This window comes from Salvia miltiorrhiza, chromosome 1 (genome assembly GCF_028751815.1).
Source record: "Salvia miltiorrhiza cultivar Shanhuang (shh) chromosome 1, IMPLAD_Smil_shh, whole genome shotgun sequence".
Lineage (NCBI taxonomy): Eukaryota > Viridiplantae > Streptophyta > Magnoliopsida > Lamiales > Lamiaceae > Salvia > Salvia miltiorrhiza.
This window is the reverse complement of record NC_080387.1, coordinates 43,899,186-43,969,530: the sequence shown is the minus strand read 5'-3', so window position 1 is coordinate 43,969,530 and position 70,345 is coordinate 43,899,186. Positions and strand designations below refer to the sequence as shown.

At 35.9% G+C, this 70,345-nt stretch overlaps 6 protein-coding genes and 2 long non-coding RNA genes across 11 annotated transcripts; 4 read left to right on the top strand and 4 right to left on the bottom strand.

Moving 5' to 3' along the window:
• Positions 1-2,919: 2,919 nt before the first annotated feature.
• Positions 2,920-4,274, bottom strand: LOC131008500 (uncharacterized). The gene is made up of 4 exons (XM_057935373.1): positions 4,264-4,274; positions 3,434-4,150; positions 3,203-3,341; positions 2,920-3,120 (listed from the first exon to the last, which is right to left on the bottom strand). Exons 1-4 carry the CDS (start codon positions 4,272-4,274, stop codon positions 2,920-2,922), a joined length of 1,068 nt encoding a protein of 355 aa, XP_057791356.1.
• A 9,263-nt stretch (positions 4,275-13,537) lies between these two features.
• Positions 13,538-15,872, top strand: LOC131026226 (uncharacterized). The gene has a single exon (XM_057956011.1). The coding sequence runs from the start codon at positions 13,918-13,920 to the stop codon at positions 15,541-15,543; it is 1,626 nt and encodes a 541-aa protein (XP_057811994.1). The 5' UTR covers positions 13,538-13,917; the 3' UTR covers positions 15,544-15,872.
• Positions 15,873-26,840: 10,968 nt separating this feature from the next.
• LOC130984947 (uncharacterized) lies at positions 26,841-27,384 on the top strand. The gene is made up of 2 exons (XR_009088835.1): positions 26,841-27,112; positions 27,197-27,384. It is a non-coding gene; the product is annotated as an uncharacterized LOC130984947 (long non-coding RNA).
• Positions 27,385-28,638: 1,254 nt separating this feature from the next.
• LOC131026127 (uncharacterized) lies at positions 28,639-41,220 on the top strand. Of its 3 annotated transcripts, XM_057955900.1 has the most exons (25): positions 28,639-28,702; positions 28,895-29,186; positions 29,319-29,373; positions 29,453-29,528; positions 30,399-30,463; positions 30,538-30,582; positions 30,677-30,777; positions 30,854-30,995; positions 31,297-31,358; positions 31,432-31,505; positions 31,596-31,666; positions 32,422-32,509; positions 32,635-32,707; positions 32,789-32,893; positions 33,283-33,379; positions 33,724-33,817; positions 33,910-33,993; positions 34,084-34,240; positions 34,327-34,469; positions 34,735-34,779; positions 34,900-34,928; positions 35,008-35,129; positions 40,408-40,455; positions 40,773-40,898; positions 40,998-41,220. In XM_057955900.1, the coding sequence occupies exons 2-25, from the start codon at positions 28,904-28,906 to the stop codon at positions 41,018-41,020; spliced, it is 2,208 nt and encodes a 735-aa protein (XP_057811883.1). In that variant the 5' UTR covers positions 28,639-28,702; positions 28,895-28,903; the 3' UTR covers positions 41,021-41,220. The 3 variants fall into 3 exon arrangements, 2 of the variants coding, with proteins under 2 accessions (XP_057811883.1, XP_057811886.1); XM_057955903.1 differs by lacking the exon at positions 28,639-28,702 and having other exon boundaries at positions 28,759-29,186; positions 30,872-30,995; XR_009102206.1 differs by lacking the exons at positions 28,639-28,702; positions 35,008-35,129 and having other exon boundaries at positions 28,754-29,186; positions 40,998-41,112.
• Positions 41,221-42,304: 1,084 nt separating this feature from the next.
• LOC131026548 (transcription initiation factor TFIID subunit 9-like) lies at positions 42,305-45,356 on the bottom strand. Of its 2 annotated transcripts, none has more exons than XM_057956441.1 (3): positions 44,798-45,356; positions 43,615-43,892; positions 42,305-42,796 (listed from the first exon to the last, which is right to left on the bottom strand). In XM_057956441.1, the coding sequence occupies exons 2-3, from the start codon at positions 43,873-43,875 to the stop codon at positions 42,524-42,526; spliced, it is 534 nt and encodes a 177-aa protein (XP_057812424.1). In that variant the 5' UTR covers positions 43,876-43,892; positions 44,798-45,356; the 3' UTR covers positions 42,305-42,523. The 2 variants fall into 2 exon arrangements, with proteins under 2 accessions (XP_057812424.1, XP_057812432.1); XM_057956449.1 differs by having other exon boundaries at positions 43,615-43,880.
• Positions 45,357-45,642: 286 nt separating this feature from the next.
• LOC130984972 (uncharacterized) lies at positions 45,643-46,684 on the top strand. Its single transcript, XR_009088841.1, has 3 exons — positions 45,643-45,887; positions 46,226-46,301; positions 46,395-46,684. It is a non-coding gene; the product is annotated as an uncharacterized LOC130984972 (long non-coding RNA).
• Positions 46,685-47,050: 366 nt separating this feature from the next.
• LOC131026220 (pentatricopeptide repeat-containing protein At1g26900, mitochondrial-like) lies at positions 47,051-49,374 on the bottom strand. The gene is made up of 2 exons (XM_057956006.1): positions 49,240-49,374; positions 47,051-49,003 (listed from the first exon to the last, which is right to left on the bottom strand). Exon 2 carries the CDS (start codon positions 48,889-48,891, stop codon positions 47,164-47,166), a length of 1,728 nt encoding a protein of 575 aa, XP_057811989.1. The 5' UTR covers positions 48,892-49,003; positions 49,240-49,374; the 3' UTR covers positions 47,051-47,163.
• A 4,598-nt stretch (positions 49,375-53,972) lies between these two features.
• LOC131008496 (two-component response regulator ORR26-like) lies at positions 53,973-58,917 on the bottom strand. The gene is made up of 5 exons (XM_057935370.1): positions 58,785-58,917; positions 57,519-57,668; positions 56,146-56,574; positions 55,408-55,484; positions 53,973-54,071 (listed from the first exon to the last, which is right to left on the bottom strand). The coding sequence occupies exons 1-5, from the start codon at positions 58,915-58,917 to the stop codon at positions 53,973-53,975; spliced, it is 888 nt and encodes a 295-aa protein (XP_057791353.1).
• Between the last annotated feature and the right edge of the window lie 11,428 nt (positions 58,918-70,345).

The following is a 70,345-nucleotide window of genomic DNA, read 5'->3' as shown; positions in this document are numbered from 1 at the left end:
AATAATGTGATAGGAAGTCTTACTAATTAAATTCTACTTATTTACTATTTCCTTTGTCCCAGTAAAATATGTAAAATTTTTCTTTTTGTCTGTTCCATAAAAACATATGCATACCCTATTTATAGTAATAATTCTCCTACTAAACATCACAATAAATGTGAGTCCATTTCTGCACTCATACTGAGGGATGTCAAAAAAGCCCGAAACCGACGGGTCGACCCGAATAGATCGATAAAAAAGGTGGGTTAGGGCTGAAAATTTTTAGCCCGAATGGCCCGAACCGAAAATATCCCGAGCCCGATAGGGTTGGCCCGAAAACCGAGTGGATTGACCTGATTAACTGAACACATTCTTAATAATTGATTTTTAAACTTTAATACGTTACTTTTTAATTCAATATATAACATTTTGATGCTTGTAGAATATGTTTTGATTTTTTCCAATGGTTAATAACAAACATCTATAATATAAAAGTCAAATAAAGATAGTCATTTATGTTAAATCTATATACAATTTTTATCATAAACAAAATTAAAGTTAGATATTATGTAAAGGGTTAATAACCAAAAAATACACGAACTTTCACCAAATTTGCAAATTGCACATGACCTTCAAAATTGGCCTCAGAATACATGACCTTTTAATTTAATCGCGATTTTCCCCCGCGTTGACCAACACATGCTCCACTGTTGACGTGGCTCCCGGAATTTGCCTACGTGGTCGACCGGCGATGGTAAGAATACGACGTCGTTTATTACTTACAATTTAACACATTGAACGACGTCGTATTGTGACATTATGTGAATTAATATAAGAGATGGTCGAGTAAAATTAGGGTTCGAGCTCTTCCTCTCTACAATTAGGGTTCTTGCGCCTAAAATGGAAGCTCTCCCGATTTGTGAAATGGTGTTGAATTAAAGGGATAAACGCGGATCGAGAAGAAAGAAGGCAGATCGACGAAGAATAATGAGTCATTCGCGAAGTTCTTCGTCAATTGAGAGGTCGAGTAAAGGCGTTGAAAGGAGATGTTTTCATAAATTACCTGCGATTATGAAAACTTCTCACACTGAGAACAATCCAGAGAGGAGGTACGTTGAATGTGGACAGAGAGATGGCGAGGATTGTCGTTAATGGGATTGGGTCGATCCGGAGCTAACACCATATTACAAGCTCTGTTTTAACAAATTGAGAAATGAAAGAGATGCTGCAAGCCTGCAATCGTCGAATTGGAGGGTATGATGTGTGAAAAATACAGTGGGTATGAAGGTGATGGAGTTGAAGCCCTTGAGTCCATGGTAAACAAGAAAGATATGCCAAGTTCAGTGGAAGCAAGGTTCAAAGCAATGGAATGTAGACTTAGAATTCTCACTTTTGCTTTGATTGTTGTGGTAATTATGTTTATGTATTCTAAGATGTAATTTTCCCTTTGTTAATGAATGAAGAAGCATGCCCTTGAATGTAGTTTATCTTTCATTCGTCATTGATTCATCCATTCAGAAGCTATTCAAAGACAATGAATTTACATAAAGATTGACAAAGATACACAAACTTAACCAAAAGTGTCATCTCCATTCATTCATCATTTCAGATTCAAAAGTGCCAAAAAAGGTTATAATGTACAGAAAGATGAAATAGTTTTATGTTTATCCAACACTGACATTCAAAAGCCTAGATTCAAAGGCAAATCAAAAGTTGTTGTAGTCTTCAATCACTTGTTAATGCTCTCTTGTGTAGCTGAGCATTCCAACAATGTGCTTCCTGACGGTTGATTGCTTGCAACACTGCCGGTTGCACCACCTCGAGCGCTTCCTCTTGCACCACCCCGAGCTCTTCCTCTTGCACCACCCCTTGGTCTTCCTCTTCCTCTTCCTCTGCCACCTGATTCTCCTCCGTGAATGGTATGGGTGACACCCCTTTGATCAGGTGTCTGCAAGAATTAGTGTCAAAATGAGTTAACATATCATCATACACATATGCTAAAATAATTGAAGAGTAATGACATAAAAGTACCCTAAAGTATTGGTTGCCACTGCCCTCACTGATATAGAGTCCAGCACCCCTCATTGCAATTGCCTTCTCCATGGAAATCTGTTTTTGCTCTGCCTTGGACATCACATGCATCTTCCCCTGTCCTTTGTTGTAGCCTCATTCTTCTTAGGCCTCCCATTTGCTCCCTTTTCTTTTGTTGGCTTCTCGACCTTCTCCTTCTTACAGCCCCTTGTGTTATGACCACGCTCACCACAGTTACCACAAGTCATTACTAGCCCTTTTCTTTTCAGCGTATTAGGATTTTTGGGATCAACCTCATGGGGATCCCTAATCCTATTCTTCTTAGGCCGCCCAGGCATGTTCTTCACTGTTGGAGGCTTAATCACACTACCCTCACACTGTGGCCAATGCAATGGACCATTCAGTGGCTCCAATGCATATTTATAAGCCAGCAAATACTTGGAAACTATGTAATACTCATGCACAAAGTTAGATGCATCATCATTCAAGTACTTAATGGCAGCAAGACCATGTGTGCAAGGTATACCAGTAAGCTCCCAGACTCTGCATGTACATGTCCTCTGTGGAATATTGACAACATATTTCTCACCCTCATCATCTACCTCAAACTTATCCCCAAGTACAGGTATAGTGTTCATGTTCCTAGACTGAAACTTCATTTTCTCAAGTTTCTTGTTGATCATAGGACAAAGCTTATCAGAAACCACTGCCATATCATGTAACTTTTTCACTTGCCTCATCATAAGGGCTGTTCTGATCTCTTCCATACAGTGTATCAAGTGTTTTCCCCTAGCACTAAGTATCCAGCCATTGAAAGTCTCACTTATATTATTGTCTACCATGTCCGAACAAGGTTTGCAAGATAGAAAGGCCTTACAGAATTTCGAAAGTGTCCCTCTCAATGAAGCTCTAGTAAGCTCCAACACTCTCAGCCTTCATCTCCTCAAGCACCTTCTTGTATTGTTGTTCGGTTGTAGCTCTGACAGCCTTCCAAAATATTATCTTCAAAGTTGCTCCTTTATTGTCTTTCTTCCAATTCATGTAGATGTGGCGGGCACAATTCCGATGCTCTGCCCTTGGAGCATAATTTCTCACAACATTCATCAGCCCCTGTTATTTGAAAAATACAAGTGTGAATGCATATTACAAGTTGAATGCATAAGTTGTTAAAATAGGTTGAAAGATTGCTTACTTTCTGTTGATCACTGATGAAGGTGTAGTTTTCACCACTGCCGATCTCGAGATCATCTACCAGATGCTTGACAAACCAACTCCAATTCACCTCGTTCTCAACACTGACCACTCCCCATGCTATTGCAGATGTTCCCATCCTTTCCAACAGCACACATCAAGATCCCACCCAAGTAAGTCTTTAAAAAACATCCATCTAAGCCTATCAATGGTCTACAACTCTCTTTAAAACCTTTCCCTCTGCTTTTTCTTAACAGCCACATAGCCTTCATCCTCTAAACCCTCCCTGTTATCATCATCTAAACCCTCCCTGTTATCATCATCTGCATCATCACTTTCTTCAGCATTAGAGGGCAGATACTCTTCCTCTGAGTCAGTTGTTAATCCTCCATCATACCTTTCAAGCACCCAATCCCCTCCACTTAAATCTATAGTAGGCAAGTTTGACAATAAGTCCTTAAGAGAAGGCTCATATGTCCCCTCTTCAGCATCTTCCCCTTCCCCAGCATCTCCCTGATCATCTTCCCCTTCCCCAACATCTCCCTCAGCATCTTCCCCATCATCTCCCTGATCATCTTCCCCTTCCCCAGCATCTCCCTGATCAACTGCCCCAGCATCACCCTCATCAACTGCCCCAACATCACTCTTCCTAATCTCCCCCTCCACAAAAACGCTAACAACTCTATTAACATCTGTAAGGAAACCCAACATATCCATCACCTCTTTATCGGTTTTGATTACCCTAAATACATATGATTTAGGTTTGACATGGACTAACTTAGCCCATCCAGAATAACCCAAACTCTCCACTAAATCCTTCAAATCAAAAAAACCAAACTTATCTACATCAAGGTCATGAAACCCTACCTTTTTACCCCCACCATAAGCATCAAAGCCCTGAACTTCACGGAACTCTCCACCATGATGAACGAATAGTGAGAAGTTATCACTGCAATGTAAAAGCGAAAAAAAAATCATTTTCCAAACCCTAACCGAATGCGAAATACAACAATTAAGAACTATCTAATATCACACTTGAAATTCGCGATTTTACGAACATACCTTCCACCCATGTTATCACACTCTGAAATCCACCTTCTATCTTCCTTCGATTTCAGACGTGCTCTTCAAACGTATCTCTTTGCCTTCGTAGCTTGTTCGTTGTCGGAATAGTTGAAGAAATTGCTTCGATTCGATTTTTCTTTGATTTGCCTAAAACCCCTTCGACGTCCTATCTTCCCTCCAAATTCAACCGTAAGTGTAAAAGGTGGTGCATCAAAGGAGATGAAGGTTGTGTTAGAAAAAACGACGACGTTTTCTACTCTTTTTTTGCCAGCGTGTATAACTTAGCAACGTACTATGCCACGTAATGTCCACATAATCACCGGTCAAACTTGGCTCTGATCGGAAATCTCGTCGGGGGAAAATCGCGATTAAATTAAAAGGTCATGTATTCTGAGGCCAATTTTGAAGGTCATGTGCAATTTGCAAATTTGGTGAAAGTTCGTGTATTTTTTGGCTATTAACCCTTATGTAAACTTATGTTAAAAAAACATTAATTTTTGTATCTAAAATAAAGCGAAATGTCTTGATTTAAAAAATACAACATATTTTTATTACAATAATATGATTATCTATAAAAAAATAAACATATAAAAAATCGTAAAACTTGCGGGCCCGGACGGGCTAGCCCGAAACCGAGTGGGTTAGGGTTAGGGTCGAAAAATTTTAGCCCGAAAAATAAAAAAATCGACTAGCCCGAACCGAAAATAACCCGAAACCGAATGGGCTGACCCGAAACCGAGTGGGTTTGCCCGATTGACATCCCTACTCATACTATACTTTACAGAATTTTTTAAAACTCGTGTCGTCCCAAACTATGCGTGTTTTATGGGACAGAGGGAGTATATAATAGTTATGAGCTCCATTTACACACTTTACTATATGGTAAAGATAAAAAAAAGTGTAAATTATTATGTTTGAGTATCAAGTTGTAAAGACATCATATACTATAATCGTTTTTCTAATTTAGATTCGAGGTCCATTGTAATAACAAAAGATTAATAAATAATGAATTCTCAAATTGAAATATTGACTAAAAGATATAATTTAATTACATCATCCAATTAAATAAAATGCAATGAATAACCTAGCAATGTGATAGAAAGTCATACAAATTAAATTATGCTTATTTATTAAAGAATAATTATGAGCTTTATTTACACACTTTACTATATAGGAAAGTGATCACTAATTTACCAGCAACGTAAACTGCAACTAACACAGTATAATTGTAGCAAATAAAAAGTAACTGAGTATCATATCCTCAGAGACTGATAAACAAAATAACTCTAAATATTCTCAATTCATATTTTCACAATATCCAGGTAACAGAATAATAATGATTGAATTGGAATTTAGAATAATACAAAGCAAATAATAACAGGGATAAATCAAATAATAAAACAACTGATCCTAGGGAAGTAAAGTCATTAACCAAATTCACATAATCAATCTATTAATCCTAATTACTAGTTTAATCCAGTTATGATGAGAGATCACACATTTAATCAATTACTCTCACTAGAGCAACAACGATCGTAGATTAGTCAATTCTATATCTCCGTTAGGTCTCAAGAAAATCTATTAACTCCCAAAAGCACATAAGAATAGCTCTCTATGATCCACCTATCTCCGCTAGGTCTCAAGGTTAAAATCATATCATACATTCCTAAATCCGCTAAACAGTTATCTCCGCTAGGTCTCAAACTGAATAGCTACACATGCAAACTATTGATCAGATAATTAACAAGAATTCAAGCACCAGGAATTATGAATCATAAACTGGAAGACAAAAAAGTATTAACAAATTAATCACATAAATTCAGTTAACTATTACAAACCCTATAATCATATTAAAAACATAGCCAGACATAACAAAAGAAAACATAAACATAATTAAAAAGACAACAATTGAAAGAACTGAATTAAATAAAAACTCTGAATAAAACCGAAAGAATAATCTTGAATCTTCAATCCTTGCAGAAATCTAATCCAAGCTCTAAAAAACTGGAAAACAATGAAAACTAAAAGCTAGAGAACTGAAAAATAAAGTTGGGAACCCTAAATAGATCAAAAGAAGACCTATATATAGGCACATTGGATAAATACAGTATAGAGCTCGAAAATACTGATAAAATCCGAAAATCCCGCAAAATTCCGAAAATTCGGAAATTCTCGTCGGGCACTATTCACTACTGCACGCGACTTTCTTGTTTCAGTCATATCTTCCTCGTCCGAATTTAGATTTGTGAACCGTTTGTGCCTACGAACTCGTATCGAGACGAACTACAATTTTCATTAAGACCATCGATCCAAATTCAGACTCCATATTTTTGTAAAATTCATCAAAGTACGAGCAAATATCATATTTCACAAGATAGAGTACAAAACAATCATCCAACACTCAATTTCCTATAGAATTGACATCATATGAATATTAAAAACCATGAAAAAGTGAGTGTTATCAGAAGATACATAGAAGTACAATTTTTCACGCTTGAGTATCAAGTTGTAAAGATATCACATATTATGATCGTTTTTCTAATTTAGATTTGAGGTTAAGATTGCTACTACTTTTGAAACATAAGAACTATAATATATATTTAAATAAAATTATAATATCAAACCATATATTATTTGGACAATTATGCTAATTTTTCTTTCACCACGTCATAAAGTTAAGAATAAAAATTTCCATAAATCAAAGTTACATGTATATAGAATATCTTTAAATGCAATATAAACTATACTGTGCAAAATAAGAGAGGGAACATAGAAAAATATTTTATTTTGAAACTTCTCACTTGATTTTTTTTTAATTTAAATCTATTATTTACAGTATAGCTCTTGTCACGGTCTTTAGTTTGATATGTAAATTGAATATTTTATTATTAACTTTAATGTATGTTTTTTAGGAATAAAGAAAGATAAAGATGAAAATGAAAAGAAACATAAATAAAGAACAGATTTATCATTTATGAAAAAATTTATATTTGGAATTGAGATTTGCATGTTAAGAGAGAATTGTTATTTACAAAATAATAAAATAAATTTATTTATATATTATTAAAGGAAATAAATGTAGGATTATAGAAAATAAAATAAAAATATGCCATTTTCGAATGGCATGGAAGCGGATTTGCAACCGGAGCAAGCTGAAGCCAATATGCTGACTGGTAGAGACAAGGTTTCGCAACAAGATCAGACCGTGGTGCTGCAGGGCGAGACTACGGGTCACCTATCGGGATATGATCTGTTACAGGCGACTGTTTGAGATAATCCAGCAGACCTCTCTCCTGTGGGACAATTTAGGGTCGAGGTGGTGGTAGAGATACCTTTACCCGAGGCTGAGGGTAACGAGATGAATCTCCAACGGGTGGAGAAGCTTGTGCAATCAGCATGCAGTCAACAAACTGAGCCGGTGAAGGGCTCTACACCCACTCCCTCTGATGCAGATCAGCTGGAAAGTGCTAATCGAATTAGCAGGTTAGATGAACAGGTTAGTCAGTGGATGCAAATGCTCGTTGAGTCGCAAGTGCCGCCTAAGCGCGAAAGAGGTCGTTCTCCAAAGGCAGAGGCAGAGCTAGGGGGATGGCAAGTGGTGGCGGCCGACCCCCTCAAATTTTTCGACTTCTTTATATATATATGTGTGTGTATATATTATAAATATTTATAAATTTTTGTAGTTTAAATATGTACATATATAAGACTAATTATTAAACCATAACATAATATTAACCAATTTCTAAGCTCATTATTCAATTCAATCTCAAATTATTAAAATCTAATTTGTATAGGTTGGGCTTTACTTAAGTAAATAACCCACTATATCTTTGGATATATAAAATCAATAACAAAATTTAATTTGGAGGGAGAAAAAGTGATTTTGTTTGAAACTTTGTGTGATTAAATACGATGAATGTCAGTGATAATGTTGAATTGATTAAGTGAGATATGCATTTTAGTTGCATAAAAACTAGAATTAAACTTATGTGTGAATTCCGCCGTTTCTATGTAATTGATCAAATTTGAAATTAGTTGTTATTAGTAATTATTACCATGCAATTTATCTTTATAACTTTTTTTAAATGTACATGTATAAAATATGTATAAATTGTGTGAAAAATATTACTTCATCTTTCCACAATAAGTGTAGTCTTTTAGCCATTTTTGTCTGTCTACAATATGTATGGTCTTTCCATTTTAGGAAATACTCCCCCCCCCCCGTCCCACTATAAATGACTCAAAACTTTTTGACACGGAAATTAAGGAGAATGTGTAAATTGGTTAAAAGTGGTGAGACCTACACTTTTTATAGAGTTAAATTTTTCCATTTATGGAAACAGACCACTTATAGTGGGACGACCCAAATTGAAATACAAATCACTTTTAGTGGGACAGATGGAGTATATCTTTATATATTTACCCTCATTGATACACTATTTACAAAAAAAATCATTTCACACACCATTTGTTAATTATATAACAAATCAACTTAATGGGTCATTTTCTTCACTTTATACACATCTTCCATCCACGCCACACTTATTGTGAACGACGGAGGGAGTATTAGAATTAATATTAATTAAATATATATCAAGTTTTTATATTTTGGATTTTGAAAAGGCTCGAGCCCCTTATATAAAATTCCTGGCTCCGTCCCTGTCCAAAGGGTATGGGACGCGAGCACGTGCAACAGGCTGCTGAAGATAGCATCAAAGGTCGCCTCAGGAATTCAGTAGATGTGGATTATCAACCGCGAGATTATGTTGTTCATCATAGCAATAACGATTGCCTGCGTACTATGAATAATATAGCTAGCAGAAGTTGGGCGGATGAAATGGATTTCGATTTTTAGGTTGTGATGTGGTTTAGTTCGTTGCTAGACTATTTTGATGATCTTTTTATTATAGACGAGCTCCTTTTCGGGTCTCGGGCCCTTAGTCTGCAACTCTTGTGCTTTCAAGGGTTTTTTGGTTTTGGTCTTGTTTTTTCTTTCTCTTTTTTTATAAAATTTCATTTTAATAATATGTCATTAATTCACATAGGACTATGAATTAAAAAGAGGATAAGAATCTCAAACCATATTATATAATGATTAAAAAGTAAAATATACTTTTTCTTTATTTGACTTGGAGAAATATTATATAATGATTAATAAGTAAAATATACTTTTTCTTTATTTGACTTGGAGAAGTGGAAATGGAGTTTAAATTTTAAAGAGTTAATAGCCGAAAAATACACGAACTTTCATCGGATTTGCATATTGCACATGACCTTCAAAAATAGCCTCATAATACATTATCTTTTAATTTAGTCGCAAATTGCACCCGCGTTGACTAACACCTTGATCGGTGGTGACGTGGCTGTCGGATTTTGTTGACGTGGACGATTTTTCGATGTAGTAAAACGACGTTGTTTTGTCAAGCTCTTTTAAATAATAATAAAAAAATCAAAAAATAGAACGTCGCCGTCTGCCGTAGCCAACCTCTGGTCTCCACCGTCTCCAGCGCGGTCCGTCGACCACCGTGCACCGCCTCTCCGCCCACCTCTCTCATCACTCCAGCGCCACATTCTGCCCCACCCCGACGCACCCTGCCACCACTGCTCAGGCCAGCTCCCCAGATCCGCCGCCTTTTCCAGACACCGAGCACCACCTCCACCTTCACCTCCACCGCACCGCACAGGCCAGCGCCCCAGATCCGCCGCCTTTTTCAGACACCGAGCACCACCTCCACCTCCACCGCACCGCACAACGCGGCCTTGTCTCCAACCGCCGCGTTCCACCACCACCGTTCACGAACGCCGCCGACCACTGAGCCCTACACCTTCAATTCACCGCCAACTATGCAAAATCCCCACATCCCCTATAATCGCCGCCAACCCTGCAAAACCTCCAAATCCAGAACCACAACTACCCATTTCTCTCAGTCAACGATCTCCCTTTCCTTCCCTCTCCCTCTCTCCTTTTCCCTCTCTCGATTCCTGCAACTCCGGCGAGAGGTCAGAGGTAAAAAGGAGAGAGGCGGTGGTGCAATGGACAAATGGTCGGAAACAAAAACGTGAGAGAGAGAGAGAGAGAGAGACTTGTTTTTAGATCTGTCGTACGCCTTTTTCCAAGAAGCTGCGGAGGGTTTTGTTGCTGCGCCTGAGGTCCGACGCCTGATTTTGGTGGAAGAGCTGGCCGGCGGTGATGGAAAAGCTTGAGGAAGGAGAAGATGCGGCTGTGATTTCTGAGAAAGAGAGATGATTTTTTGTTTTTTTTTTAATTTCTTTTTTAATAAAAATGACATGTGTATTTCCAGATCAATTAAATTGCCGCGCGTATTGCCACCTACAATAAAAAAGCCACGCGTATAGTCCACGTCATTGCCGGTCAACTTAATTATGGCCGGAGTTCTCGCCGTGTGCAAATTGCAACAAAATCAATAGTTTGTGTATTCTGAGGCTATTTTTGAAGGTCATGTGTAAAATACAAATTTGGTGAAATTTCGTGTATTTTCTGGCTGTTAACCCAATTTTAAACCTCCATAATAATATAAGAGATCGTAATCGTTTGAATGTCTTAAAAGGAAAAGTAAAATACACTTTTCAAAAATTATATTGTGGAGTTTTCAAATATATATATATTGTGGAAATAAAATTGAAAATGACTAGCCATAGCCATGAGTATTGCGGTCAACAATCCCAACATTAACTCCACATCTGCCAAACTTTCAAGGCAGCTTCACTTCATGTTTCTTGTAATAATCTAAACCACACGAATCATTTTATTTGTTGCAAAAACTAATTAACCTCACCAATGGTCCCTCAGTAGCCTTTCCATAGGGCAAGTTTAGGTTCCCTGAGTTTCACGGAATAATAAATGCTATTTATATATGGATGAATTAGGACACATTAAATATATTTAATTGCTCTTGAAAAATATGATTTTTTTAGTGATGCTAAACACTCACATTGTGACCACCCACAAATTACTTTAAAAAATATATTAAACTTAATTTTTAAAATAAAAATAAGATCTAGTTACTTTATTGTATTTTCTACATTGTAGTTAATTTTTTGTAATTTTTTTATTTTTATTAAAAAAATAAAAAAATGTAAAAAAAAGTACAATATAGAGAATATAATAAAATAACTAAATCCTATTTTTATTTTTAAAAAATAAATTACATAAATTTAAAAAATTCTCATCAGATTAAATTATAGGTGGCCACAATGTGGCTGCATAGTTTTTTTTTTTCCCTTTCAGGAGTTGTTGGTTTCTAGAAGATTTGTGCTGGAGGTAAAGAAGTCATTTATATTAAAATTTTTCTTTTATGGGTCGGTCTTAATTCATAGATGAAGCTAGAACTTTGTGATTGGAGGCAATTTTTACGAAATAAATTATTATATAATTAAGTAAAGGTCATTATGGATTAAATATGTAGGGGCCGGGCCGGGCGGCTGTTAATTATAACTAAATTTTTTCATAATTTATTAAAAATATTCGAGGTTATGATTTTAGTTTTGAGAGCTATTAATTAATTATAACACAAGATTGTTATAATTAATATTTTCTTGTTAATGAGTTATAAATGAGAAAGAATAATTTTTTTATTAATGGATTAATAACTGAGATAGTTTAACATTAGAAACTCTAATTACATTATTCATAAGAGAGATTAAACTTCCTTTTTAAAGACCATTCTTCTTTACTCATCAATTTTTCGTACTAATGAAGGTCCTTTCGGAAAGCAACGATCCAAGGAAAAAAGGTAGATGGTACCTATTGACATAGAGATGCAATGAGGAGGCTTTTGTACACTAAAATGAAGATGTTTATACGTTTTATGTATTTTTTTTTAATGATTGAACTGAAAATATTTTGAAGCTCCACTGGACGTATCCCTAAAGATTTGTGGAGTAGGTAAAGAAGTCATCGATCTCAAAACTTTTCTTTTTTAAGTAATGGGTCAAACCTAATTTATAGATGAAGCTAGAATTTTGTGATTGGAGGCAATTTTTTTTTGTAAATTATACTCCATCCGTCCCATTTAATATGACCCCCTTGTCATTTTGAGTTTGTCCTATTACAAATGACCCTTTTTAAAAAAAGAAATCCCTTTATTTCACAAAAAAATGTGGGATCCATCACTTTCTATCATTTTTCTCTTTTAATCACTCTTCTTCTTAATAACTGTGTCAAAAGTAAGGAGTCGTGGTTAGTAGGACGGAGGGAGTATAGTACTACTATAATTAAGTAAAGATTTAGTAGTGTAGTCATTATGGATTAAAATAATGTAGGGGGCGGGCATGGAAGAGCCTCAATGCTCAAACCCAAATTCGCAACAAACTTATCTCATTTATTACAAGAGAAAGACCCCCTCTTTACAAGGATGAGTGAGAGTGATGGGAGTTGAGTCTCAATTCTTTTCTTTTTTTAACTTAAAATAATAATGATAAAATCTCATTTAAGGGATTCAAGTCCGATCAAATAAATTACGGGGAACATCTAAATCAATGGGTTAGAAAATAGGGAAATATACTAACCTAACCTAATAAAAGCTTGTGTCTTCAAAATGCAATCCGATAAATTACTATTTATAATGACATATTGAATTAAAAATATTTTCAAATCTATCTTGGATCAATATTTGGGTGTCGAAATAATCTGTATTTATCTCAAGGCCAAAAAAAAAAATCTGTATTTATCGAACTATCTCAAACTCATAAATAACGAAATATTCAAGCCCAACTCCTACTTGGGTTTATACAATGGGAACGTTATACCGTATGTCAATATTATAGCTATCAAATCCGTGAAACTGCTTTTCCTGTGGGGACCTTATTATAAACGATACAAACTGAATAATAGTAATTGACTTTATGTAACTTTATTATCCATTTTGAAGGGCCCTAATTTAAAATTCTGCCTAGTCACAAAATTTAAAAGGAAAAAGTCTATTTCTTGGCCAGCAGAGATAGTGCCGGCCACATCAGAATTTCCAATTCGCCCTTTATTTATTTGTTGTTTTGCCCTTTTTTACATCTCACAAAAGCAATAATGTCAATATCAACTTTAATTTTGTTTATTTATCAAAGCGTACATCCCATTTTAACACCATCTGTTAGTGGACTATACGAAGTCATTGGTCATATTAATGTTTTCTTTATTTTTCGGATAAAATTAAAAAATGAAAATCAGTATGCTTCAGCTGGTCAAAGACTATTTTCTAACAACTTTTATATTGTTAGTAAACTCTTCACACTTGGTCTGAATATGAGATGAAACACACTGCAAAATAACAAAATCTCGTGTAAACGTCATCAATATATTGCAAAATGATGCAGAAACGTTGATAATAATGCGATTGTGATAGAAACCAATGAAATGGAATTACTAGTAAATTTTCCAAATCACTGTAAATCGACACATGGAAAAGCCAACAAAAATTGAGAATCAAAGAAAACAAAAGTAAAAGAAAATCCGAAATCAAACATAGTGATAGATGAAAGACTTGGTCAAGCACAGCTCTCATGAGACAACCTGGCCATCCCATTACACAACTTTTGAAAAGAGAAATTGTTAAGGAGGATGAAAACAAGGCAATTCGAAATCCAAGTGTCCAAACGCATCGGATTTATGAGTAAGCCACAAACTCCAAGCCTAAAATGCAATCATCAAATTGCATTCGAGAGGCATCCAAAGCATGCTTCAACAGCTGCTGTGCCAATCCCCACAGTCCCGCCCCTCCGTCCGCCGCGGCCCCCCGCCGCGACTTCGTCTCCGCCATCCTCTCCACCCTCCACCCGAGCACGACTTTCACCAACCACGAGTCGCTCCCCTCGTCGAGGGAGCTGCTCTCCAGCCTCCGCGACGCCCTCCCCAACTACTTCAACTCCGTGCTCGCAGACAGCATCAGAGCTCAGGAATACTACCATTTCAACCTCTCCAACCACGTCTGCCTCGACTACGTCGGCCACGGCCTATTCTCCTACGCCCAGAAACTCCTCCCGGCCTCCACGTCCGCGCCGCCGCCGGAGGAGCGGTTCTTCGACTTCGCCTACAGCTCCACCAACTTCACCTCCTACCTCCTCTACGGCGGCGAGGAGCAGGAGTTCCACGCGGCGGCCAAGCGGAGGATCTTCAGGTACATGAATGTATCGGAAGACGATTACTCGGTGGTGTTCACGGCTAACCAGTCATCGGCATTCAAGCTCCTGGCGCAGTCGTACCCGTTCGGGTCCCAGCAAAACCTCGTCAGCCTCTACGACTACGACAACGAGGCGCTGCAGGTGATGGTGGAGGCCGCCGGAAAACGCGGCGGCAGGCCCCAGTCCGCCGTGTTTTCCTGGCCTACACTGAGAGTGAACTCGAGGAAGCTGAGGAAGATTCTGATGAACAAGAACCGCGGGCTGCTGGCGTTCCCCCTCCAATCGAGGATGAGCGGAGCTCGATATTCGTATCAATGGATGAATCTGGCGAGGGAGAATGGGTGGCACGTGTTGCTGGATGCGTCTGCTTTAGCGGCTAAGGAAATGGAGACGTTAGGCCTCTCCCTCTTCCAGCCGGATTTCCTCATCTGCTCCTTCTTCAAGATCTTCGGCGAGAACCCCTCCGGATTCTGCTGCCTCTTCGTCAAGAAATCCAGCATTTCGGTGTTGAATCAGTCTTCCACAAACATGGGAATCATCAACCTCGTACCACCGAGGAGTTCCGCCATTGATGAAGAGCTCCACAGCACGCCGTCATCCAGCTCAGAAGAAGTTCCATCCTCGGAGATAGTGGAGGTCCATGGGAACAAGAATGCATTAATCGAGTTCCGCGGGCTGGATCACGCGGACACATTAGGTCTGATTCTGATAAGCAGCAGGCTGAGGTACCTGGTGAACTGGGTGGTGAACGCGCTGCTGAGTCTGCGGCATCCGCACTCGGGCAACGGGCTGCCGCTGGTGACGCTCTACGGGCCGAGGGTCAGGCTGGACCGAGGCCCGGCCCTCGCCTTCAACGTCTGCGATTGGAAGGGGGAGATGGTTGAGCCCGTTTTGGTGCAGAAGCTGGCTGATCGGAACAACATCTCTCTCAGCATTGGATTCTTGAAAAACATATGCTTCGGAGAAGACAAGAAGAAGATGGATTGTGGTGTGGGAGTGGTGTCGGCTTCGCTTGGGATGTTGACCAATTTCGAAGATGTGTATAGATTTTGGGCGTTTGTTGCTAGGTTTTTGGATGCTGATTTTGTGGAGAAGGAGAGATGGCGTTACACTGCGCTTAATCAGACAACTGTTGAGGTTTAAGAGCAATACTTTCTTCTACTACCGTCAAAACAAGTGGTCTTTAATTTTACCCCTAATCATTGCATGAAATTGAAATTGAAAAAATTAAAATTAAGTTTGTAATGTTGATAAAGTTAAGGTGAGAAAATTAATTTGCATATTCATTATCAAGTGTGATAGAGGGAGTGAAGTATTGTTTGGTTCAGTTTACATTCTTTGATTCTTTATAGTTTATAGGATGATGGTGATGATTATCATGAGATCACAACAACTCATTGATTTTATATCTGGAGACTTTTTTTACATGTATGTTTGAATGGAATCAATCAATCTTCCGCAGATTTCATTGACTTTTGCCTTTGAGTTTAAAAAGTTTGGTGAACATTGTATCTATTGCGTCCGAATTGACTTTTATTTTATTTTATTTTAGACGAGGACAAGAAGCACAAGAGATTTTTTTTTTTAATTCTAATTGTGAAATTATTGGTAGGTGTATTTTAGTATTTTTCCTTATATATTCACGTCATTTTGAGTGCGCGATTTTGTAATGTGACAACCAGGGGCGGAGCCAGACTTTTGATTCAGAGGGGTCCATTTTTTTTTAAAAATAAAAGTAATAATTAAATTAAAATTAAAAATAAAATAAAATAAATTAAAAATAAATAATACTCACTCCGTCCACAATTTAATGCCCTATTTGGGTGTGGGCACGGAGACTAAGAAAGCTGAAAAAGGTGTTGTGGTGAAATATAAGGGTAGTTGACTAAAGTGATAAAGGTAGTTGACTAAAGTGATAAAGTGTAGTAAATATAGAATATAAAAGTGAAAAAGGTGTTTGGAGGTGGGTCCATTAGTGGCAAATGGTAGTAAATATAGAAAAAGTAGGAGAGTAAAAGGGTACAAAAAGCAAAACAGGGCATTAATTTGTGAACAGTTTTTTAAAGCCAAACATGGCATTAAATTGTGGAGTAATCATTAATATAATTATAAATATTATTTAAATTACAAATATACATTTCAAACAAATTTTCAAGTTCATACAAAACAACTTTAAAAAATCAAGATAGATAAAACTTGGGATTTTCGATTATCGAATTGTTGACTTTGGAGTTTATGTGGATTAATTCTCCACGTAATGTTGATTTTACGATATAGTTTGCAATAAAATTACTAAATATTGAAAATTATGGCGCAAATACAAGATACATCCCTTTCTAATTTGAAGATTTTTTTAATTAAAATTGTACGAAGCGACGTCGTTTGGGCCTCACAAAAACGACAACGTCTGTGCTAATCCACGTAAGCTCCAATTCTAACGCTTACATATCGATTACAATATAAAATAACTCAATACGATAATGATGAAGATAAAATCATATTTTTTTTATTTTTAATATAAAATTACGAAAATATACCTACTATTTTTTAAAATCCCAGGGGGGCCCAGTGACCCCCCTGCCCCACCCCTAGCTCCGCCCCTGGTGACAACAATCTAGTTGAAATGTGAAATAAAACGCTATCACTACAAAAAAACGTAGCCGTCGGTAATAAGGCACGGCCGCCGGTGATAAAGGCTACCGACGGCGTTACCGGCGGCAACTCGCCGTCGCTAATCGTCTCGTCGATAACGCCATTACCGACGGCGATCGGCCGCCGCCGGCAATTAACGGCGGCAACGCCGCCGGCATTTCCGCCGTTAAATGCCGCCGTTGAACGACGAAGAGTTGCCGGAAAATTACCGACGGCAAATGCCGTCGCTAATTAGCGGCGGCGAGATCGCCGTCGGAAATTTTCACCGGACAGTGGTGGTGCACTCGCCGGTCTTGGCCGATGTATTACCGACGGCAAAATACCCTCGCTAATTACCGACGACAACATGCCGTCGGTAATTTTTTTTAATTTATTTTTTTATTTTATTTTATTGATTTTATTATATATCCATAATTTATTTTCGTATTTATACAGTATTGCATAATTTAGACGAACTTCCCAGTCGGTCACCCATCTTAGTTGTGCTCTAAGTCAAGCACGCTTAACCTTGAAGTTCTTTTCGAGTGGTCACCAGTACAGAACACCCGTATTATTGATATATCTAGTACCTATTAATTCATTTAAAGTCTACTTCAATATACAATATCATATATATTCATAACCTTAGAATATGTCGAGATGATATCCAAAAAATGTTGTTAATTAGGAATTTGGCTCGTTTCCGTCCTTATTTTTATGTCGGAAAAATATTTATTTATTATTTTAATTTATTTTAATTTTTTTAATTTTTATCAATCTAGTAACAATATTGAATTCTTACTATGAATATTATCTTAGATTAGTGATGATTGATGAGTGAATCACTAATCAAATTAGCATTCTTAAGTTATAATTATAAGATTCTTACTAAGAATCTTGAATTCTTAGTAATAATCTTGGATTAGTGATGATTGATGAGTGAATCACTAATCAAATTAGCATTCTTAAGTTATAATCTTAAGATTCTTACTAAGAATCTTGAATTCTTAGTAATAATATTGGATTAGTGATGATTGATGAGTGAATCACTAATCAAATTAGCATTCTTAAGTTATAATTATAAGTTTCTTACTAAGAATCTTGAATTCTTAGTAATAATCTTGGATTAGCGATGATTGATGAGTGAATCACTAATCAAATTAACATTCTTAAGTTATAATTATAAGTTTCTTACTAAGAATCTTGAATTCTTAGTAATAATCTTGGATTAGCGATGATTGATGAGTGAATCACTAATCAAATTAACATTCTTAAGTTATAATTATAAGTTTCTTACTAAGAATCTTGAATTCTTAGTAATAATCTTGGATTAGTGATTATTGATGAGTGAATCACTAATCAAATTAACATTCTTAAGTTATAATTATAAGTTTCTTACTAAGAATCTTGAATTCTTAGTAATAATCTTAGATTATGGATGATTGATGAGTGAAACACTAATCAAATTAGCATTCTTAAGTTATAATTATAAGATTCTTACTAAGAATCTTGAATTATTAGTAATAATCTTGGATTAGCGATGATTGATGAGTGAATCACTAATCAAATTAGCATTCTTAAGTTATAATTATAAGATTCTTGCTAAGAATCTTGAATTCTTAATAATAATCTTGGATTAGCGATGATTGATGAGTGAATCACCAATCAAATTAACATTCTTAAGTAATAATTATAAGTTTCTTACTAAGAATCTTGAATTCTTAGTAATAATCTTGGATTAGTGATGATTGATGAGTGAATCACTAATCAAATTAGCATTATTAAGTTATAATTATAAGATTCTTACTAAGAATCTTGAATTCTTAGTAATAATCTTGGATTAGTGACGATTGATGAGTGAATCACTTATCAAATTAACATTCTTAAGTTATAATTATAAGTTTCTGATTGGGCGTATTTTATACGCATATTTTGGGTGTTTTTGTGAGAATTATTTGCTTGATTGGTATTATATATCATCTTTTTGGTATGTTTTCAGATCTTAAGTGGTTCCTAATGATTTTTGATAGGTTCTGGAGAAGTGGATCGAATTTTGAAGAGTTTAAAGTTGTGCGCGTATACTGGATGGGATGCCCATACCGCTTGAATATCTGAACTGAATTAATTTTAGATGAAGTGGCGAGAAGTTTGGGTCTGCTACTTTGACCTTTATTTATGGGCCCTTTTTATTCTTTTAGTTGTGGGCTTGTGCGCCACTTTTAGCTTGTTTTAGTATATTAGGTTTTGTTTAGTTATTTCCTTAACATATATTAGGGAGTATATATATATATATATATACTACTTAGCACACAATATTCACGCCACTTACTTTGGGAGAACGAGGCAGGCATTGGGACGAAATTTTGGAGTTCCTCAATTCAAGTTTTATTATTTTTTTTCTTCTTCGCAATTTCTTATTTATTTATTTTTATTTATTTTTGTATGAGTTTTAGTTAATTTCGTTTATTCCAGCAACGATTAGGGAAGCACTAGCAAGATTATTCTGTGAGATCTAATTTGTTCTTATACTTTATTTTATGCTTGCATCTGTGATTCTCTATGTTTATCGTCATTAATTATTTTAATCCATTAGGTAGTGCGCAATATTTAGTGGGTTAGAATTAATTATACAGCCAATTAAATCGGCCATCCGTAATTGTGGTTTAGGTTTGATTAGTGGTAAATTGACACATCAGGGTCAAGGGAAAAGCAGTCTTAATTCAATAATCCTGCGTCAGAGTTTATTGGTTTTGAATCGGGTTTCTCTAGATATTAATGCTGTCGGCTCATTAAACCTATAGAGCGTCTCTTACGGTTGTCAGTCGATTAGGGTAGTAATTAGTGAAGCGTCTTCCTGGTTACCGAATAATTAAGGAGAAATAAGATCACGTCAGAAGCGTCTTCGATGGTTATAACTGGTTTGTTTGCATGATTTAAAGTTATTTTTGCATCGATGATCGGAATAATTAAGCTATGGTGGACTTAATTGATTGCTGGAATTCTTTTATTAATTGTTGGATTTTCTATTTATTTATTTAGGATTAGAACCTTTGCAATTCTTATAGGTTTTATTTATTTATTTTTAGATTTAGTATTTTCTCATATTTTCCCTATAAATCTCGTTTCTGGAGTTTCTTTGCAGGTTGGATTTTAGGAGAATTCTCACCGATCCCTTGGGAGACGATTTTGCTTGCTGCTGTCTGCGCAATGTGGGCATACTGGCTGACTGCCGAATATTTTTGGTGTAAAACGACGCACCAGTTTCTTACTACGAATCTTGAATTCTTAGTAATAATCTTGGATTAGTGATGATTGATGAGTGAATCACTAATCAAATTAGCATTCTTAAGTTATAATTATAAGATTCTTACTAAGAATCTTGAATTCTTAGTAATAATCTTGGATTAGCGATGATTGATGAGTGAATCACTAATCAAATTAACATTCTTAAGTTATAATTATAAGATTCTTACTAAGAATCTTGAATTCTTAGTAATAATCTTGGATTAGTGATGATTGATGAGTGAATCACTAATCAAATTAGCATTATTAAGTTATAATTATAAGATTCTTACTAAGAATCTTGAATTCTTAGTAATAATCTTGGATTAGCGATGATTGATGAGTGAATCACTAATCAAATTAACATTCTTAAGTTATAATCTTAAGATTTTTACTAAGAATCTTGAATTCTTAGTAATAATCTTGGATTAGTGATGATTGATGAGTGAATCACTAATCAAATTAGCATTCTTAAGTTATAATCTTAAGATTCTTACTAAGAATCTTGAATTCTTAGTAATAATCTTGGATTAGCGATGATTGATGAGTGAATCACTAATCAAATTAGTATTCTTAAGTTATAATCTTAAGATTCTTACTAAGAATCTTGAATTCTTAGTAATAATCTTGGATTAGTGATGATTGATGAGTGAATCACTAATCAAATTAACATTCTTAAGTTATAATTATAAGATTCTTACTAAGAATCTTGGATTAGTGATGATTGATGAGTGAATCAATAATCAAATTAACATTCTTAAGTTATAATTATAAGTTTCTTACTAAGAATCTTGAATTCTTAGTAATAATCTTAGATTAGTAATAATCAATGTTTAAATTTTCACTTGTATTTCAATATATATTTAATTTTAATGTTTTTGTATTATTATCTTTGATCAATTTATTAGATGATAAATGAAAAAAATAATAATAAAAAAAATAAAAAAAATAAAATTAATTACCGACGGCATTTGTCGTCGGTAATTAGAATTTGTCGTCGGTCATTAGCGGCGGAAAAATGCCGTCGGTAATTTTTGCCGGACGGCGGTGGTGCTATCGCCGGATGTCACCGGCGATGGTGATTAGCGGCGGCCGGTTGCCGCCGGTAAATACCGACAGCAATTGCCGTCGGTAATAAATAATATATATTTATATTAATATATATTTAAATTAGCGACGGCGTAACCACCGCTAATTAGCGGCGGCCCGTTTTGCCGTCGGTAATGCGCCGGTAATAGTCAAAAGGCGGGTCGCCGTTTTTGCCGCCGCCGTGCCGTCGGTAATTGCCGGCGGCGCCGCCGCCGTCGGTAGTTTTCGTCGCTATTTCCGCGTTTTTTTGTAGTGTATTATGAAATAGAGTGTCTCGTTCAAAGGTGAGGTTAAAAAGATTACAAATTAATTTCATGATATAATTAAACACATCTTGTTGGTATGAGTAGCATTTAACAAATCATTTAAACTCTCTTTGAATATGCAGATTTATAGATGCATATTTTTGAATTCCCTCTCTTTCTGTTGTGTTTTAGTTCATTCATATACCATTCCACTTCGAACCATTAAGAAGAGCCGCTCTTTGTCCATGCATAGTGCACCAACGACCACTCCTTACTTTCTGTTCGTTAATACAATTTGATATAAGTGAAAATTTCATTCAAGTTCTTCTAACCACTTTTCTACTACTAACAACCTATCGAGTTCATCGAATCGTGGCGGATTGTAGTTTCGAAATCGTTCAACAATGTGATCCATCGTGTTTGTAATTCATGCTTCTTTAGGTTGCGTAGCTTGAGCTTTGGCCTGTTGTTTGACAACACCTCGTAATACGTTCAAAACTAACTCATAAAATCTCCTCCATTAATTTGATGAATTTGTCTTGCTTCTTACTCGTAATTCCGATTAGTGTTCCCGACATAGTGAAAATGCGCACGGGTATTTGTATTTCTTATGGTTCTATAGTCAGAGGTACTATCAATTTCAAACATGGATATTCAAAATAAAAAATTTCAAAATCATAATTTGACATTATGAACTGTAAAATTCAAAACCAAAATCATGGCTACAATAAATTTCAACATAATAACTTGCATAATGAACTTGAACTTGCAGCTCAGGTTTTTTATCAAACATTTGGAGTGCTGAATTTTTTCGCTCATTCTAGGATGTCATGTGGCACTCTTGGCATATTTGTTTGGCATCTTTTGTTGATTTCTTTTGATTGACGAGCTCTTTTTTTTCGAGGCTCAGTTCATTAGTCTGCTATCTTGTGCTTTCAAGGGTTTTTTGGTTACATTATCTTTTTCTTTTTATATAAAATCTCAATTTAATAATAATAAACTTGATCTTGCGAATGTCGTCCTTCATAACCATAACTTTTAAGATATGAAAACATAAAATTCCCTTCAACTCGAACTTATGACATTCACAATCAAAATAGTCCCCTTTAGGATGATACTCAACTATGAACTTGAATTGTTTGTAAAAATGAACGTTGATGATGCTTAATTCAAGTACATCGTACCTTTCAATTATGGTAATGTTGTGATCAATATAGTTATCTACGTGTGTTACGTTATATTGCCACAACTTCTTGATTTTTATATATGTAACAAATCCATTATATTATGCATGTATACCTTCCCGAGTTCATTCTCCTAAGTGAAGTTTGAAATACGACACTTGAAGACACATTTTGTTTTATAGTTTCGTTCCATTTTCTCTTCACTTTATTGATAATAACAATCTCATATTGCTCTAAAACCATCTTCAATGTAATTATCAAAGCGATGTAACCATCGAAGAACACGTGCATACATGGGGACATGTACGTTGTTTCTCGTAATTCTGCAAGGTCAAAGGCTTCTAATTGTCTTTTCATGCTCGTTGTCATAAACTTATATCCAGCCATGAACGGAGACATTTTGCGATTAAGTGAGTGATTGTGATCTGTAGAAATTCTAGACATCTTCCATTAAGCTGTTTGATAACATTAATACGAGTTTGACAATTTACTCTTTTCGTGGACTTCTCGGACTTACGACCTTTATCGCAACATATCATGCAATATTTTCCATTCCTAAAGTGGCGAATGACTACACAAAAACCTTAACTCATTCCAAAGGCTTAATAAGCTGTAAGCATAGCCTTATTACTGTCGAATTTTATATTAACTTGAGGTCTGCGTGCCACCATTTCGTTGAATATATCATCACCATGAGAGATTTCTTCATCTCCGATCCACTTTCGATGCCAATCCCGGCATCAGAGACTTCATCCACATTCGTGCTGCCCTGGTATAGGATTCAATCCCAAAGATCGAATGGAGGATTGTGTTTTGGATGTTGGCCATGGAGAATTTGAGTTTTATTTTTGTATTTTTCAAAAATCAAAGTTTGAATGTTTTTTGGCTGTAAGAGCATCTCCAGTGTAATAGGGATGAAACTTCCAAAATTACCCTTGTGGGGTTTTAGTTTGGGGAGGCAATTGGAGAAAAGAAGAGATAGAGTTAGTGCTCTTGGAACGCTGACACTGGACGAGGTAAACTTTTTTTTTTCTTTTTCTATCATTTTCTTCTTTTATTTTTCTTTACCTTTGTCTTCTTTCAAATTTTCTTCTTTCGGCTGTTTCTACGTGGTTGTTTCTTTACTTGGTGTGCGGCGTGCAATTATTCTTTCATTTTTTTTTTGTCATTCTATTTTTTCTAAACATTTTTCATGAATTTTTATTTGTTTTTCTATTTATTGTGTCTTCCTATTTATTTTTATCATTATTCTTTTATCTGTTATTTATCATGCGTTACTATTTTTTCATTATTTTGTTTCGTTACCTTTATTTTTACCATTCCATTCTTTATTATTAATATGCTTGGCTAGTATTTATTTTTATTTTATTTTCTTTAGATTGTTGTTGATTTGTTGTATTTCTTTTTATATTAACCAAAAAACATATCACGTTAATTTATATTGAATTATAAAAAAAATACTTATATATGAAAATTAAATAAAATGTGAATAAATATTGAGTGAATTGAAATTGGGTGAAAAATGGATCAACAATAATATCGGCAAAAAATTTATTTTGAGGAGGTATTATTGGGGTGAAATTAGTATAAAAGGAATATGGGTGACATGTCTAGACGATGTCAGCGAAACCTTAAGACATCCCTAGTAGTGACCGGCCCAACCGTCCAACCATCCAACCTTTTCAATATTTAATTAATTTATGTCTCTTCCACATCATCAATATTATATCCAACTCAACTGCACCTATGTTTTATGGATTATCAGTGACCACACCAATCATCCAACCACAACATCTTATACAATGATTTTCTTACTATTTTTAATTATAATATTTTAATTATGTTAAATTATATTAAAAATATGAATAATTATAAAAATTCAGAAAAGGGCAAAATAATAAAAATGCAAACATTTAAATATTATAAAAATTACAATAATCGGAGTACGAAAACGAAATCACACAAACAATAAATAAAAAAAATAAAGAAATTAAAAATTAATTAATATAATAAAACAAAAAACAATAAATAAAAAATATAAAAAAATTAAAAGTAATTGGAAAAACATATATAAAAAAAAACGAAACAAAACAAAAACAAAAACAACACATTATGATTGGAGTCGGTCTTGTTGAGACCATGGGAAGTCTGCCCATGATCTATTCTTCTTTTTCTTTTTTCCTATTATTCTATGTGGTGTGGTGGTCGACCTTATGCTCCAAAGGTTGCTATTACATGTGGTCTAAAATAGGGAGGTATCATTAGAGATGGTTTAAAAGGATCTATGAATGGGGCAACCCTATTTCGGAAATTTCAAGGCTCTAGGCAATAGGGCTGTGCATCGGTTCAAAACCGAACCGAACCGACCCGATTTATAAAAACTGAAATCGAACCGAATTGTAAAATGGTAAAACTGAACCGAACCGTTAAAAGGCCAAAAACCGACCAAAATCGAACCGGTCGAAACCGATCGATTTCGGTCGGTAACCGAACCGAATTATTTTATTTAATTTTACTTTTTTTGAAAAAACATTAAAATCCCTAAATTATAAACCACAACACTTGGAAGAAACCCATTTTCCTCCATTTTCCTAATAAAGGCAGCCGCATCCACAATCTTCTCATACTTGCACATCCAGCTTATTAAGGAACCACAAGTATAGGAGTTTGGCTCGATACCTTTTGCTTTCATTCTCAAGAGAAGTCGAGGAGTGCGCCGGTCTGCTGCTAGTCGGCGTCGGCGTCGATCTTGGCGGCGGAGGAGAAGCCGGGAGTGGCGCTGGTATGCTACTGCGTCAACGGGGAAGAGATGGCCCAAGTGGGCTCCTGTGCGGTTGCGCTGGCCTGCTGCTAGTCGCCGGCGAAGGATGAGTGTTGGTGGTGCCCGGCGCGGCGCCGCAGTTGAGGTGGGGAGGAAGGAAGGCTGCCGATAGTCTAGAGAAAGGGGAGGCGGCGGGTGGTTTCTAATTGAAGTCCAGAAATGAGAATAGATTTAGGGTATATCTAATAGATTTAATGTATTTACTATTTAGTATATTAAATTAAATAATATATTTAATAATATATATATATCGGTTCGGTTCGATTTCCGACCGAACCATGGGCGAAGAACCGAAACCGAACCGATACATGGTCGGTTTTCACATTTGAAAACCGAACCGAAAACCGACCCAAAAATAACAAAACCGAACCGAACCATAAATGATCGGTTCGGTCGGTTTTCTCGGTCCGGTTCGGTTTATGCTCAGCCCTACTAGGCAATAAAAAAGGCCTTTTAATTGAATATGATTGTGTGCTTGTGGACCGTTTTTTTTTTTTACTCATTGAGGCCCAATGTGTGTGTAATTTTTTATTATATAACAACAAAAATAAAATAAAAAAATTAGGGCCTGATTGAGGGTTAGGCCCAGGGCTGGGGCTGAATGTAGGTTTAAATTGAATACCGATTGTAGTGACTTTCTAATATATTCACAATATTAATGTTATTTTATTAGTTTTTATTTATGAGCGAGAAACATGGGAGGGAATCAGATGAAAGAGATAAATAACGATAAAACTTTTATTAGAATTTATTTAATCTCTCTCGCGAACTTGAGCAAATTTTTTTCGGCACACCGCTCATAGAGGCGATGTACACCTGAGACTCCTGCGACTCGGAGCAGATGTACTCCTTCATCACCGCGGCCGGCGGATCTGTGAAATCGGCGACCGTTGGTGGCGATAGGGGGTTGCAGACTTCGATAAATGGAGAGGGGTTTGGATCCAACATCACCTCAAATTGAGGTGATGTTGAAGATGAATTGGTTGCTATGTGTGGTGATTACAAGCAACCAATTGTTATAGAAAATATTGATGAGCATAGAGAAATTGAGTTGCCAAGTGTTGAAGTTGATGATAGTGAGACAATAAAGAATGCGATGAAAATGTTGGGGGATATGTACCAAACATTTCACCATAAGGATGGTAATGATGTTCATAAGTATCTTAAGGAAGATACTGAGAATGGTGGGCCAAAATTTGACATTTTATCATGGTGGAAAACAAATGAATCTAAATATCCCGTTCTCTCCCAAGTGGCTCGTGATGTTTTGGCAGTACCCGTCTCAACTGTAGCATCAGAGGCAGCATTTAGCACTGGAGGACGAGTACTTGACCCTTTTAGGAGTTCGTTAAGTCCTAAAGTTGTGGAGGTTCTCATTTGTGGTCAAGATTGGCTTCGCAATTCTCCTACCGCAGTTGATGTTGAGGAACTTTATGAAGATGTCCAAAAAATTGAACAAGGTATATCAAAATTTAAACTATATTTTTTATATGCTTTCAATTTTATGATATACAACTAATTTGTATTATTGTTAATTTTTGTAGGCATGCAAAATTTGGTAGTGCAAGCTCCAACAAATTAATCAATCTCCATTATTTGTTGGGACTTGAAAGCTATTGAAGATGATTAGACGAATGTTTATTGATTTTGAGTTTTGTGGTTTTGTGAACATTGAAATTATGGACTCTTTCCTTTATCATTTGATGCTAATTTGTTGTTGATTTGATGGATATTTAGAAACTCTTTAGTTTGTTGGCTATGGATGTTCTAGTATTTATTTTGGTGAGTGTGATGAATGGATTCAATACTTATGCAAATTTTAATTATTAGGTTGTTATATATACATGTATGTTCTTGAAATGATTACATGAATGATGGATAATGATAAAATATGTAAAAAAAAGTTGAGCAGATTTTTTTAATTTTACTATTTTTTTTTCGGATTTTTCGGATTTTTCGGTTTTGTTTCAGAATTTTCGGTTTTTCGGTTTTTTCGGGTTAATTCGGTTTTTCGGTTCGGTTCGGTTTTGATTAAAAAAAATTCGGTTAATTCGGTTCGGGTTGTTCGGTTAATTCGGTTCGGTTCGGTTTTTTTTCCTAACCGAAAAAAAAATATGGTTTGGTTTGGTTTTACCAAAAACCGAACCATATAACCGAACGCTCACCCCTAACCTCAATGAAGAGTGGTGAGAAATCGGAGGGCACAGTGTCAAATTTCCACGACGAAGAGCTGGAAACTTGGGGGGAAATTTTCATGGTGGAGGAAATCGATGGCCAGCGCCGGAACACAGAGAGAGAAAATGTGAGGAGAGAAATGATGGTGGCTAACTCTAGGTAGGAATAAGTAGATTAGGTTTAAGTTAAATGGGCAATTAACTTATTCTTACGACTTAATCAAGCCCTATGTTTTTCTATTTTGAGTTTGGGCCACTTTTAGTGGGACAAATCAAAAAGGAAAGGTGACCATTTTTATTGAGACGAAGGGAATAATATTTTATGTGTTAAATATGGTAGGTGAAAAGGTAAATAAAGAGAAAAACTTTGTTATATAAAAAAAGTGCTTAAGTTTCGTAGGACAATCGAAAATGAATAATGCTCAAGTTTTGCGATACGGAGGAAGTAGAAGTATGGAAAATACAATCGTGTATAAGAATGCATTTTTATTTTTTTTTGATAAATTTGCAATATTAAATAAAGAAATTAAAAGGTCGCGTCACATGCATTTTTAAGAACAACCTGATTTTTTCAAAGAAAAAATTCAAAGAAAAAATCAGACTTGTGACTGACGCTTCCCCCGTCTAGATTGCGACACGTCACCTAGTTTGTACAGTGACCGGTTATGTACTTAGTTGGCCCAGACCGATTTAGTTAAGTGAACCAATACTGTTTTGACTTTTTCAAAAAGCGTAGGGTGGTGTCGTGGTAGTGTATTGTGTAAGTTTCCAAATACACATTTAAAATGACTGTAACAAAAATCTTGTTTGACATTGAATCCAGGTTTGGATTCGGCGTTTTCATTTCCCGGCGGCGTCGTGAAATAAATTAAGCAGGTAGTGTTCACTAACTCTTGTTACGTTCAATCACATTGAATCCAGTGGATTTGTTTCGATGATATTCCGAAGACGACAAGTATAAAACTTGCCATTTTCACCGTGTGAAAAAGATACTAAAAATAAGTTTGAGTTAAATTTTGAAAAGATGATGGCGCCACCTTTCTCACAAAATTCCCCTATCTTCCCCAGTTAAAAAAAATGGCGGATTCCAGCACAATCTACATCGGCGGAATCCCGGTGGAGTTCCCGTACCAGCCGTACGGCACTCAGCTGGCCTTCATGAACCAAGTGATCGCGACGCTCAATCGGTCGCAGAGAGACGGCCACTGCCACGCGCTGCTCGAATCTCCCACCGGCACAGGGAAGTCGCTCTCGCTGCTCTGCTCCGCCCTTGCATGGCAGCAGAATCACAAACTTAGAAATATCCGGAATGAGTCCAACTATCATGGGGGCGGCTTCATCCCTGAGACTCAGCCATCAGGTATTAAATTTTAGAGAAAAAAAAAAAAAAGTGAGATCGTTGAGTGTTTTGTTTTCTTATTGTTATTAGTTGCTATATTGGTGGAGATTAGAAGAAGCCATTTTAGGTTGTTTTGGTTGGTTATCTATTCAGGGAATCCAGCAGGCATGGAGCAACAAAGATTAGCACCGATTATCTTTTATTCATCGTAAGCTTGGTTTAGCTTCAAATATTGAGCTCACTAAAACTGAGTGTGAGAGTTTGGTGTGTTTTAATTAAATTACTAGGAGAACTCATGCTCAAATCAGTCAAGTCATCCGGGAGTACAAGAAAACAACCTACAGGGTCCCCATGGCAGTCTTGGTACCTACCTCTCTTCACTAACTCTCGCTTTTCCATTTTATAGTCCAACTAATCTAACATGTTTCTTTCACTCAATAACCATATTCTGCTACAATCTACAATCATGCCTCCACTGTCTTGTATTTTCAGAATGATGGTAGAGTGGTTAATGTTTGAGACCAAAGTCTCGAATTTGAGTCCATCGAGTCACAATTTTTAAATTTAATATTGCAATTACAAAAAATAAAATAAAAAATGATGGTGGAGTAGCATTGTCTATTTCCATTTTTAGTACGAATTCGAAAGAGTTTATTGTGATTAACAACATACCTCAACTTGAATTGAGTATAAGTGAAAGGTGAATCTCGTTTCTCCACTTTATTTGTTTTTTCTAGTTGAAATCTACGTCTTAGGGCGTGCTTGTATCGTTAAGTAGTAGTCATGGAATGGAAGGTTCTGAAAGGAGTGGTTGTGGAGCAGGTGATTGGCATACCTGCTAGAAGTGCAAGGGTAAGAAGTACAAATTTTTACATATGTTGGTCATAAAAGCAGGTCGAGTCGCATACATGACACTGGTCTCATGTATATATTGTGTTATGTAATGCAATTAATATGATATATATATGGGATAAATTATTCTAGTAATCCTAACACATGACAAAATATATAATTACTATAAAATGAAAAAATAAACTATAACTATAGATGAAAAATCAAAATAAAACTAAAAGCTTATAATATAAATAAACTACTACAAATACTTCCATTGTTATAATTACATATTTATACTTCAATTATCATATATACAAAGTGAAAGTACCCATTCTTAAAAGCTTGCTACTTATTTTAAATGGTATGCATGTTTTGCTTATATATCTTGTGTTCTTCCAGGGATCAAGAAAGCATTACTGTACCAATCCAAAGTTACTTGGTGATAAGAAAGTTGACGAGAAATGGTCATTTCCTTTTTCTCAACAGTTGATAGCATTTTTCCATTTCTCTTGTCTCTAACACCAGTTTAGATTTTCAGTCGGTTGCTTCTGAAGAATAGAGAAGATTACTGCCCGGAATCCAGGTATGTCAATTTTCTTTAGGTGTCTTATAACCGGTTCTATTCTTGTGGATTTGCAATTTAGTTTGATTTCCTCAATAAACTCATTTCCTGTCAGAAATGTCCATGAAGTCAAAGGTCATCCCTCTCTTCGAAAAGGTGGCTGCCATGAGGTCCATGACATTGAAGATCTTGTCAAAATTGGGCAAGTTGTCAAAGGTTCTATGTTTTTCAGTTTGTATATATCTGGGGAAATTAATTAGTAAAGTGACTAAAAGAGCTCTTCAATGTTCAGGCTGTTCATATTTTGCAGCACATTCTTTGGTTGAAGATGCAGAACTGGTCTTCTGCCCATACAACTATATCATCAATCCAAACATCCGAAAGGGACTGGAAGTTTATATGCGCGGGAGCATTATTATTTTAGATGAAGCACAGTATGTTGAATCTATCAATGGTCCATATATGTTGCTGTGCTTCTTCATTCTTCATCAAGTATACAATAATGTTTTTCCGGGAAAAAAAGGAAAACAAGCAAAGTTGTTCATCTTGAAGTGAAATTTGAATTTTTACTGACAACAAATGTTTATTCTTTAGCAAAATATTTTCATCTTTTCATGATTGATGTTTTTGAATCTATAGAATTTGACAGTTGAAATACAATTTGGTCTGTATAAGCTTTCACCTTATACATTTTCTTCTCCTAATAATTGTTTGACTTCTTCAAAATTTATCCAGTAATATAGAAGACGTAGCTCGTGATGGTGGTAGTATTGATCTAGAGGAGGAATCTTTGCTCCGTAAGTTCTATGCAAAAGCATTTTAAAAATCAATACCTGTTATCTTATGTTATATTGCTTTGTGTTTTTGAAGATTTGCAGATAGAATTGAGACGGCTGAGGCTGATTGATGCCATGACATACCAACCCTTGTTTGAGATGACTCAGGTGCTGATATTCATAAGATACTCTCCCTTCACTCGTTTTCCAAACTCTTCTTATCAGTGTATTACTATTCTTTTATTTTAATATATGCAGGACATATTGAGTTGGATGGACCGGAGAAAAAGTGCCCTGATGAAGCGTGATTTTGGGTGCCATTTCCGTTGGTTAGTATTCACTACCACTGCGATGGATGCTATTTTTATTTTATTTTTTTGTTAATAAAATCTGCTCATAAATACAAAGCTGCGAAAAAATAGTCTATATTCAAATTGAAACATCTCTGGCAAGTTCATATAATGATTTTATGTTTGATTATAACATGTTATACTTTTTGTCTGGTCATGTTTTATAATTTATAGGCAGATGGGATCTTATAGGGTGATGAGTGAAAAATTGTTGTAGGTTGTTTGTATAATATGTTGCTCCAAATAGAGCTAGAAGATTACATTTTGCTGCCTGCCTTCAAGTGTCATCCTCTCCTAGCAACGAAAGACACTTTGTAGAGAGCATCGTTTCCTTTCTAGAATCAATTATACTGGGAATTAGACTTGGGTAATGAGGGAAGTGGAAACTATCTGATGGTTTTGAAAACTTGTTGTTTATGCATTATTACTCCTAATTTTATATAACATGAAGATGGTATTGTGAAAATGCACTTTTATGTTTCTTTAGATCCAAATTTTGTCTTGAACTTATTCATATTCCATCCAAAAGGGATAATTCCATTGCTGATTCAAAGCACTTAAAAGAAATGTATAAACCTAAATGAAGTTGGTTCTATAATCTTTGGGCTTTGGAAACTTACTGTAAATAAAATTCCATTTCAAAATCATCCTTTTTTTCTTCAGAGATTAGCATTTTCAAGAATGGCAGGCTCCTTCTCATTCTTTTATTTTCTTATGTGTTTTAACCAACTCAGTTGGACTGGAGATAAAGCTTCAAAAGAGCTACAGGAAGCCAATATATCATTGCAGAATTTTCCAATATTGCAACACTGTGCCCAAAAGGTACTTATAAGTATCAACATTCAGTTTGATGAATCTTCTTATTTTGGTTTGCATTGTTTCATTCATTATGCTTGGCCATTTTTGTGGCTAACCCCATTCTTTGTTTGTGAACCATTGGTCTGAAGGCCATCAGAGCTGCTTCAGAAGCAGAGCCATGTGTTTCTTATTTAACAGGAATGGCATCAGCTATCCTAGAAGGTAATTTATCTCCATTTTCATGCATTTCACATATCTATGCAGCGAATTTCATTGTTGATTGGCCTTCTGGTGATCATACAGGATTGTTCTCTTCACTCAGTTACTTCTTCTCTAGGGATGGTGTCCATATTCGTGACTTTGAACTGGCACTACAAAGAGTTGCAAAGAAAGATGAAGGCACACAAGGTCACTTTCTTTTAATGCTTAAGTTGCCCATTCCTCATAAGCAGCTATGTAAAATTTTGAAGGGATAGAGAAGTTGGCCATCTAAGCATTCTCCAGCTTGATGCCATGCTAAATTTGTTATAGAACTCAAACACTTTGAAAGACTGAACAAGGTTTGTGGAAGATGAGTTTATGTTTCTCTTTTCTTTTCCATTGGAATGTTATGCAAAATGAGTTTGATAATATATTGTTGAGGAATCATTAAGAACCTTAACGTAAAATAATTTAAACGCACATACTCACTGACTTATTCTTTGCACTATAGAGTTCAGGAGACTGAGCTTGTAGCTCTGTTTTGCTGTTTTAGTGGCATAATGTTATTACTTATTAGTGCATGGGAGATGTTACAGGTGGTTGGACAAACACATTCAGCTTGTGGTGCTTAAATCCTGCCGTCGTTTTTAAAAGCATTGCTGAAACTGCACAATCTGTCATTCTAACTTCAGGGTAAACGTCAAGTTATTAATCATTTCTTGAGAAGGTTTCTTGCACACTACTGCACTTCTATTGTTTCCTGTGATTTCTTTTTATTTTTAGGCTTCCTTGATAGGTTCAAAATTATTTATTTAATATTTATTGCTGGCTTGCTGTTCTGAATCCTCATTGTCCGTGGTACATCATCAAAAATGGTACAACTGCCAAAAGAGTTGTTCTAACCCGTTTATTTTCTAAATGATTACATACTTGGATTTGGATTTTCAGAGTACTCTTACGTAGTTACAAGTTATTTAGTCAGTTGGCGTGATGCATATATATATATACATGTAATATTAATTTCTTTATTGTTGCAGAACTCTTTCACCAATGAATACTTTCTCATCTGAACTTGGTGTTCAATTTGGCACTTGTCTGGAAGCCCCACATATCATAGATGTTGATTCGCAGGTAAAATGATTCTTTCTTATGTGTTTCATCATGTTGGATATATAACTGCTTCTGGTTTTCCTAAATTAGAGTTTGGCCATCATCTTCCACAGGTGTGGGCAACTGTGATTTCCAATGGTCCTGGTAACTATCGACTCAACGCAAGCTACAAAACTGCGGATGATTATGCTTTCCAGGTATTATGCATATCCTAACTATGGTGAAGCTCAAAAGAATATTGTTTTCCAAGTGTACAAGAAGATTATGTATATTCTTGTGAAAAAAAGGATGCAGTTGGCACATCTTTGGAGGAAATATGCAAAGTTGTTCCTGGTGGTTGTCTGGTTTTCTTTCCAAGCTACAAGTTGCTGGATAAATTAAGCACCAGGTGGCAGGAAACAGGCCAGTGGTCTCGATTAAATGCACAAAAATCCATTTTTGTTGGTAAGCTTCTTGTTCTCTCTTCTCCTAGATTCTCAGATGCATGAAAGCTTTTATCTTTCTGAACAATACTGAATGACTTGTTTCAGAACCAAGAGGGAGCAGCCAAGATTCTTTTGAGGCTACTCTAAGGGAATACTATAATTACATACGTCATGGCACAAGGCAGTCGAATAGCAATTTGGTTATTAGGAAAGAAGGGGCAGCTTTTCTAGCAGTTTGTCGAGGCAAGGTAATTCAGCTGCTGCATATGAGCTTACATATGTTTTATCCATTCTAACTCTAATCTTTTGTTCACATTCATTTTAGGAATTTTTCCCTTTTTCGTTTAGATAAATTGGAATTCCTTGTGTGGAAGCACGTTTAGGATATAATTGATCCTCGAAAGCGTTCCTGATTGATGAGTTCTGTATGAGAGTGAAAAGCATTTTGATTTTCTGAATTGTGGCTGTGCGATATTTCTAAGCCAAATTAACATCTAGATATGGTGATTACAGGTATCTGAAGGGATGGACTTCTCAGATGACAATGCTCGAGCTGTCGTATCCTTTACATTAATTCTATTATGTATAATTTTAAATCTGCATCATGCTCAACTAGGTATAATTTTAACAAAATTATGATATTCCTTGTCAAATGTTATTTTTCCTTAACTATGTTAGGTGATTGTTGGGATTCCCTTTCCTAACATGTAAGTATTTCTCTCATATTCTCTTTTGCTAACTAGGTAGCATGACCATATTAGTAATTCTTGATCATTTGTTTACCAGTTATGACATTAAAGTTGCACAGAAGAAGAAGTTCAATAATATAAATGAGATATCTAAGAAGCTTTTAAGTGGGAATGAATGGTACTGTCAGCAAGCCTTTCGTGCCCTAAACCAGGCTGCAGGTACATTTTTTCATTATCCAAAAAGTTGTTACTTTATGAATGCATAGTTGATCCAATTTAGTAGCATTAAGCTTTTCAGCCAACTATTTTACTTTAATCTTAACCCACACCTTTTCATCATCTGATGTTTGCATATGTTGAACCAACCAAATATGTGGTTGTCAAAACATTGTCACAATTGGGTGTGAAGTGATTGAGTTAACTCAAATTAAAGTATATTGATTTTAGTTCTTATGTATGAAACTAGTTTCTAAGGATGAAGTGAATTTTGTTGTTGAAACATTGTATCATCATAATGCATAGAGAAAGAGAAGCTAAAGATTGTAATTGTATTTCTTATTTCTTCTGCTGATACACTTCCCCCATTTATAGTGTTGGAAGGGAGATCATATTTAATATTTGCTTCTACAACATCATGAGGATTCCTACAACATCATGAGGATCCCTATAATTAAGGGATCCTTGATTATCTTTTGACTAACTTTATCTTTTGACTAACTTTATTTGTCTGCTGACTTTTTATTCTCAACACTCCCCCTCAAGTTGAGTGACGGGATTTCCGATACTCAACTTGGAAAGAACTTCTGAAAAACTTTTGAAGTCTACAGCTTTGGTTAAGATATCAGCGAGCTGATCTTCGGACCTCACAAACGGGAGCTCCACAATCTTTTCCTCAATCTTTTCCTTGATGAAGTGCCTATCCACTTCGACATGTTTTGTTCTGTCGTGTTGAACAGGATTTTCTGATATGCTGATGGCAGCCTTGTTGTCGCAGTACAATTTGCACGTCTTCGTTGGGTGAAGGCCTAATTCCATCAACAATCTTCTTAGCCAAAGGACTTCAGTTAACCCACTCTTGATCCCTCTGAATTCTGATTCTGCACTTGAGAGAGCAACTACCTTTTGTTTCTTGCTTCTCCATGAGACAAGATTTCCTCCCACAGATGCAAAGTATCCAGCTGTTGACTTTCTGTCATTCGGGTTTCCTGCCCAGTCAGCATCGGTGTAAGCTTGTATCTCAAGGTGTCCAGCCTTTTTGAACAGCACTCCATAGTCAAAAGTCTTCTTCAAATATCTCACAATTCTGAGCGCAGCTTCCATGTGGTCAGCCTGTGGTTGGTGCATGAATTGACTAACAACACCAACAGCATAAGCAATGTCAGGTCGAGTATGGGAAAGGTAGATTAGTTTCCCTACCAGACACTGATATTGTCCTCGATCGGCTAACTGAGCTCCTTCCACAATTTGTAGCCCATGATTTACGATAATAGGAGTTTCTGCTGGCTTGCAATCTAGCATCCCAGTTTCAGCTAGGAGATCTAGAGTATACTTCTTCTGGTTGATGAAGATCCCCTTCTTTGATCTGAGAACTTCAATTCCGAGGAAGTATTTTAGTTTTCCTAAGTCCTTCATTTCGAACTCTTTGAACAAGCTTTCTTTCAACTTTTGAATCTCCTCTGTGTCATCCCCTGTTATAATCATATCATCAACATAAATGACCAAACAAGAGATCAGATCACCTCGTTTCTTTAAGAATAAAGTGTGATCTGAGTTGCTTTGCTGGTATCCAAACTTCTTCATGGCTGCGGTGAATCTTCCAAACCAAGCTCTGGGAGACTGCTTGAGCCCATATAAGGTTTTCTTCAACTTGCAGACTTCACCCTCTCCAAAATCTCCTGAAAAACCTTGAGGCACCTCCATGTAGACTTCTCTCTCTTCTTCAAGCTCTCCATGAAGGAAAGCATTTGTAACATCGAACTGATGAAGATCCCAGTCCTTATTAGCAGCAATTGAGAGGAGCACTCTGACAGTGTTCATCTTTGCAACAGGTGAGAAGGTCTCCTCGTAGTCGATCCCATACATCTGTGTGTATCCTTTTGCGACCAATCGAGCCTTGTAACGCTCAATAGATCCATCCGGTCTCCTTTTGATTGTGAAGACCCATTTGCATCCTACCGTTTTCTTCCCCTTTGGTAGTCTACACTTCTCCCATGTATGGTTTCGATTCAGTGCACTTATTTCTTTCTTCATGGCATCTCTCCAATGTGGAATCTTTAAGGCCTGTTCCGCATTCTTTGGGATCTCTTCGTCATACAAAGCTACTTCATAGGCAGCTGCAGTTTTGGATAGGTTCCCTTTGGCGATACCCCCAATAGAATACCGAGAGTTCTTCCCAAACTTTTCTGGTGAATAACGTTTAGGAGGAATTCCTCGAGTACTTCTAGGGGGTAACACATATCTCCCCTTGTCTGCACCCATTGTATGCTCCTCCTGTACTTCCTGTTCTTCTTCTTCAACCACTTGAGAAACAGGATCAGTAGAACCCGAAATCATAGTAATAGGTTCAGAATCTCTTACCTCAGATATCAGTGGTGAAGAAGATATTTGGGGCGGCGGTGGATTGGATTGCTCAGATGTGGATGAAGTAAGCTCGGTGGCTAGGTTAATATTTTCTGTTGGATCTGCTTCCGGGACTGGCATTGGTAACCAACTTAACAAGTCGATCTCACTCTCACTCTCCCCCTGACTGGTAAGGTGGTTATCGTAAAAATACTCAGTTTCAAGGAAATCACAGTTCATGGTGGTGATGATTTGACGGGTTTTGGAATTGTAACACCTATATCCTTTTTGATTAACTCCATATCCTACAAACACACACTTGACTGCACAAGGAGAGAATTTGGTGCGTTCATGTTTAGGAATGTGAACGAAAACAGAGCACCCAAAGACCCGTGGTTGAAGTGTAAGGGCAAGAGGTATGGAGGCCAGAGTAGACAATTTATGTAATGGTGTTTGAAGTTTAAGAGTCCTAGTAGGGAGACGGTTAATAAGGTAAGCCGAGGTTGCCACGGCCTCGGGCCAAAACGAGGAGGGAACATGAGACTCAATCATCATAGAACGAGTCATTTCAAGTAAAATTCGGTTTTTTCTTTCGGCAACTCCGTTTTGTTCAGGAGTGTGGGGGCAAGTAGTTTGATGAATAATCCCTTTTGTTTGACAAAATATTTTCATGGAATTATTAACAAATTCCCCTCCATTATCAGTTCTAAGGGTTTGGATGTTTTTCTGAAACTGAGTTTGAACCATAGTATGGAAATGAGTAAATTTTTCAAAAACTTCAGATTTGTGTTTTAAAAAATATACCCATGTCATCCTAGTGCAATCATCAATAAATAACAGAAAATATTTAAAACCTTGTCCCCCTACCACGGGTGAAGGACCCCAAACATCAGAATGAACAAGAGAAAATATGGAGTTTACTTGTGTGTCATTAGGCTTAAAAGATTTTCGGTGGCTTTTAGCTAAAACACAAGTTTCACAAGATAAATTCTCACCATTTTTTATTAATTTAGGAAATAAAAGCTTAAGATACCCCATGGATGGATGCCCTAACCGACGGTGCCAAAGCCAGGTTTCCCGGTCAGCAGTTCCGTGAGCCAGCATCACCTTGCCTTGTTGAGCTATCTCATCCACATAGTACAATCCATCCCGCTCAGTGCCACGCCCAATAATCTCCCCCGTCCTGATATCCTGAAGTAAACAGAAGTGAGGATGCATTATCATGGTACAATTGAGTTCTTTAGTAACATGACTAATTGACAACAACTTATGAGATAGGGACGGAACATATAGACAATTGGATAATCGCAAGGTTGGGGAGATTTCTATAGTTCCGGCCCCTTCTACTTGAGTTAAGTCACCATTAGCAGTTTGTACATGAGTTCTAAAGGATTTTGATGACTCAAGTATATCTGATTTGTCAAAAGTCATAGTGTCTGTAGCCCCACAATCAAAAATCCAATTTGTTTTTCTACTGACTTGTTTATTTGACACTTGACATGCAGTGGGGATTATTTTCGAATTTTCAGATAGTTTTGGGTCAAAATTTGAGTTGGGCATAACTATTGGGCTGTTTTGAATAACATGGGGTTCATTTTGGGATTTCCATAAACTTGAGGGACTAGACTCAAAAGAATGGGGTTTCTTTTGTAATTTACTGAAAATAGGGGACTGAATTTGAGATAATGGATAAGTGGGAGGGTTTGATGAATAATCATCAAACCCTATACCTAAATCATGCGCCTCTTTTTCCTTTTGACCAATTCCACACGCCTCTTTCTCCCTTTGACCGATTCTCTCCACCTCTTTCTCTCCCTTGGTTCCACCTTCACCATTTTTCTCGGTTGTTCGGCCATTAACGCCGGCGGAGAAGCCAGCAGCGGTCGAACTGTTGCGTCCTCGGCCATCTACACCGACAGAGGTGCCGGCTGACGCCGAGCTGTTGTGTCCTCGGCCGTCTACGCCGGCAGCCGCGCTTCTCGCCTCCGTTCTGTCGTTTTTCCGGCCGTCAACGTTAGTTGCCGAGCCGGTAGTCGGGTAGCCGGTTGAGTTTTCTCCTCTTCCTCTCTCGGATCTTCCTCGGCCATCAATCGGTAAGATAAATCCACCGTCGAGGAAATCGTCGGAGCCGCCTCCCACGGCAGCGCACACCCCGTAGTCACCCATGTAGGAGAGCTCCTCGGCGGGCTTCTCGCCGTCGCTGTTGGAGGCCAAGCTGTCGTAGCTGTTACTGCGGGAGAAGGCCGACGACACCCTGATTGGCTTGGGCAGGTAGACCTTGATCTTAGGCGGCGGGGTAGGTTCGTCGGCGGCGCTCTCGTCCTTTAACGGCGAGGGAGGGGTGGGCTTCTGCTTGGACTTCTTCTTCTTGGGCTTGGCGGCGAGGTTGGGGAGGTCTTTGTGAGGGGAGTTGGGCTTGCCGCTGCCGCTGGTTTTGGAAGCTTTCTTCATTTTTGGAATGGCGATCGAAACTGTCGCCGGTGAGTTACTCCACAAACTGATTTGAATTGGCTAGGAATGTTTTGGTTTTGGATTATGAACGATGATGATTCGTTTCTGAGTTCCTATGGTTAAACCTGCTCTGATACCATGTTGAAACATTGTATCATCATAATGCATAGAGAAAGAGAAGCTAAAGATTGTAATTGTATTTCTTATTTCTTCTGCTGATACACTTCCCCCATTTATAGTGTTGGAAGGGAGATCATATTTAATATTTGCTTCTACAACATCATGAGGATTCCTACAACATCATGAGGATTCCTACAACATCATGAGGATCCCTATAATTAAGGGATCCTTGATTATCTTTTGACTAACTTTATCTTTTGACTAACTTTATTTGTCTGCTGACTTTTTATTCTCAACATTTGTAACCCAAACTCAGGTTACAATGCCCATTTGCTTATAGTATTTCTTTACCTTTTGGCTTTTGTAGGTCGTTGCATTCGACACAGGTTGGATTATGGAGCTATCATCTTCTTAGGTACTCACAACTTGTGATCAAGTGACGCGAATGCAAAATTAATTGAATTCATTTCTCATTCGAGTTTATCTTACTTTTTTTGTCTCACATCGACTTGGTAATGATCTTGTCTCCAATATATAAGTTTGGAGTACCCTCTACCCTTATGAGGCCTTTTAAGAGAATGATGGGACCCAATTCTAATACGCACAATAATAGATTTTAGAATATTAGTGGAACCTTACGTAAATATATCTTTTTAGAAAGGTATGTAGAGAGTTGCTGATTAATAGTGTTTCAGAAACTAATTGCATTAAGTAATTGTTTTGTGCATGCAGACGAGCGACTCCATAGAGAGAGAAACAGAGCATACATATCAAAGTGGCTGCGCAAGTCTCTTAGGCTCTACACCAACTTTGAGGAATCACTTCACGGTTTAAAATCCTTTTTTCGGAGATGTGAAGGTATTGCAGTACACCCAAAATTTACTATGCCAAATATTATGCTTTATGCATAATGTTGATATTAACTTTGATTTATATTTTTTGTGTCCAATTGTGTAGGTGGCGGACACAATTACATGTGACTTTCATGATACCCATCATTCCTCGTATACTATACATATCTTAATTTAAGTTATCTTGTTATAGAATCTTAATAGACAAAAACTTGCGTGAAGAACTCTCTCTCACCATGAGCTCTTCCTTAGAATATTGATCATTGAAATTTTTAAATTTTATTTGTAATTAATTATATCTTAATTAATCAATTAAATAATAATTAACATGGTGATCTCACCGTGTGCGCGCACCAGAGATCAGCCCATTCTAATATACCTACCAAACGAGCCTCTAGTCCACAATAGTGGCTACTTGATAATGCAGCTTCGACTACCATCACAAGCAAACTAAGAATTTAAAATATACTTTGTATATATATCAGTTCAGAAACACTCCAAAAAGCATTCAACGCATCAACAAACATCGAGCTAAAATTAATAATTACCTCTCGAGGTGGAGGCTGCGAGAAACTAAAGTGTATTGTTGTCGTTATCGTTATCGAAATACGTATTTAAACTCATATTTATCTTTATACAAAATGCAAACAATACACACTTATACATTAGGTCGTGCGTCGTGCTAGTGTATTGTTGATTTTGCGGAAGCTATGATGAGAAAAACTTTATTGAAACGGGAATTTTACTTTGAGTTGCTACAGAACACTCATATATTTTACATGAGTTTTACTTGATTTTTTTTTTCTTTTTGTTTTTACTTGATTTTATAAATGAGAACAACACTATCTACATTGTGCAATGGATGATTCTAGAGAGACTTGATGTTAATAGCCTAATAAATGCATGAGACCTTTAGGATACTACACTTATGAATGTGACTTTCAATCTAACCAATACTAAATATGCACTAGTATTCAAAAGGTCAAGAGACAAATTATGTCATTTAACATATATTAGTTAAAACTAAACTTAATACACACTTATACGCTAGATCGTGTGTCGTGTGAGCGTGTAAGCGTGCTTGAACTAAAACTAGCCTAATACACTCCTACACGTTAAAGGATAAAATAGTAAGAGTTGATATTATTTAAATATTATTATAATAGTGGGTACAATTTGCCTTTCTTATCTTAAATAAGTATATACTATTTTGCCTCTATGTATTATCTTTATAAATATGGACAATTAATCCTTATAATAAAGCTTCTTATATACTATTCTCTTTATATATAATATTCTTTCTTGTTCTCCTCTTATGTCTAATTTATTACTCACATCTTTTCTTTTTTGAGTTGAGACGTGGATGACAAATATTTAAGAAAGTATTGCATAAATTGAGAGTGAGAGTGATGAGCAATGAGTAAGGAAGAGGTTTTCTTCAGAAAATGTAGCACGCCATCCACAAACTTCAACATTCAAGTGTGAGCCACATTTCCGACAATCACTATAACTAAGCGCATTATACAAGCAACAAAACAGAAACACGCCCTGACACAAATTTGTAACATTACAAGCAAAAAACACAAACTACTTGATACATAGATCATTTGTAACATTACAATGAAAACAGACTTATCTAGACTGTTTGGAGCCGAGGGGAAATGAAACACGCTGAGCTCCTTGAGACAAATTTCTCCGGTCTTGATCATGGTTCGAATTGCCATTGGCCGCCTCTTCATCCTCTTCCGTTTCTTCAGGCAGTTGCGTGTTGTGTCTCTTGGGAATAGCAAGCTGATAATTTGGGTTGATCAATGTGTCCTGCTCTGGAGGCAGAGGAATCCCCAGACCGGCTATTGATTTCGGCAAGGGGACCTTATTTCTGCTCCGAGCCAATTCCAGTAGCACCTATCAAGGGATTTGGTGTAGTGATTGCACGCAATAATATCACATATCAGCATAAACAACAGAAACCATGTTTATTAACATATTTGCACGCTTTCTTCTTGAGATGAAGTAACCAAGAGCTATTAGAAAGTACAACGGGAAAGAGAATCCAGAATAAACCTCACAAGACTGTGATCACACCTTTACACTATATAGACTCATTTGTGTCATCATGGTATCACCAATCAATACATGATACTAATACAAGTATTGATAAATAGCTATTAAGTAGTGCATCATGAGCAAACTATGATAAAACAGTAGTTCAAAGATGGCATATTAAATAAACATTGTGAACCATCTACAAGCTTTAGAACACTTCATCAACGTATTACGTGCTTCGTTCCCCAGAAGAAGCAATCAAATGTTATTAGGAACATTAAGGTAAGAGTATCCAAAATATCTGAGTTTGCAGAAAAAGGGAGAGCAGCTAATTAGTAAAGCTCATTAGGATCCTTATCACACCATTACAATATATAGACTCTTTTGCATCAAATCGTATAAACAACAAGTTTCTGATATGTATCAAACTATTAATACTGTAGATACTGAGCTAAACAAACAATCTAGTCCACAATAATGGCTACTTGATAATGCAGCTTCGACTACCATCACAAGCAAACTAAGAATTTAAAATATACTTTGATAATGGCTACTTGATAATGGGTAAGAAAAATCGGGCTAAAATTGATAATGCAGCTTCGACTACCATCAGTTCAGAAACACTCCAAAAAGCATTCAACGCATCAACAAACATCGGGCTAAAATTAATAAATTACCTCTCGAGGTGGAGGCTGCGAGAAACTAAAATTCACTTTGGACTGAATTGCAAGCTTAACATCATCAGAGTCGATGATAGACTTCCCAGCATGGTCTGCATACACGTGAGAATCAGTGAGAACATCAACTACGTATCGATACCAGAGCTCTAAAAACTGGTTTACGACTCGAGGCTCGTAGTCATCAACACCCATTGATTTCAATAACTCCTTCACAATCTTTGCATCCTTCGGCATGACGTCTTCTCCCACCTCCGCCATTCACTCTGCAATAGTTCCTAATATCACAAATATATCGGGGGGGGGGGGGGGAGGGGGAGAATCGAGACTTAGACGAAAAAAATAACATCTAAATGAATAAAAAACAATAAATAGTCCCAAATACGTCTAAAATCAACTGGCACGCAGCAGAATACAACTTGTACATGAAAGCAAAATTTCAGGAGGAATTCATACATATCGCTTAATTCAAGCAAACCCAACTAAATTAACTTCGGGTCACTACTTCAATCTGTAATACCCCGCTTTTCCCTAACTAAGTTTAGAATAATTTTGAACTTAGAAATCAGGATGATTCAAGCCGAATAAAAGAAAATGAATTTATTTTAATTCCAATAATTTATTTGCAAAGCTTTTGTAAATGTAGTTATTTAAATTCATATGCATTTCATATAGTTTTTAAATTAAGTGTTTGAGCATTTACATCAGTTATTTATTTATCAAAAGCGTGAAGAATTATTACAGTTTCAATAATCCAAAGTTGAAGGATTTTATTTTTTTCAAGTCACTTGCTCTCAATCTCCCCATGCTTCAAGCCATACTTTGAGTACAAACTACAGTAATTCCTGCCAACACCAGGCTTCCATCCCATCCAAATTGCCCATGCCATCAATGAAGTACACCAACTCAAGCCCTCTCTCAAACCAGACAAAACATCAAACAAGCATCACAACCAATCAGTGAGCCTCAAGGTTTCATATTTTTCCTAAACTTATTATCTTCAGCATGCTTCATTCGAATAGGAAATATTGCATCATAACTGTGTTGAGAAAACAAAATCCTTAAGCAAAGAATAGACCCTATTTATGTGCGAAATTGTGTATGTATTCAAATTTACATATACTACTGATAGTGTTACAAACATGTTTTAACAAAAAGAAGAAAGAAAAATCGAGTCTTGAACCTGGCTGTGTCGAGTAGTTTTGATGTGTTGTTCGCTGTAAGAGTCGAGAGACGGAGGGAGGCAGGGCACGGCGGCGACTCGCCGCTGCTGTCCGGCCAAGGGCGTGGGTGTGAGTCGAGGGAAGACTGAGATGATGGCAGCGACTGGTTCGCTCTGGTTGCCGGAGAACTTGAGGGAGGCAGCGGTGGCTTGTCGTTGCCAAGAGTAGAAGGAGAGGAGAGAGAGTGGAGGGTGCCGGTGACGGTGGCTTAGCTGCTGTCGCCGGTAGTTTCAAGGAGGCTAGGTCAGGCGGTGGTGGCTGGTTCCAGCTGCTGCGGCCGCTGACTTCTGTAGGTAGGGAAACGAGGGAGAAGAAGATGGGGCGAGGGAGAGGGCCGATCGTCGGCTCTTCAACGGAGGAGGAGCCACGATGGCAGATTCGAGAGGGAGCGGGCAGATTTCTGGTGAAAAGGGGGGAGAGAGTTTGAGATGAGGGGGAACCGCTGATGTGTTGAAGAAGAAAGGGGTAGGGTTTGGGCTTCAGATGTTGGGCTATTTCCTTTCACTGGGCCAATTTCCATTTTATAAGTTGGTCCAATTTATTTATTTTTCAGTTGGGCCGTTCCACTTTTTAAACCTCGGCTGCTCATGTTATCAAGGATGTTGGGCTGCGAATTCTTTAATTAAAAGGATTGGGCAATTGAGTTACTTATTAAGCTGGGCCTCCTTATTTTATTAATTCAAGACCGAGTTTGAGTATTATTTAAACTGCTGAAATAGAAATTTTATTAAAAAGAAAACCGGACAAGAAAACCCCTAAAAGCACAAACGCTAACAAAGGGTCGGATCACAAAGGAACTGTCAAGAGCAAAACAAAAACCACAAAAAAACCCGCAAAGGACCACAAAAAAAAAAAATATATCTGGCATCTTTGTTTCTAGATTTGAGCCTCGCCTTCTATCGAGATCTACAAATCTCTTCCTTCTAATGGTTGTGTAAGCTTCTTACTCATCTTATCTGAATTGTTATCTAAGATGATGCATTTGAGCACTTTCTCTGCTTGATGGAGACGATTAGTTCTTATGTCCAATTTCTGGGTTGCATGATAAAGGTTTGCTTTCTTTTATCCTTTTCCTTATAGTGAACGAGTCAGGCTGTTTGGAACTTATATAGATATTTGAGAATATATTTTTGCTATAATATAACACAAGATCTACATTTCCACAAACTTGAGGTAGCTGGACTAGTAAAGCATGACTTTTCTATTTAAATCCTCTTCTCAAAATCTAACTTTTCCAGAAATCCACATTATCTGTTACATACGTTAAGCCTCTCATGTGATGAAGATTTTCAGGCTATAGTATGCTTTTGTGTTGCTTATGATTTTTACTTGTTTGTGCTTGGTGGAATGCTCCATAGATGAAAGATCATACTTAAATTTCCTTTCAGGTAAGTCAGCAGTTGTCGAGGTCGAAATATGAAAAAGAGTGTGGCGTATTGCTCTGCATGCCTTTCATCTGTGCAGGTGCAGCAATATATATGTATTTCATCTGTTTATCACTCTCTTTTTTATTTTGTATTATCCCATAGCTTGAAACATATTTATATGGTTTAACAGGATAGGGTGCTGGTGGATTCCCAGCCTTACTCTTTTACCAAATACCCCTCCCCTCAGACATCGACTTATAAAATTCCTAAAAGTCAAACTATTTGCTGTATTTGATCCGTCACAGGTATGTGGTATTTTTGTCACGGCACCAGTTATCGTCATTAGCTCAGAAGCACGGAAGTGAATACATTTTCTACACCAATCATCATTAAATGTATTGATGAATCATGTCTGAACATTGCTGATGTGTTATTACCTTATTGGCTTGTTTTAAGTGCACATATGGTTTCAATTGCAAAAGAAATAGAGAGAAAAGCTATTATTGTTACACTTCTCCATCTTGGGTTCTGAGTACTGTGCTATGCTAAGCTGATGAATGATGAATTTATTATTTTTTTGCAATTAATGTTACTCTTCTCCATTTAGTCACTTCCAACTGCTTTAAGAGAGTTTGAATTCTTATTGAAGTTGTGCAATTATTGTACTACACCACTCCAGCTTACAAATTTGCAGAGTGGTTCATCAGTTGAAGGTCAAAGAACGAAACAAGGCTGCACTCTCTGTGATCTCAACCATTGCAGACTTTGGCTGTGCCTCTACCTCTCTTGTGCTTTTAATGGCTGAATAATATGTTCATTTATTATACCTGATTAGTGGAGCAAAAATAATTGTAACCTAGTGATATATCACCATCGATTGTTATTCTGCAAAAATTCAACTCTAGTCTCTTTTCTTAAAACTTTTGTTATAAACTAGGCAAGGCAAAAATAAAGTATAATCAAAATGGTAAATCAATTTTGCTATATCCAGCTCCCTTCTTAGCAGTCTCCAATTCATATCTATGATCTGCTACCATCCCAGCAGCAGCATAAGCACCAGCAAGACTGAGTGAATCAGCCGCATGATTTTCATGAATCCCTTGGAGTTCTTCCTTCACGTGCTCGGCTAACTCGACGTTACCATATACTCTGCACGCGCCAAGCAATGCGCGCCAAGCAGTGGCGTCCCTCTCGACTGGCAATCCTTTGATCAGCTCGTATGCTTCCTCCAGCAAGCCAGCACGCCCCAAGAGATCAATCATGCAACCATAGTGCTCAATCCTCGGCTTCAATTTGTACATTTCCACCATCCTCCTGAAACACCACAATCCTTCTCTCACTAAACCTCCATGGCTGCAAGCACTCACAACTGTCAAAAATGTCACTTCATTAGGCACAACACCCTCCTCCTCCATTCTATGAAAAAGTGTGACCGCCTGATCTGCTTGCCCGTGTATTCCACAACCGGAGATCATAGCCGTCCAACTCTTCACGTCTTTACACTCCAACCTATCGAAAACATTGACTGCCTTCTCAAGCAGCCCGCTTTTGGCATACATATCTATTATTGCTGTGCCAAGAACTGCATCCAATGGCAACTTCTCGTCCTCAACATAACCATGCACGTATTCGCCTATTCCAAGAGCCCCGGAGGCGGAGCAAGCAGAGAGCAACCCGGCCATTGTAGAAGAATTAGGCCGTACAGTGTGATCCTTCATCAATCTCAGCAACTCCACTGCTTCTTCAAGAAGACCACTTCTAGCATATCCATCAATTAAACAGTTCCACAACACAACATCTCTTTTAACATCAACTTCATCAAAGAGTCGACGAGCAGAGTGCATGCAGCCGTGCTTCCCGTACATGGAAATCAAAGCAGCAACCACATTTAAATTCGACAAGAAACCAACCTTGAAGCAAAACACATGTATAGTCTCTCCCATAGATGCATTCAACAATTGCCCCACAGCTGAGACAGCACTCAGAATAGTAGTCACGCTGACTCCAAAGCTATCTCTGCACAGTAGTTTAAACAAATCCAAAACCAAAGCATATTCCTTCACGCAAAGATATCCCCCCATCAAGGTATTCCCCGAAACCAGGTCTTTCATCATACCCATTTCATCAAACAGATGGCGCGCGTCTTCAGTCTTGCCGCAAACACAATAGAAATGCAGAAGGGCATTCATCACATTCAAAACCGAACCGAACCCAGATTTCAAAACACACGTATGAACTTCAAGCCCGGTCTGGATCTCCAACAAACGGGAGCAAGATTTCAGAACCGAAACGAATGTAAATTGATCGAAGCCGTGATTCTCAGCCCTCATTCGATTGAACAAAAGGAGGCCATTTTGGGGATCGCTGCGGACAGAATGGCCTCGGAGCATGGTGTTGAACATGTAATGGTTGGGGGTCTTTATCTGTTTGAAGATGGAGTCTGCATAGCTGATATCCTGCATAGAGATTTGGGCGAGAAGCTTACTCAGTGGAAATGGGATTCGGTCGAGACCAGTCTTGAGCATCAAACAGTGAATTTGAGCACTTTGGCAGATTTGATCGCATGATTGTAGCAGGGAGATGAGATTTTGGTGCTCAAAATCTGAGGAAAGTGTGAAGTAGCAGTGATTGATGGGCCAGTTCTTGAATCTGCGCCAACATTGCGACGTAATATCTCTTTTGATCATAAGCTGAGATTTTCACCAACCCAAAAAGATTTCCAGTTGTGTGAAGTGGAACTTCTCACAGTCAATTTATCGAGCATGTGGCGGGCAAAAACATATTTCTCTGTCACCTCACCTGTGCGAAAGACTACTTCATTATACTTTATTACCAATAATCAGGGGGGAAAGAATAACGACTTTGACGGGGAAAATATCAAAATGAAAAAATAACAGTGAACAGTCGCAAATACGTCTTAAATCAACTGAACTAGCATTTGAATGCAACTTGTACATGAAATTTAAGTTAATTCAAGTAAACCCAACCAAATTCGGGTCACTACTTCAATCACAAAATAAAAACAAAAATATTACCATCATGTATAAGTTGCATTCAAATGCTGGTTGGGTTATAGCTCTCATGTATGACCCAACCATCATGTTACGTATAAGTTGCATTTAAATGTTATCCGAGTCGACTCTAGCGTTGGGTCATAGCTAGTCATCTAGTCCAATACCAGTATATATGTTGATTGAGTATAATGTCCTTTCATTACTATATAGTCTATGTGAATATAAATAAGTATGAATGTGTATAATTAAATCATAAATATCCTATATCTTACCTAGGTCCGATTATTTATCTTGCGGTTTACTGTGGAGAGTTGGCCCAATTATCATTAATTCCCTAGCCCAAACCTATTACCCGGCCCATTCCCATACCCTAGCCCACTATCCCATCAGATTTACCCCCCTCATCCTCACTTCCCCGCGCAACTCTGAAATCCTAAATCTCTCTATCTCCCACACCCTTCCGCCCCCATCTGCGCCGCTCCATCTTTTCCACCGCCCGTCTCCTCGATTCCCATCTCCGACTTCAATGCTCCACCCCTTTTTATCCCTGCTGCAAGTCTTTCAATCGTAAGGAAGTTTCATACACTGTTTGACTCAGAAGGCTCTGCTATTCCTTCTTGAAGTGTCGCCGGATTCCTGTTCGTGGTTTCCTGATTGGTGACTGTGGGTGTGAACTTCACTTCGATTGAGTGCTTGTATCGCCGGAATCCTGACCATCGGACTCTTGTTTTGGTGATAAGCTGAGGGTGTGTGAGCCGCCGGAATCCTGACCATCAGATTCCTGATCTTGGTGGTTGTGCATGCGAGATCTGTGCGCCGATCTGATTCTCCATCTCCCCTTTGCCGTGATCATTGAGCTGCTGGAAGAGTCGAGCCTACTGTGGAAAAAATCTGAGCCAAAGTGTCCCGAGGACACATTTTTCCCACATCGAGTTTCCTCTGATTTCTCTCTTTCTTTCTTTCTTTAAGTTTTCTGTTGTTCCTTTTACTTGCAGAATTTCCCTTTGTATTTTGCAGGTACTGAAAGGTGTAATTAAAGGAAGAGAAAAGAGAAGAGGAGCTTGGCACTAGAGTGTCGTGTGAAGGCGGCAGGACGGTCGGGAACCAAGAGGTGAACCTCCGGCTAGGCGAAGATACCCAACATTTACCATAATATCCAATAATCTTTAACAATTTTTATTTCATCAAAGATCAATAGATATTATCACTTCGCAATATAATTATATAATCTCTCTCGAACAATTATGAAAAATAAATAATTTGTAGCATAATCTATATTCTCAACATGCTCCATTTATAACGAGGAGAAAAAAAGGCTAGCTAACAGGCCATGCATGCCATCAAAGCTCATTAATTGAAGACGAGAAAAGTCACATAAAAAATTTCACAAAATAACACTACAAAAAAATCGTTGATTACCGACGGCGAAATGCCGTCGGTAACAAAAGACGGCCGCCGGTAAATAGTGTTACCGGCGGCAACTCGCCGTCGCTAAACGGTTCGTCGGCAACGCCATTACCGACGGCGATCGGCCGCCGCCGGCAATTAACGGCGGCGAAGCCGCTGGCATTTCCGCCGTTAAATACCGCCGTTGAACGGCGGAGACTTGCCGGAAAATTACCGACGGCGTTTGCCGTCGGTAATTAGCGGCGGCGAGATCACCGTCGGTAATTTCCACCGGACGGTGGTGGCGCACACGCCGGAGTTGTTCACGATATTACCGAGGGCAACATGCCGTCGGTAATTACCGACGGCATTACCGACGGCATTTGCCCTCGGTAATATTTTTTAATTTATTTTTTTTATTTTATTTTTTTTATTTATTTATTTTATTTATTTATTTATTTTATTGTATATCCACAATTTATTTCGGTATTTATACAGTATTGCATAATTTAGACGAACTTCCCAGTCGGTCACCCATCTTAGTTGTGCTCTAAGTCAAGCACGCTTAACCTTGAAGTTCTTTTTCAATGGTCACCAGTACAGAACACTCGTATTATTGATATATATAGTATCTATTAATTCATTTAAAGTCTACTTCAATATACAATATCATATATATTCATAACCTTAGAATATGTCGAGATGATATACAAAAAATGTTGTTAATTACGGATTGGGCTCGTTTCCGTTCTTATTTTTATGTCGGAAAAATATTTATTAATTAATTTATTATTAATTTTTGATTTTTTTTTTTTTTATCAATCTAGTTTATACACCATTCATAACCTTAGTGTTGATTGATGAGTGAATCACTAATCAAATTAACATTATTAAGTTATAATTATAAGTTTCTTACTAATAATCTTGAATGCTTAGTAATAATATTAGATTAGTGATGATTGATGAGTGAATCACTAATCAAATTAACATTCTTAAGTTATAATTATAAGATTATTACTAAGAATCTTGAATTCTTAGTAATAATCTTGGATTAGTGATGATTGATGAGTGAATCACTAATCAAATTAACATTCTTAAGTTATAATTATAAGATTCTTACTAAGAATCTTGAATTCTTAGTAATAATCTTGGGTTAGTGATGATTGATGAGTGAATCACTAATCAATCTAACATTCTTAAGTTATAATTATAAGATTCTTACTAAGAATCTTGAATTCTTAGTAATAATCTTGGATTAGTAATGATTGATGAGTGAATCACTAATCAAATTAACATTCTTAAGTTATAATTATAAGATTCTTACTAAGAATCTTGAATTCTTAGTAATAATCTTGGATTAATGATGATTGATGAGTGAATCACTAATCAAGTTAACATTCTTAAGTTATAATTATAAGATTCTTACTAAGAATCTTGAATTCTTAGTAATAATATTAGATTAGTGTTGATTGATGAGTGAATCACTAATCAAATTAACATTCTTAAGTTATAATTATAAGATTTTTACCAAGAATCTTGAATTCTTAGTAATAATATTAGATTAGTGTTGATTGATGAGTGAATCACTAATCAAATTAACATTATTAAGTTATAATTATAAGTTTCTTACTAATAATCTTGAATGCTTAGTAATAATATTAGATTAGTGATGATTGATGAGTGAATCACTAATCAAATTAACATTCTTAAGTTATAATTATAAGATTCTTACTAAGAATCTTGAATTCTTAGTAATAATCTTGGATTAGTGATGATTGATGAGTGAATCACTAATCAAATTAACATTCTTAAGTTATAATTATAAGATTCTTACTAAGAATCTTGAATTCTTAGTAATAATCTTGGGTTAGTGATGATTGATGAGTGAATCACTAATCAATCTAACATTCTTAAGTTATAATTATAAGATTCTTACTAAGAATCTTGAATTCTTAGTAATAATCTTGGATTAGTGATGATTGATGAGTGAATCACTAATCAAATTAACATTCTTAAGTTATAATTATAAGATTCTTACTAAGAATCTTGAATTCTTAGTAATAATCTTGGATTAATGATGATTGATGAGTGAATCACTAATCAAATTAACATTCTTAAGTTATAATTATAAGATTCTTACTAAGAATCTTGAATTCTTAGTAATAATATTAGATTAGTGTTGATTGATGAGTGAATCACTAATCAAATTAACATTCTTAAGTTATAATTATAAGATTTTTACCAATAATCTTGAATTCTTAGTAATAATATTAGATTAGTGTTGATTGATGAGTGAATCACTAATCAAATTAACATTATTAAGTTATAATTATAAGTTTCTTACTAATAATCTTGAATGCTTAGTAATAATATTAGATTAGTGATGATTGATGAATGAATCACTAATCAAATTAACATTCTTAAGTTATAATTATAAGATTCTTACTAAGAATCTTGAATTCTTAGTAATAATTTTGGATTAGTGATGATTGATGAGTGAATCACTAATCAAATTAACATTCTTAAGTTATAATTATAAGATTCTTACTAAGAATCTTGAATTCTTAGTAATAATCTTGGATTAGTGATGATTGATGAGTGAATCACTAATCAAATTAACATTCTTAAGTTATAATTATAAGATTCTTACTAAGAATCTTGAATTCTTAGTAATAATCTTAGATTAGTAATAATCAATGTTTAAATTTTCACTTGTATTTCAATATATATTTGATTTCAATGTTTTTGTATTTTTATCTTTGATCAATTTATTAGATGATAAATGAAAGAAAAAAAAATGAAAAAAAATTAAAAAATTAAAAAAAAATTAAAAAAAAAAAATTATTACCGACGGCATTTGCCGTCGGTAATTAGCATTTGCCGTCGGTAATTAGCGGCGGAAAAATGCCGTCGGTAACGTTGGTCGGACGGCGGTTGTGCTATCGCCGGATGTCACCGGCGGTGGCGATTAGCGGCGGCCGATTGCCGCCGGTAAATACCGACGGCAAATGCCGTCGGTAATAAATAATATATATGTATATTAATATATATTTAAATTAGCGACGGCGTAACCGCCGCTAATTAGCGGCGGCCGTTTTGCCGTCGGTAATTCGCCGGTAATAGTCAAAAGGCGGGTCGCCGTTTTTGCCGCCGCGGTGCCGTCGGTAATTGCCGGCGGCGGCGCCGCCGTCGGTAGTTTTCGTCGCTATTTGCGCGTTTTTTTGTAGTGTAAAATGCAAAATAACCAAACCATATACTAGTAAACATGAGATAGTAATGGCAATCTTGTTAAACGATTGATAACAAAATGTAAAATATTAATCTGGGTTGCATAACTAAGTATGTAAGTTATTCATTTCTTAGTGATCTCAACAAGCTTGGGCTTTAGTTTCAGAGTGATCGCTGTCGAGATTCGATGTGTCTGAACTCCAAAGGCTCTTGCTCTGTGAACTTGCTTCACCACAGTTCTGTATTCAAATAGGATTTGTACAGTAATTAAATACTTCGTAACTAATTAAGAATAATATACAAAAGTAGATGCAATTTTTTTTTCTCGCAATTGAATAAGGTGGTTAGCTAGCTATATTCAAGTTGCCATCCATTGAAAATTACATAATTAAGAACACGTTTGTAGGCGTAACTAAACGTATATATGTTTAATATTTAATTTGGTGGGAATTTTTCAATAAGCTTTTAAAATATGTAACATTTCCACAAACACACACACGAGGTTTTTGAAGAAGTGTAGATAATGAGATTTTTTATTTTAATGTTCCGTTTACTTTTCAGATGAGATCATTTGTCCCACTATTTAGTGTGTACTACCATGTACCACTCTTAATTTATCTATTTTATAATTCTTTTTTATAAAAATAAAAAATATTATTATATTATGAACTCTAATTAATATTTATTACTAAAAATTGAAATTAAAAAAAAATATACCCTAACTTTGAATTAATGAACCCAAATAATCAATTATTAATTCAAATAAATATAAAAAAATTATAAACCCTAATTGGATTAGTCAATTAGTGAACCCTTGTTAATTATCTTTTTATTATATTAAAGCATAATTAATTAAAAATGAAGAAAATATAATTAAAAATCATAACAAACTAAGAGTGGTACACACTAAAAAGTGGGACAAAGGATCTCATCTATTTACTTTTGGATGGACTTTACTCCCTTTGTTTTTTATTAAGTGTCCCCAACCGTTAAATTGCACATACCAATAAAATATAAAAATTGCATTTATAACCTTATTAATTATCATAATTAATGCATATGTACAAGTAATAGGAAAATTAATGTACCCGGTCGTTGTTGTAAGCCCGACCCGCATTGTTGGTCCCAGGTTGTTGGTGGGCACCTGAAAAGTGATGGGTCAGGCAATCCATATCCAGAAAATTAAAGTGCTCATCGGATGTGTGCCTCGGCTTTGATGAAGAGCTCGTTTCTGTTCCATAGTTCATGATCATTTTTGCCCCGTTACTTGGTGTTTGGGTCTCCGGATTCGAGCATTGACCCGAATAGGATATATTAGCTGCTAGGGGTTTTGACCCGAATCTCCTTGGCTTGGCTTGGGATCCGCTGCCACTCGAAGTTGCATGTTGACTTGTTTGGCTCATCGACTTTCTCTCTTCTGGTGCTCGCCACTTATCATTGCGACATTTCTATAAAATTCAAAAAGGAATTATAATATATATATATATATATATATATATATAATTTGATTACACAAAGTAAGAAATGTTTGATTGAATTAATTAATGGTCAAATTTTTCTATTACAAAAACAAACCTGAAGATGGCTTGCCACTTGCATTCTTGTTAGGCCAGGCTCATTCATCATCTCTAGGATTTCTTTTGGGAAACACCCTAAAAAGAAACTCAATTAATTAGTCCTACAAGCTTAAAACAAAACGCATCAACATAAATATTTGGTCGAGCATACTGATGAGTTTAACATCAACACCTAAACTAAAACTAAATAAAACGATAAACGACACAAGAATTTAGGTGGTTTGATCATGAAGATCTACATCCACGGGTGAATTTTCGGAGTTTTTCACTATGATTCGAGAGAGTTTACACTTTACAAGTGATTAATGAATCCAAGATAGCTCTCTCAACTCATAACTAAGCTTCTATTTATAGGCCTTCAAAATAAACTTAGCATTTGGGCCCCTTAACTTAAGTAATTGGGCCTAAAGCCCCTATCACATTAGCTTTGATCTTCGACTTGAGTCGTCAACGTCGGGAGCCAAGTTACTTTTTGTTGATAAAACCAACCATGTCAGGTCAGCGCAGTACCAAATATTTGAAATAATAACAATAATAGCATTAAATACTAATAATAATTAAAGAATATTCCAGCACTGTTAAGCACAGCGCTGGTGCACAATTTAGTCCTCATCACATACTAACATAACCCAAACAGTACCCTCTATATAATTAAACTTATAAATTATATGTCAAGTCATTAGAAACATTAATTAATATGCTAATGAAGAATTTGGTAGCAATGAGAAATACGTACTTCCTTCACCAAGTTGTTCGATTGCATTCATGAACTTGGTATGCAGTTCTTGAGTCCATTCGGTACATATCTTCCTCCTCACATTACCCTTCACATGACTCTCTGAATCGTATTCTTCACTATAATCATCATATCTACATCTACCTTTACTCTTGCACTTACCCTTATTCTTCATTGCCATGTTATGATTAGGGTTAGGGTTTTCATCCCTCGGATGCGTCACTTCCCTAAACTGGACACTGCGTACAGATGCGAGGTTGTTCGATGCGATAAACATGTCCCTTTCCCTCACCATTCTCGTCTTCTCCCTCACAACATGTTGCCAGAGACATCGGAGAAACTCCATTGATATAGGCTTCTTGATGTAAAGGAATGCCCCATGTTCGAGAGCCCTCATCGCAATGAATGCATCATCATCATCGGACATTACTGTATAAATATATCATTAATGTGAATACATTAGAAAAATATAAATATATTTGCACAATTATATATGTGTTAATAGGCAAAAATGCCTCTTCCTTAAGTTTTTTTGTAAAAATGCCCTAAGTTATCATACAAAGCATTCTATGCCCTAATTATGTGAAATACCTATTTTACCCTTTGATGTTGATGGGTGTGCTTGGTTTTTTGTGAAAGTCTTACACATTTGACCGATTTGACAGCTATCAGTCATAAAAGTCAACGATTTGACAGCTATCAGTCAAGAGTACATATGACCGGTGGGTGGCTAGATTATATGTCCGCCCGGTGAAATTATGTGTCCGCCCGGGCGGACACATGATCTAGCCACCCAGTGTTCATATGTATTCTTGACTGATAGCTGTCAAATTGTTGACTTTTATGATTGATAGCTGTCAAATCGGTCAAATGTATTGAGGATTAAGAGTTTAAAAAGTTGCTTATATATTAGATACATTTTAATTAAACTATAAATATATCTATACTTAATAAAAAAAAATAGTAAAAAAAATTGTGGGGCACATTTCCCCACAATAGGGTACATAGGTCTGTCTCTGCCTACCATATATCTTCATGCATGATCTAAGATTGAAAATGGTACATTGTTTATATTTTAAAATAAATTTTTATTCTAGGGTGATTCAAATGAGTCCATGAATACATTAAATTAAACATGAACTCTTTTTAACCTTAGACCGTGGATTGGAGATCTATGGTGGATTTATCTTTGGTGAATATATGACTTCATATTGTCTAGGGTTTGAATCACATAGGCAACGAATATTCCATTTTCTTGAATTTATTATTCTTCACAACGAATTCACATTATTTTATTGGAACATTTTATACAACAAATCTAATTTATTATTTATATATAAAAAGTTTAATTTGAAGAAAAGAATTGAGCTTACAAACTACTGGGATGCACATGTAGACTGCATGTTGGAGAAGTTTGAATCCATGGAGATCAGGAGAGTTGATGTTTGCTATCACAGCATCAAATTTAGCCTTTCCACTAGGGAGCATCGATATTGCAGCAGATGCATGCTCAACAAATGTAACTGATCAATCATACAAAATTAAAATTAAATATACAAAAATCTTTTATAATAATATTTTAGAAAAATCGTGGTGTCATTAGCCGATTGACCCATGCGTATGTAAAGAATGATACAAGTATAATATATGAATAACATCATAAATAGACCACACAGCACTGATTGTGTGTTCGTAGTGCACAAGAAATGCAAAGGAAATTAAATGGTTTGAAATATTTTTAAAAAATTACATTGATTTGCAGTATGAGATATATATTATAGAAATTAATTATTGTACTCGGATACTAAAATTACGCAAATTCTTTCGTTGTCGGGATATATATAATTAATTTCCATAAGAGTATAGATTTCCTTCCTGCCGCCGTCTTCGTTCTTCCAAATTTCAAAGTACTAAATTACTAATTGTAAGAAAATCCAAACACGCTCACATCCACAAAAGATGTGCTTGTCTGTATCTATTAATTTACAGCTATGATTTTTCATCCTAATTAACTGCTTAAATTTATTACATTTTTTTTGTTTAAATTTATTACTTTACGCAATATTACAATTCAACAAATATTTATATATGAGATATTTTGGGTACAATTAAGAGCAAGAGAGTTTCACTTCTAGTAATTGAAACTAGTACACTAATTAATAAATCAAATGAACAAAATAATATTAAGAGATTCGCCTATTGGTAAAAATAGAAAATAAAGAAAAACGAATTAAAGCAATGACACAACAGCATACACTTAGTAGCATAAACGAAATAAATGAATAAATGAACAAAATCAATATTGCAAATTAAACCATTAATGGGTTTATTGAAAACATGAGATTCAACATTACCGACATTTCTAAAAATAAACTCATTTCTTGATTCAAGATTCAGCAATAAACACCAAATAGATGGAATTGATTATACAAAATATTAATAAAAAATCGACCTAAACTAAAACTACTTAAAAAAAATTCTCCCAATTTTTTTTTTTAAAAGCCTCAAATTATTTCATGGAAATAATTGCTCCCATTGAATCATTTTTTAAGAGGCTCCTGTTCGAGAAAATTCAAGATTTAAGAGGATTTAATTTCACAGTAAATTAAGTTAAAAAATAGAAAATAAAAATAATATACCTTTGTACTGGCACATTTCGAGTTGCTTTGCTGTATTGATTAAAGCTTCTGCATCATGATCCACTAATAAAACATGAATTCCATGCATCATAGCATGAGCCAATGGCGAATTGTTTCTACCAGCTTCCCACATGATGATTTTTTCTTTCTACAACATTAATAAATAGTATATAAATAAGAAAAACACTACATTGAAAGTGGTGAGAAAAATAGAGATGATGATGAGATGAATGTTATACAGAAGACAGAGTTAATAAGAAGATAGGTGGAACCGAATGCAGTGAAAAAATGAATGATAAATAGGGTATTTATACTAGTTCTTCAGCGATGGCTGTATTAAATAGGAATTTAGTTTATTTATTTTTAAGCTTGTAATTTTTAAATGTAATTTTATTAGACTTAATTTTGAACCAAGCAACAAGGATCTTTTTTTTTTTCAAATGTATCGTATGCTAGAAACAAATTGTTAGAATTAAAAAAAAAACATATATATATATATATATAACTTTGACAAAGTACAAAAGTTCTCAGAGTAGGAAATTTTTTATAAAAGATTTACTACACATCTAAATTGTTAGAATTGAGAACAAATAATTGACTTGAATACTAACAAAAATACAAAGAGTTCTGGGTGTTGGAAATCCAACGGCAATTTTGTGCAGAACAGGTAAAATTTGTCTTTTTCTAGAAGGAAATTTAAAGTTAGTCAAATGGTTTGTGTGTTCTAATTTTATTTTAAATTTTGAAAAACTGTAAACTATTTTTCCTGTACTGCATAATCTATAGCACTCGATTCTAAATCGATCTCGTGCAATTTAACATTTGCTAAAGTTATATAAAAAAAAGTGTTAATATATAAGAGTACCCATTTTTATACAGTAAAAATAAATTTTACTCACTCAAATAAAAACATAAAAAAATACTCACTTTTTTGTGTTAAAAGACTAAATTACCCTTCGATATAAATGGGCAAACCCTAACCTCCTCTCATTCTCTCATTTTTTTCTATATCTCTCTTCTCTCTCTCTCTCTGCACGCTCTCTCCTCTCTCTCTCTCTCTCTCTCTCTCTCTCTCTCTCTCTCTTCTCTCTCATCTTCCTCTCTTCAGCGCACCTCTCTCTCTCTCTCTGTGATCGACGTCCACGACCTTCTCCCTCTCTTCAACCTCCTAAAGTTATCATTGAAGGACGGCGCCTCATCCAACTGCCGGGAAACGCGCCTCTCGATCTCCTCGCGGCACCCGGCCTCCGGTCCCACAACGCCGGCCACGCGCGCCGCTCTCAACAGGAAGCTGCATCGCGCCGTAGGATTCTTTCTCTGGCGGTATGACAAGCCCCGTTCTTCACCGCGCCGCCCCGGATCTGCATCGCCGCCTCGCTTCGGCTAGATTTTGGGGATTGAGAATGATTTAGGGATTCTAGATTTTGAGGATTGTTCTTATTCAATTACTTTAAGAAAGTATGTCATTTAGAAGAGAAATTTGAGGAAAAGTTGAATTCAATTTGAATTTAATCGAAAAAAATATAAGTAACGAAGAAATTGATGAAAATCACGCAATTTTGTATAAATGTTCTTGAATTCACAACTGAATTATCGGCGTTGGTTGTGAATTCACGAAATAGTGTTGATTGTGAATTCAAGTTTATTGGTTGTGAATTTACAACTTGAAAAAATGTTGGTTGTGAATTCAAGTTTTATCGGTTGTGAATTCACAACTTAAAATAGTGTGGGTTGTTAATTCACGCGAATTCACAACCAACACTTGAATTCGAGTTGAATTCACAACCAGTGAATAGTGGGTATTTGTAAAATTTAATATGTAAGGGTAAAATGGTAAATGTGGGTATTTTTTTAAAGTTTTTATATTAGTGGGTAAAATTTATTTTTACTATATAAAAGTGGCTATTTTCAAAATCCACTCTAAAAAAAGACAAATAAACTAAAGTTTGTACTATATGTTTTAATGTATATATAAAAGGAAAGGAGAATTACGCTTATACTCCCTACTCCCTAGTATTTTAAATAACTTTCTAACTTTCTATTTTGGGTTGTCCCTAAAATAATTTTCATTTTGATTTTAGGACACACCCCACCATTAATAATAATTCATTTATTTTTATTTTTCATCACTCTCACATCTCAATACTAATTATAACACATTTTCACCATTTTCAATACTAATTATAATATTTTTTTATCAATGCTAATACACTCAATAATTTTGTCTTAAAACTCGTTTTCCTCCCTCCTAAAAAGCTATTTGGGGGACGGAATGAGTATAAAATAAGAGCGGAGTATTTCTTTTAGTCATTTGATCGTGATTGGTAATTAATGCATTATCGTGATATAAATGCAACAGCACCTGAGTTTGAATCTTGAATGAAATAAATTCTTTTTAATGCATTAAATTATATGAATGAGAATGGAGAGGTTCAAAGACAAATCTTATTAAAAATGAGAAATGGAGAACCAATCTCAACACTCAATCATGAATGTAATAAGGGGTTCAAGATTTTAAATACCACCTTTTAAAAATGAAGTATGTTTTTAGCCCCTCTTTAAAAACAACTCTTTTGTATAAAAAATGAATTAAAAGACTAAAATACCCTTTACGGTTCCCACCACTTTAATTTCCGCGCAACATGACACGTGCCCTCGATCATGGACACGATGGGCACGATTGTGTCCACCATCATGGGCACGATGGGCATGAACGTGTCCACCATCGTGGGCACGATCATGTTCACCATCGTGATCATGATCGTGGGCACGATCGTGTCCACCATCGTGTCTATCATCATGATAGTGGGCACGATCGTGATCATGATCGTGGCACGATCGTGATCATGATCGTGCGCACGATCGTGTCCACCATCGTGATCATGATTGTAGGCACGTGTAATGTTGCGCGAAAATTAAAGTGGTGAGGACCGTAATGAGTATTTTTGTCTTTTAATTTATTTTGGTATACAAAAGAGTTGTTTTTAAAGAGGGGCTAAAAAATATATCACTTTTAAAAGGTGGTATTTTTTTATAAGTTTCCTCATGTAATAATACCTGAGTTCAAATTCCGGAGACAGCGGATTTTTCTTTTCACTTTGTTCGAGTGCATGCAGTTATAATCTCACGGCGAATTTAGTAAGTTTATATGCCAATGCAGTATTTGCAGTTCTCATTTTAAATTGTAGTTTTAATTATAACCAACTTAGGGGTGAGTTCTAATAAAAATTAAAGTTTATGAGTTCGAGTCTTCCGTCGCGCGGTATTTAAATTTCTTTTATTTATTTATGTAATTTAAATTAAAATTGCGGTGAGAAATGAGAACCAAAATTTGTATATGCACCATAACATAAGTCTTGTTGCATTACAATAATTTTACATGCATGTATTTGCATTCTTAGATCTTCCCATCTTATATACTATGATTTTCTTTACAGTGAATTTTTTAATAGTGCGGTAAACTATGAGCGACTTTTTAATAGTGTGGAATTTGAAAATTGTAAAATTCAAGTACTGGTGTTGTAAAATGCAACAAGAATTATGTTATCGTGCATTTATAAAATTTGATTTTCATTTTTCACAATAATTTTGGTTTTTATGTTTTCACAACTTAGAACGCTACATACTTAGAGAATAGAGAATGCGTGAGAAAACGACGAATAAGTCAATAATTTCTATGAATAAATCAATGTATCATACGAGCAAACATTTTAGTCCGGGTTCAAAATCAAGGTAGGGACGAGATTTTCACCATATTCACCAAATACATTTGTTCGTAAATTATATTATTTTGTTTGTAGAATTTATTGATTTGTTCGTTATTCTTTATTCTCTCGAAATATACAATTCTCCATAAAACCTCTATCTATATATATATTATATTGACGACAATATGTATATTCAATATTCGCGTAATACACATATGTGCTTTTAAATGGAAATAATTAATGACAATTGACAATTACTTCAGCATATATACACATAAATAAATAAATACTACTCTATTTTGGAGGATAAGGATTTTGAAAAGAAAAAAGAAATGCTAATAAGAAGAAGCCAGGTCATTTTAATGAAAACCTATTTATTATCCTTAACAAACTACTATATATGGCATTTCCAATTTTGCTTTGTATATTATACTCTAATATTACATTTTTTATATGAGTCACCACTCCTCGTCGTTTTTCTTTTTGACAAAAATCAAGTTTTCAACTTTCTCTGCTAATCATTTTATATTCAGATAATCGTACATTCTCTTATTAGTGTGTTACTAATCTAAGACCAATGTAGCTCCTCATTAATTTATAATTTTATTGGATCGTAACCTACATTGATGTCACGTTCCTTGCCCAGTTATTTGTTGGGTGATCGAAAATATAATCATAAGTTTCGGAATAAATTCATTAAAAACATGTGTATTGCCATAGTATGATAAATAATCAAGGAGATATATAGCTAAAACAGTTTTTCGAATGAAACTAGGGGCCGAGCTGGCAATAGAATCATGGGCTAACACTTTGGGTTAAAGTGTGTGTTTAGTAGATAAAGATATGTGTAAATACCATAAATTAGATGTTTGATACCTTAGCTTAAATTACGATTCTATACATATGAAAATTTGAAAAAGACAAATATACCTCAAAATTAATATATCTTTCATAACTATATATTTTTTTTACTTTTTAAACTAATGAAGCTTAGTTAAATTCTTCTACGAAAATAGAATAAAACTTAATCGAACTAAAAAAATATTACAAAGTCAATTCAATACCATAATTGTTCTGCTACCAAATAAAAAAGATTAAAAAAATAATAAAAAAAAAATCAAAACTTTCATTTTGCATCAACACCCAGTGTGTGATCGCCGTATCCAACACAAAATCTTCCGCCATTGTTTTTCTCGGAAGGTTCTGGATTCTAGATTTGGAGTTTTCTTTGTCAAGTTTAGAATATGAGGCTCGTGCTATTCTACTTGGACCGTAACTCTATTTCTCGCTGTAATGGGCCTCGTTGGCAACCTTAAAGCCCGTCCAATGTTGGGCTTTGAGTAACAAGGCTCTAATTTGCAAAATTTTATGTAATGTTTTTTACTAGTATTATACATTATTATTACTAAAATCCAGAACTAAACAAATTAAAAGCATAGTTCTATATATTGACTGTGATTTTTTTTTTTTGTTTAATCAATGAGGATTATGAAAGAAGAATAGGCTGGGAAAAAGGAAGAAAACACAGTCAAAACGAAAAAAGAAGATGTTGTCGGAACAATAGAGATTAGGGTTATTATTTTTCATTTTATAATGGTTATATTTGTTTATTTTATTTTTAGCTTTGTTTTTTTTATTCTTAAGTTTAATTAAATTTTTATTATTTGAGCTTTTGATTTTGGGCTAGTTAAGTATGATTTTTTTTTTTTTTTGGAGGCAAGTTAAGTATGAATTTTTAACAATACTATAGTTTGGACTTTTAAGAGCCCAAAGTTATAATATGAAGTGAGGGCTATTAATTTTATTTTATAAATACTAAAATTATTAAATTAAGTGTGGGCTATTTTGTTAAATTTAGTTAATTTTTTAATGTGGAATGTTGATTTAATAATAGTTTGGACTTTTAGTTTAAGTTATTTGATCCAATTAAGTGTTCAAAATTGCCATATTAATGTAAATTATTGATTCCTATAAAAAATAATGAGTTATTGAATATTATGCATTATTCATATACTTTTATTAACTTTGTTTCTCATCGATTATAGCTAGAGTGCAAATATGATTATAGCTAGAGTGCAAATATGATAAATGTAATGATGGTATAAGTTACATAAATTAAATAAAATTAAAAAGTTTTGTGGATTAATATACTCCCTCCGTCCCGTAAGAGTGTATCACATTTTTTATTTTTGTCCGTCCCATAAGAGTGTATCACTTCAATTTTGGGACATGGTCTCACTTTCTCCTTTTAACCACGACCACTCATTTCTACATAACCCCACAACCAATTTAACCTCAACCACTCATTTTCACTCAACACTTTATCTACCAACTTTTTTTTTAAAATTCGCACCATCTCTTATGTGATACAATCTTACGGGACCGAGGGAGTATAATTTAAAAAATTATATAGGTAAAATTGAAAAAAAATATAAAAAGTTATATATGTGCGGCATGGAGGTTTGTGGGAAGTGTTGGTGTCTTGAGCCAGTTGAGCTGTTGGTGGATGCTGGGTTTATATGCGGTCTTTTGTTATACACCTTGTGGACGTGTTTTAAATGTGGCTTCTGGGTGTGGCATCTATTCGAGCAGGTGGGGTGCCGTTTGTTGGATGGTGGTGAGCTCGAGCACTTCGAGTTTGACTCTTTCTTGGTGGTTGTTTTGGGTGTCGTTTTGGCTTTTTTGCAACTTTTGGGTGAGCTCAAAGTTGGAGTTGAAATGGTCGGACCTATGTGGTAGCTCGACGATAAGAAGTCCTTCTTATCGGAGTCGAGACTTGGGAGCCAGTATGCACTTGTCGTTGATGAACTGGACTCTACTCCGTGTGGAGCAATCTCATCTGTCGGTTACTTGGGATTCCCGCTACCCCGGCGTCGAGAATGTATTGGCTGAGATCTTGCGGTTTAGAGGGTGGCCGGAGTTGTTCTTTTTCCTGCCGCGGGTTGTGGCCGTCTATTTCGGGTTGCTTATTTGGGGAGAAGGGTCGGTTTTTTCTTTTGTTTCTTTTGTTGCTTTTTTCCTTTCTCGTTCTTTCTGTGCTTGGGAGCCGAGCAGCTTAGGGGTGATGGTTAGGCCGCAACCTTTGAACTTGTCTAAGTTTCACTCCTGCACAGATTTTCTTTTTAGACGGATACTCTTTTTTTTTTTTAAGAATTTTTCCTCGCGGGTTTGCCTTAAAAAGGCTTTAACGAGGCTCGGCCCTTAATTTGCTCTCTCCTGTGCTCTCAAGGGTTCCTATGTTTTTCATTTTCTTTTTATACAATTCAGAAACAGTATATACTTGTGTGTGTGTGTATATATATATATATATATATATATATATATATAGAGAGAGAGAGAGAGAGAGAGAGAGAGAGAGAAAGAGTATCTAAATAAATTCAATTAAAACGGTAAATTGGAATTGACAAAAAAATAAGTAAGAAAATTTTAATACACTTCGAAAAAAAATGCCAACAAAAATTTACATACAAAACCACGTAAAATTTTGCTATTGCAATATTATTTATAAATTTAATTTAATTTTTTTTAGACCAACTTTATTTCTTTTCTTATCATTTGATATGTTGGGAACTCAATGAAATATCCTAATTCTAATTTTGATGATACCAAAATCAATAGGTTTCACTTGTAATAGACTAGAACTGTTCGAACTCAGGTGTTAGAGTTCTTTTCTAATTTAGTTATTGTTCTGAAGACTGAAGACTGAAGCCGGAGGACCGAAGACTGAAGACTGAAGTTGTCGACTACGATTTAAGGCAGAGTCAAATACTGATATTTGACTAACCAGTCCAAGAATCAGTTACGACTGATTATTTAATGCGAGTCACGTGGATTCAGCGGACTGATACTAAAGTTAAGTATCAGTTAAACATTCTTCCTCGGACTGAAGCTCCAAAGCTTAAAGGAAGCCACGCACTCTAGAAGTACAGTCGCATTAAATGCAGAGATTTCGAGGATCGTCCTTTCTCTGCAGAGTTTTCCTTTTTGGTGATTACCTTTTTCAGAGATGTCCAATCTCCTGCTCTCAAAGTAGCCGTTCTCACCAAACAAAGGAACCTCGAAAATTGAAGTCTCAGCAAAGTTCAAATCTATCTTCAACGGATGAATTCTTGAAGACCATTTCAGCCAACGGATCTATTCAAGACCTCTCCTATAAATAGAGCTCGATGACCACTTCAATCTTCACCGATTCAACTACATAAGCTGAAACGCTGCCGAATTCGTCACTCATCAATTCAAAGCCATTCCAAAGTTTGAATCGAAGAAGAGAATCACAAAGCCAAAAATCAGTCACTGATGATTCCATACATTCTCTTAGAACTTAGGCAAATATTGTATATCCAAAGCCTAGGTATAACTGATTACAGAGAACCTGTTCTTTGTAATCTAGTTGGCAAGTTTTCGAACCTCTTTTCAATCGACCGAATTGAGAGTTTGAGTTGTAAGGAGTTCAGACCAGTGTTCTAACTCCAAGATCTTAGTCTTTGCGGAAAGGCATAGTTTTGTTTTAGTGAAGCTAAGAGTGAGAAATCCAACCCAGTGTGTTGGTACTGAAGATTGGATCTTCGGTTGTTTAGGTTTGCTGTGCACCCGTAAGCACAAGCCTAGTGAAGTTGTCAGTCTGATCAACTGACCGTGGATGTAGGAAGTGTTTTCCGAACCACGTAAAAATCATTTTGTTGTTTATCGCTTTCAGTATTTATCTTTCTTATCTGTGCACAACGTTTGATCAACTGAAACTGATTAATAGCAAAGTGAAATATAAACCTTGACAACTTGTTTAATCACAAAGGCTATTTCAAAAGAAAAGTTTTCCGTTGCCAGTAATATTAGTCGAATTGATAAATCTTCGAATAGTCAGTGAGATTCATATTACTCCTGTGTTTTACAAACTCGACTGAAGCCTAACATGTATCAATTAAAGTATTTGACTTACTGATAACTCCTTACTGAAGAGTATTCAGTATCAGTCGCCAACCTAAGTCTTGCTAAACTCTTTTAATTGAAAAAGGTTGTGTCAGTTTATTTTCGTTTGAAAAATAGCCTATAGATGTATTTCCCCTCCCCCCATACACCTATTCGAGACCCCAAGGGACCTAACAGATAGGTAGAGCACGCTATTCTCATTTTAATGTAATTATATTTAGGTTAAAATATGGAATATACATCCTTAATGAAAGATAATTAAATGACCTTTAATATGATATATAAATAATAGATTTAAAGTTAGCAAATTATGATAATTTAAAGATTTAATATATTTAATTAATGATATTTTTCTTGAACCTATAAACCTTATTTCAAATATTTTTTAATTTTCATTTTTTATTGATTATAATAAATTTTAATTTTTAAAATTATATATTTCAATTTGTTTTATATCAAAATATTTTTAATAGAACATTATGTGACTATTATAAAATTACAGCGTATTATGTATCTTAATTTATTTTAAGAAATACTTGCTCAATAATCTCATCCAACTAATTAAATAATAAATTATTTTTAAATTGCAAATTACAATTACATGTACATGGACTTACTACAAACTCTCATTCAACTAATTGATTATTAACTAATTTTTAAAATTGTATATGAAAAAGCACGTACTAGTGCTTTCCCAATACCCTCATTCAAATAATTGATTATTAACTCTTACTCTATATAATATTTTTTTTTCTGACTTTGGAGTGAGGGAGAGCGGTGGGGTTTGAACCCTAGACCTTACTGTTCGTAGATAGAAGTTCGTAGGGCTGTGCATCGGTTCAAAACCGAACCGAACTTAGAAGAAGACGAACCGAACCGCTTGAAGATCAAAAATCGAACCGAACAAAATTGATCGGTTTCGGTCGGTAACCGAGCCGAACCGCCGTTAACAGATTCCCTAAACACAAACATTTGACCAAAACACATAGATAACAGCGAGGCAGCAAAAAATTTGACCCAAAATCCATCGTCGGATAAAGGGGGAGGGTGGTGTAGAAAAAACCGAGGGAGGTGGCGCCGGTCTGTCTGCTGCTGCTGCGAGAAGGGCGGTGTTGGTCTGCTTCAGCGGCGGAGGATAAGCGGTGGCGCCAGTCTGCTCTTGCTGCGTCGTCAGAGACGGCGAAGGAGAAGCCGATATTGGGGCGGTCAGAGGTGGCACCTGCGTGGCGTCAGCGGGGGAGGTGATACCAGATTTTGATTTAGGGTATTCGAATTTTACTTAGTTAAGTATACTAAATATAATAAATATATAATAAATAACATATTTAATAAAATATATATATCGGTTCGGTTATTTCCAACCGAACCATGATCGAAAAACCGAAATCAAACCGATATCCGATCGGTTTTTACCTTTGCAAATCGAACCGAAAACCAACCCAGAAATTCAAGAACCGAATCGAACCAAAAATGGTCGGTTCAGTTGATTTTTTCAGTTCGGTTCGGTTTATGCTCACCCCTAATTCGCACCGCTTGGTGTTTCCTTGGGGACTGATTTATGCCTAATTGTTCTGATTTTAGGGGTTTGCATGTGCTTATTTTAAGTTTAATCTTCTGGAAATTGGCGCGTTTTATGGTCTATTTTATGCTTTACAGAAGATTTAGGTTTTCGAGATGAAGAGTGCAAATCTTGGAAAATTTGGGCTAAGAATCGTGTGTTTGTGCACACTCTAGCATGGAAGAGAAGCAGAGCCCCCGTGTCAGAACCGAGAAGCCAGAGCAGAGGAATCACCTATTCCTCTGCCCAGAAGCGCCAGCATCAGAGAAGTAAAGTCCAGCGCTCAAAAGTCAGAGAACTCGCTAAGTCAGAGAACTCTGGACCCGCCAGAGAAATCCGCGGAATGCCAGAGGAGAAAGGCGCCAGAGAGAAAAGCGCCAGAAGAGCGAAGTCGCCAGAGAAATCACACCGTCAGAGGAATCGAGGCGAGCGTGGACATGCCAGAGAAATCACTCGCCGGAGCAAAGGAAGCGCCAGAGGAATCAAGGCGCCAGAGGAATCAATATCAGAGCGGAACTCATTCCGCTGACAAGACCAGAGAAGTCACAAAGTCAGAGAAATCAAACGACAGAGCAGAGAAGTCGATCGCCAGAGAAGAGAAATGCGCCAGAGCGGAGTTATTCCCACCAGAGTAGGAGTGTTCCCAGAGAACGCATTACAGCTGGAGGTTGCCTTATTTTGCACGATTCTATTGCCTTTAGAATTCTTCTTTGCATGGCAACTTCCATGGTGATCCATAGGGAATTGAAGTCTATAAATAGGACCATACTTTTCATTGTAAAAACCAATCTCTTGCCCTAGTTTTTGACGCCATCTTTGCAATCTGTTGGCATCCGAAGCTTAGGAATTTACTTGCTTTCATAGTTTCAAGTTTTTATTGTTCTAAGTTAGATTTCAATTTCGTTTTTAGTTTAGTTTCTTGGATTGTGATTGAGTGACACAATTACACGTTCAAGACAATTACGGTATTTCGTATTTCAATTCAAGTTATTTTCGTGTAATCATGTTTATGCTTTTCGTTATTATTGATGCTTTCTTCTTAATTATGCAATTTAAATTATGCACTTTAGTTTATGCCTAGATTAGAAGTCTTTACTTTTACAAGTATTTACTTTCATAAGTAGATTTAATTTAAGTTATTTAAAATCTTGTCTAGGGTTTAATAGTTCAATTCGCCTAGTTTAGTTTTACAATTTGGTTTTTACTTAAGTTTTTAATTCTAAGTTTTAGTTTAATAATCAATCTCTTTACTGCTTTCTTTATTGTTTTTCCTGCGATACTACTAAAAGCCCTTAAAGACTTTCCTTGAGAGATGACACTGGGTCAACTTACCATCACTAGGATGTCCTTGTTCTATTGCAAGTCAAACT

Excerpts from the sequence above, each read along its gene's own strand:
- LOC131026127 (XM_057955900.1), top strand. The coding sequence starts at position 28,904 with ATGGCGGATTCCAGCACAATCTACATCGGCGGAATCCCGGTGGAGTTC. Across the intron at positions 30,996-31,296 it reads ATTATTTTAGATGAAGCACA|TAATATAGAAGACGTAGCTC; the intron begins GTATGTTGAATC and ends AAATTTATCCAG. Across the intron at positions 34,929-35,007 it reads GGGATTCCCTTTCCTAACAT|TTATGACATTAAAGTTGCAC; the intron begins GTAAGTATTTCT and ends TTTGTTTACCAG.
- LOC131026548 (XM_057956441.1), bottom strand. The coding sequence starts at position 43,875 with ATGGCGGAGGTGGGAGAAGACGTCATGCCGAAGGATGCAAAGATTGTG. Across the intron at positions 42,797-43,614 it reads CGCAGCCTCCACCTCGAGAG|GTGCTACTGGAATTGGCTCG; the intron begins GTAATTTATTAA and ends ATCCCTTGATAG.
- LOC131008496 (XM_057935370.1), bottom strand. The coding sequence starts at position 58,917 with ATGTGGGAAGCTGGTAGAAACAATTCGCCATTGGCTCATGCTATGATG. Across the intron at positions 56,575-57,518 it reads CATGTGCATCCCAGTAGTTT|TAATGTCCGATGATGATGAT; the intron begins GTAAGCTCAATT and ends ATATTTATACAG. Across the intron at positions 54,072-55,407 it reads AAGTGGCAAGCCATCTTCAG|AACTGTGGTGAAGCAAGTTC; the intron begins GTTTGTTTTTGT and ends ATTTGAATACAG.
- LOC131026220 (XM_057956006.1), bottom strand. The coding sequence starts at position 48,891 with ATGATCAAAAGAGATATTACGTCGCAATGTTGGCGCAGATTCAAGAAC.
- LOC131008500 (XM_057935373.1), bottom strand. Across the intron at positions 3,342-3,433 it reads AAGAAAAAGCAGAGGGAAAG|GATGGGAACATCTGCAATAG; the intron begins GTTTTAAAGAGA and ends GCTGTTGGAAAG. Across the intron at positions 3,121-3,202 it reads TCATCAGTGATCAACAGAAA|GGGCTGATGAATGTTGTGAG; the intron begins GTAAGCAATCTT and ends TTCAAATAACAG.
- LOC131026226 (XM_057956011.1), top strand. The coding sequence starts at position 13,918 with ATGCAATCATCAAATTGCATTCGAGAGGCATCCAAAGCATGCTTCAAC.